Source organism: Lonchura striata, chromosome 30 (genome assembly GCF_046129695.1).
Source record: "Lonchura striata isolate bLonStr1 chromosome 30, bLonStr1.mat, whole genome shotgun sequence".
Classification (NCBI taxonomy): domain Eukaryota; kingdom Metazoa; phylum Chordata; class Aves; order Passeriformes; family Estrildidae; genus Lonchura; species Lonchura striata.
The window spans coordinates 2589985-2660392 of record NC_134632.1 but is presented as its reverse complement, the minus strand read 5'-3'; the positions used below and the strand labels follow the sequence as shown (position 1 = coordinate 2660392).

At 47.7% G+C, this 70408-nt stretch overlaps 3 protein-coding genes across 5 annotated transcripts; all 3 read right to left on the bottom strand.

Moving 5' to 3' along the window:
- Positions 1-2776: 2776 nt before the first annotated feature.
- Positions 2777-21589, bottom strand: NUCKS1 (nuclear casein kinase and cyclin dependent kinase substrate 1). Of its 2 annotated transcripts, none has more exons than XM_021535320.2 (8): positions 21354-21589; positions 14624-14673; positions 13488-13593; positions 11397-11452; positions 10950-11102; positions 10577-10729; positions 9600-9749; positions 2777-8983 (listed from the first exon to the last, which is right to left on the bottom strand). In XM_021535320.2, exons 1-8 carry the CDS (start codon positions 21368-21370, stop codon positions 8784-8786), a joined length of 885 nt encoding a protein of 294 aa, XP_021390995.1. In that variant the 5' UTR covers positions 21371-21589; the 3' UTR covers positions 2777-8783. The 2 variants fall into 2 exon arrangements, with proteins under 2 accessions (XP_021390995.1, XP_021390996.1); XM_021535321.2 differs by having other exon boundaries at positions 9600-9746; positions 21354-21587.
- A 6860-nt stretch (positions 21590-28449) lies between these two features.
- On the bottom strand, positions 28450-39718 carry RAB29 (RAB29, member RAS oncogene family). The gene is made up of 5 exons (XM_021535319.3): positions 39551-39718; positions 35996-36067; positions 34280-34461; positions 30134-30255; positions 28450-28754 (listed from the first exon to the last, which is right to left on the bottom strand). The coding sequence occupies exons 1-5, from the start codon at positions 39672-39674 to the stop codon at positions 28637-28639; spliced, it is 618 nt and encodes a 205-aa protein (XP_021390994.2). The 5' UTR covers positions 39675-39718; the 3' UTR covers positions 28450-28636.
- A 2211-nt stretch (positions 39719-41929) lies between these two features.
- Positions 41930-65062, bottom strand: SLC41A1 (solute carrier family 41 member 1). Of its 2 annotated transcripts, none has more exons than XM_077789069.1 (11): positions 64971-65062; positions 63582-64648; positions 57060-57167; positions 54177-54248; positions 52584-52728; positions 52339-52485; positions 50935-51082; positions 50784-50863; positions 47791-47925; positions 45442-45590; positions 41930-44619 (listed from the first exon to the last, which is right to left on the bottom strand). In XM_077789069.1, the coding sequence occupies exons 2-11, from the start codon at positions 63933-63935 to the stop codon at positions 44434-44436; spliced, it is 1524 nt and encodes a 507-aa protein (XP_077645195.1). In that variant the 5' UTR covers positions 63936-64648; positions 64971-65062; the 3' UTR covers positions 41930-44433. The 2 variants fall into 2 exon arrangements, with proteins under 2 accessions (XP_077645195.1, XP_077645196.1); XM_077789070.1 differs by having other exon boundaries at positions 65038-65053.
- Between the last annotated feature and the right edge of the window lie 5346 nt (positions 65063-70408).

Below are 70408 nucleotides of genomic sequence, written 5' to 3'. Positions count from 1 at the left end.
GGAAAATGAAATATTCTTGAGGAAGACACGGCTCTGTACTGGCCCTTTTCCTCATGATAAAAACCTCGCCAGCCCAGGATTGTGATGTCAGTTTGCAGGAGGTGCCTGGGACTCTTGGGCAGTGCAAAAATGAGGTGGGGGCAGCTGGGTCTGGGACACATCCATCGCTGTTCGGAATTTCTGGAGGAAAACACTGAGTCAGGGCCACAGGCTCCTGAGCACAAACAGCGGCCCTTTTTCCTATGAAACAAAACTCACCAGCCCAGGTTCCTGATGTCAGTTTGTACGGTTCACTTGGGACTGTCAGGGCAGCACAGGTTTGAGGTGGGCGTAGTTTGGGTCTGGGACACATCCTTCATTGTTCAGATTTTTTGCAGCCTGCTGCCTGTTCAAGGCCACAGGGCCATGGGCACCAACACCAACCCTTTTCCCTGGGAAAGAAAACTCAGCAGTCCAGGTTCCTGATGTCAGTTTGTAGGGCTCCCTTGGGTTTATCAGGGCAGCACAAGTTTGAGGTGGGGACAACTTCGGTGTGGGGTCCATCCTTCGATATAAGGATTCTTTGCAGTCAGGGCCAGGGGCCCCTGGGCACATCCTTTTTCCATTTTCCCAGGGAAAGAATACTCAGCAGTCCAGGTTCCTGATGTCAGTTTGTAGGGTTCCCTTGGGTCTATCAGGGCAACACAAGTTTGAGGTGGGGACAACTTCGGTGTGGGGTCCATCCTTCGATATAAGGATTTTTTGCAGTCAGGGCCAGGGGCCCCCGGGCACATCCTTTGGCCATTTTCCCTGGGAAAGAAAACTCAGCAGTCCAGGTTGCTGATGTCAGTTTGTAGGGCTCCCTTGGGACTGTCAGGGCAGCACAAGTTTGAGGCAGGGGCAGACAAACAAAGAAATCTTCCCTGTACCCGAAATTCCAGAGGTTTTCATCCCATTCCAGAGGTCCCATCTTGCCCTCCCAGCGAGGGAGGAGGTGGAACCTCTTAAAACAAAATTATACTACTCTTTTTATCTATTTCACACAAATAGATAGAACAAACTATACTGTTCTTTATTATCTATTTCACACAAACAGATATAGCAAACTATACTATTCTTTATTATAACAAACTATATATAACAAATTACACTATTCTTGTCTATTTCATACTCTAATAAATGCTAAACCATGCCAAAATCTCAAAAACCCTCTTGATAAAGAAAAACTAAAAACAGTATTTCTCTAAAAATCAAAACCCCTTAAAACAAACGAAGAAATCTTCCCTGTACCTGAAATTCCAGCACATTCCAGAGGCCTTCATCCCATTCCTGAGGTTCCACTTCCTTCCTTTTATAACAAACTAATAACAAATTATACTGTTCTTTAATAGATATAAGAAATGATATTATTCTTTATTATAACTATATATAACAAATTATACTATTCTTAATTATCTATGTCACACAAACAGATATAACAAACTATATTATTCTTTATTATCTTATAACAAACTATATATAACTACACTATTCTTTATTATCTATTTCACACTCTAATAAACTCGAATCCATCCCAAAATCTTAAAAACCCTCTTGATAAAGAAAAGTTAAAACCAGTACTTCTCTAAAAATCAAAACCCCTCAAAACAAATGAAGAAATCTTCCCTGTACCCGAAATTCCAGCACATCCCAGAGTTTTTCATCCCATTCCTGAGGTTCCATCTTCTCCCTCGCTGGGAGGGTGAGGTGGAACCTCTTATAACAAACTTATGACAAACTATACTATTCTTTATTATCTATTTCACACAAACAGATGTAACAAACTATACTATTCTTTATTATCTTATAACAAACTATATACAACAAATTACACTATTCTTTATTATCTATTTCACACAGATAACAAACTATGCTATTCTTTATTATCTATTTCACACAAATAGATATAACAAACCATGTTATTCTTTATTATAACAAACTATATATAACAAATTATACTATAATAAACGCTATACATAAACGCTAACCCATGCCAAAATCTCAAAAACCCTCTTGATAAAGAAAAATTCAAACCAATATTTCTCTAAAATTCCAAACCCCTCAAAACAAATGAAGAAATGTTCCCTGTACCCGAAATTCCAACACATCCCAGAGTTTTTCATCCCATTCTCCTCAGGTTCCACCTCGCCCTCCCAGCACCCTCTGCTGGCACATCGCGGGCACGGCCGCGCATCAAAATGAGCCAAAATCGGGACAAATCCGCCCCGGAGCTGCAGGAAAGGCGATGGAATCTGCCCCAAAGGATTTGGGGAAAGGAGAAATTCCCTGCGTGACCCCGGGGGTGGAGAGAGCACCGGGGGCCACGCCAAGCCCTGCCCGTGCTTGCCATGACAAGAGGCAAAAATGATTGATCCCAAATTCCTGATCAATTTTTCCATGAAAAGTTTCCCATCTGCTGGGACACACCAGGGGAAGCTCCTGGAGGGGAAGGTGACATTCCAAGGGTTTTGTCCCTCCTCTCATCTCTCCCTCAAATTGGCTTTGGACCTTAAAATCTCAATTTAGAACTTCAGGAAGAGCCTGGGTAAAGCACAGTTTTCTGGATTATTTCATTCTTCCCTGTCTGTTCTCAAGCAATGATGGGAAAGTCATACCTGGCCCAAAGCTGGCATCCCCTCCTCAGAGAATTCCAAGGAATTCACCCCAAAACTCTCAGAGATGCTGGAAGATGAACATTTTTTACCTCTCACAGGATGATCCCCTTGGAGCAGCAGAAAAATGACACCAGTCGTGTTCATGGGTTATAAAAGCCCTTTTATAAAGCCATTTTTAAACAAAACCAAAAAGTTTACAAAAGAAAATAAAAGATACAGAAGAATGAGTTGCTTAATATATTCCAAAAAGGAGAAAAATAAAAGAGGGGACACAATTCCAACATGCTGAACAATAAAGGGTTCATTTTTTTTTTCCTCGTGGTTCTTTTTTTTAATACAAAATACAAGCGAAGGATACACATACTTAAAACAGAGCTCAGGAGCAGGTATGCAGTCCCAGGAACCCTTTTTCAATCAAAGCAAAGCAGGGTTTTTGTTATTTTTTTTTGTTTTTCTTTCTTTGCAGGTACATACAGAGACTCGGAATATGTCAAATTAATTAGCACAAAAGACCATCACACAATTCTACCAATGAATGTTTGCATCTAGAAATTCACGAACATGGTCAACAGTCATGTTCACTTCAACCCCTTAAAAAAAAAAAAAAAAAAGAAACAAAACCAAAGTGTTTTTGTTTTTAATTTTAAATAAAGCATTAATGTTACATTCAGACTTAACTCCTAGTACCATGCTAGATCTCAGGGTTGTCAAGAGCTCCTAACCCCACAGCGATGACTGTTTGCAGCTGCCCCTTCTTCCTGCTTTTGAAATGAAACAAAAAATAATAAAAATTAAAAAGGACAAGGAGGGGAACTGCAAAGAGCCTGAATTTTTATTTTTCCTTGTTTTTTTTTTTTTCTTCCAAAAGCTCACCAGGGGATTGCAGATACTCGAGACAAAATATTCATTGCATACCAGAAAATGCTGCCAGTCTCCTCCTCCACCTTCACACTGCTCACTCAGGGTTTGCTGTGACACGATGGCAAACAACAACAAAAAAAATTACGTAGCTCTTATTTACAATTAATTTTTTTTTTGTAACAATTGCTTCTGCAGGAAGGGGGGGGGGGTGGAAATAAGAAAAAAAGAAATAAAACCTCACAAATGCTGAGAACACAAAGGGAATGGGATGTCAGACACTCCCGCTCGCGCACTCACACACCGAAGATTTTGGGGTTTTTTTTTTTTTTTTTACACACATTTAAGTCTGGCTTAAGCTGATCTCAGGATCTCCACACCCACCCTCCTCCCCCCCACCCACCACATCCCAAAATATATATATAAAAAACCCTGGCCCCACTGTACAGAGCGTTTGCACACGGGTGCTTTGCAGTCACACTGAGCATGCTGGGCACGGTCGGGGCTGGCGGGGGGAGCAGCACCAGGCAGGGGCTGCACCCCACAAATATTCATGGTTTGACAGCAAGAGTTCCAGGAAAAGACATTCAGCTACCCAAGTGGGAATTTGGGGTTTGATTCAGAGCTAGGCTGGGTTTGGGGAGGTCTCTGAAGGGCACTCCCTGCTCTGATGGGCTCAAAAAAGCCCAAAAATCCTCCCGGACGAGCAGAACAAAGTGTTCAAGTGTCGCTTCTGTTCCGTCAGCACTGGGACTGAAGCCTCCTAAAACTGCAGGGGAACACTCCAAGCTGAGGGGAAATGCTCTGTGGGGTCAGATACACACAGAATTTCTCATTTCCACAGAAAACTGTGACAGCAGCCTCCCCAAAAATCACACATCCTAAATGCCACCAACCACTCCGTCCCTCCAAAACTGCTCCACCTCCTGCCCCCTCCAACAGATGAATGAATTCTCCATCAAACACCAAAACTCCTGGATCACTCTGTAGCTTTTAGGAACCGTGTGTTCAACGCTAGGATCTGTTAGAAAAATAAACACTTCACAAACAGGAGGACAGAAAAGCAAAGCACCAGGTTTTTTTTGTTGTTTTTTTTCATACAGCTCCAAAAGCACCCAGCATGGTACAAATTCCTTCCCTCCCTCTCTCACCTGGCTGCCTCAGTGGCTCTTGTACCTTTGTGGCTATCAGTGGAGAGAATATTCCAAAAAAAAAGGGGAAAAAAGGATAAAAAAAGGAAAAAAAAAACCCAAAAAACGGATTTCAGATTTTTGCGCTGCCCTGGTGGTGATGCTTCTCTCCCATCACTCTCTCTGCCTTGAGGAAATTAAAACTGATCAAAAACTCTTCAGCTGCCCCATTTTTAAGCCACTCCTGACCCCCTTAACTCAGCACACTTGTCATTCTCCTGCTGACCCCCCCGGAACTGAACCAAACCATTTTTAGCAAAAAATCCCAGCTGAAATTGCAGATTTTGACTGATTTTAAAAAGTTCAAGGCAGGATGTTGGCAGGAACCAGAGCTGGAGGTGCTGGTGTGGATTTAAGGAAGTTCTGAAATTTTAAAAGCAAGGTCAGGGCAGAGCTGGAGCCTGACTGAATTTTGGAATAAATCAATTTTACCTCTCTGCAAAGGCTCCAGGACTACAACTGTGAGACAGAGAATCTTTTTAAAGCCTCCTCCTGTGAATGAAACTTTCTGCTCCATAAAAATCTCTTGGTGCTCCTAAAGAAAGGCATTTTCCCAGCTTTCCTTCCAGAATCTTTTAATACAAATTAATTCCAATGGGCATTTAAAAAGGTGAAGTCTGCTGCTGCTGAAAAATTATGTATGTGAAAATAAAAATATTCAAAATCATAGAAATATTCACCTTGACAATTTTCTCCTGTCTGCAAAAATGTGAAATTGCTGTATTTCTAACAGAGACCATTAGGGCTCAGTGTTTGTACCAATCAGCAAAACAGGGTTAGAAAGACTTACAAAATCCTGAAAATCTGGGATTTTCATGGTGTTTGGGACACTCAGAAAGGAGCATCAGGCAGCCTCCAGCCCACCAGAAATGAACATGTGAGAATGCAGAAGAGTTCTGTGGAATAAAGGTCCAAAGCTGCCAGGATAAAACAATCCAAAAACTGCCTGCAATAACAGAAAAATGATGTTTTACTGCCTGAACTTTTCTTAAAAAATAAAAAAATGAACCAACCAAAAATATATTTGAGGTGATATGCAAAAAATACACTTCAGAAAACATCAGGTGTGGCAGGTGAAGAACCAGATCCCCTGGAATTCTCCTTGTACACCTGAATTAAAGGAAAACCTTAAGAACCCATTGAAACCATCTGGACTGCAGGGGAACAGCTCTGGGAACCAGAGAATTGCACAAGTGCTTGCTACCCCCAAATGGTTTTTATTTTTAAAATGTGGCCGTTTATTTTCCCAGTATTACCCAATAAGTTGAGGGAATTTCTGCTCTCCCTGCAATCCAGCAGTGGGAGAAGAGAGGGGATTACATTTTCTTTTTCAAGACTGAGATTTCCCTGCAGCCTGATGCTGTTCTGGAAAAAAAAAAATTAAAAAAAAAAATATCAAACCATTGTAAAAAAATAAAAATAGATTTACAATGAAACAACATCATCTTTATTGTAACTGCAACAGTAGTTCCATGAGAGTCAAGAACGTTAGAGAACTTCAATTTTTATAAGGTAAAGGAATTTACCAGCCTCAATAAAATCCAGGGAATCACACAGGACAATCACTCATCTGCTGGAGGAATATTCCATTCCCCACCTGAATTGGATTCAGGCTCCTTCTGATCATATTTAGTGTAGGAACTCTCCAAAATCCCAGACAGGATTCGAAATCTGCTGCCACCAGAAATCCCAACTCATTAATTAGCTGCCTTATGTTACCTTCGAGAGGCTGGTTACAAAATGGGGAGTTCTGTGACAAAAAAATATAACCCCGAAAAACAAGAAGGATGCAAAGCTTGTCAGCTGAAAGAGGTGAGCAACAGACAGAAGCACAGAGGGTTTAAGGAAAAAAATTAAAATAAAAATGGCAGGTCCAGTTTTTAATGTTTCCACCAACAAACGTGGCACAAAACAGTCTGAGGGTGTGAAAACTGAGGTTTGTGGAGTTTCATGAAGTTCAGAAAATAAAAACTGTGAAGGGAAGGACGTGGCTGCTTGGATAAAACCACATTAAAATGGCAGCACACACCTCGAGTGTCCTGCTGTGCCAGGGACAGGCTGAGGGCAGCTGCTGCCAGCCCAGGGCCCTGGAGAGCCCGCAGGGACCTGGGGGCTGATCCTACGGATCCTACAGAGCCCTCAGGAACCCAGGGGCTGATCCCACAGATCCTACAGAGCCCTCAGGAACCCAGGGGCTGATCCCACAGATCCCTCAGGAACCTGGGGGCTGATCCCACAGATCCCTCAGGGACCCGGGGGCTGATCCCACAGATCCTACAGAGCCCTCAGGAACCCAGGGGCTGATCCCACAGAGCCCACAGGGACCCGGGAGGTGATCCTACAGATCCCACAGAGCCCTCAGGAACCCGGGGGCTGATCCTACAGATCCCACAGAGCCCTCAGGAACCCAGGGGCTGATCCCACAGATCCTACAGAGCCCTCAGGAACCTGGGGACTGATCCCACAGATCCCACAGAGCCCTCAGGAACCCAGGGGATGACCCCACAGACCCTAGGAGCTGATCCCACAGACCCCACAGAGCCCTCAGGGACCTGGGAGCTGATCCCAGAGACCCCACAGGAAGCTGGGAGCTGATACCACAGATCCACAGGGACCTGGGAGCTGATCCTACAGATCCCAGAGAGCCCTCAGACCCCACAGAAACATGGGAGCTGATCCCACAGACCCCACAGGAACCTCGGAGCTGATGCCACAGGAACCTGGGAGCTGATCCCACAGAGCCCTCAGATCCACAGGGACCTGGAAGCTGATCCCACAGACCCCACAGGAACCTGGGAGCTGATCCTACAGATCCCACAGGAGCGGTGAACAGAAATCCCACAGGCAGGATGGGAGCAGAACCCCAAGGCAGGGGAGAGGAGCAGATCCCACAGGCAGGAGGGGAACAGATCCCACAAATCCCACAGGGAGCAGGGGAACAGACCCCACAAATCCCACAGGCAGGAGGGGAGCAGATCCCACAGGAAGGGTGAGGAGCTGATCCCACAAATCCCACAGGGAGCAGGGTGGGCACAGGGCAGTGGCCCCTGGAGCTTTGCTGAGGGCAGCGGGAGGGAGGGAAGAGAAACACTCAAGCCTGACTCATGGGATCTCAAGTGACCAGAGCACTACAGGAATCCTTTGCTCACACCCACAAAAGGACATCCCTCGCCCCAAAAGCTGAAGAATTTCATTTTACATTATCTGTTGGTTTTTTTTTTCCTTGGAAAATTCTATAATAAAAACATTTTCCACGGTACCCAATGGAAAGCAGTTTTAAAACTGATTTTGCAATTTCTCTTCCCTGTTCTGCCCCTCTACAGCAGGAATAAAAGAAGGGTGAGTGGATATGGGAAGGCTGTAGGTTGAATATCTGAATTTCTCTGGAATGAGCTGCAATTTGCCTACAGCAGAACAGTTTTCTATCCAGCAGAGACAAAACTCTCCCATCCTGAGTGGAGGGTCTTGTCTAAATCAAAGACACTGGAGCATCTCCGAGTTTCTTGATTGCTTTCCATGAAAAACGTGCCTGAATCCAAGAAACACAGGATTCCTCCCTGTGTTCCATCCTCCTCCACTGGAATTAGATCAACTACATTTTTGCTGAGAGTGAACTCATCTCAAAGTCTTTTAAAGCAGAGGCTCATTATTTTTTTTCCATATATTTCAAATACAGAATAATAGTTTTAAACAGCTCTTACCAGCACTGGGAAAAATCTATTCTACTTAAGGATTTGTAAGTATGCTTTCCACAGATCAGTCTCAAACCTTATTGCTTCACAACTGCAGTATCCCTTGAAAAAAAAAATAAAATATTGAATGGTCTGTTAATTTGTCTTAAATGGCTTTTCAGATTTGGCAGGGGAGGGAGAACGGAATGGCCAACAGAGAACATTGACTTCAAAATATTACTGTAGAAGGGTTTCCTCTTATTAAAAAAGAATACACTGTATTAAACAGCTGAAAGTAAAGACAGCATTCAAAGCCCATGAGTCAAGCCACAGCCAAAACCGTGTTCTACCCCTAAGTATTGTTTTCTTTTCCTTTTTCTTTTTTTTTTCCTCTTTTTTTTTTTAAACAAAGATTTTCCTCAACTGCCATTTTAATCTTCACCAGAGGGTGCTTCATCTTCAGATCCCTCATCCCCTGACTTTTCTGGTGGAGGGCTGGCTGATTTTTTCTTTTCTGGGGGACTTTCAGGCTCTTCATCCTCTTCTTTGGGGGATGGGGTCTTTTCTTTTGTTGCCTTGGAAGCTGTGGGGCGACCTGCCTTCCCTTTGCCTTTCACTGGGCTGGGGGTCACTGGAAAAAGAAAAACCTTGTAAAACTCAGCAGCAGCAAAGGCAGAAAAACTCAACAGTAAATGGGATTTCAAAGTCATTCAGCAGCAGTTTGACCACACCCACAATGATTTCAGCACTCCCAATTAGCAAAGCTGAAGTGAAGAGCAATCTAAGAAGATTTAAAAGCTGTTTAATTGCTGGATGTGACATCACAAATGGACACAGCTCTTGTCAAAGAAGAACACACATTGCTGCTGTAATTTGAAATTTCCTGCAGAAATGCATCCAGTTTTCCTCTGCTTCTCATTTCCCCACCCCGACACCATCAAAAAGTCCCAAACAAAGCCACAAATTGTTATTACTTGGCTGTGAGACACACAAAGTCAGAATGCAGCACCTCAGCAGGGAAGGTTTTCAATACCATGAATTTTGACCCTCAAGACACAGATACCAAACCAACCCCTAAAGGAAGAATTAAAACCAGCTCATTATTTCATCCTGCTGCTTTAAATCATGGCATTTTGGCCCTTCCAACATTTTTATGGATGTCTGTGATCCCAAGAATTCAACTAAGTTTCTGCAGCAAAAAGAAAATCTGAGTTTTAAACTGAGAAACTTGCATTGCACAGACTCACCTGTAGCCTTTAGCCTGGGCTTGGGCATTTTCTTTTCTTTCCTCTCTGGCTTGGATTTCTTGGAGACCTTCTTATTTTTCTTTTTTGAACTGCCATAGTCACTGTCATCATCATCTTCCATGAGGAAGTCTTCATCACTTCCTGAATCTGCTGGAAACATAAGGAAATTTCAGGTTTTTTGGGAAAAAAAAAAAGAAGTAAAATATACACTTAAGATCTGCCAGTTAAATTGTGGAATTGTGGACATAGACTCTGAGACCTTGTGGGCTTCCATTTATCTGCTGTGGTACAAAATCTGACTGGGTTTTTATGTCAGCAAAGCAAAGGGACGGCAAAAAGCATTGAGAAATTTATAATTATCCTTTAGGCTGCTTACAAATAAACAGATCCCTGGAAAACACACACATCCCTGGAAAACACACACTCGCATCCCTGGGAAAAAATAAATCATCATCTGCAAGGAAAAGGCACCAAGATGAAGTTTCTTGTCTCACAGATTGCACAGATTCTTCCAGAGTCACTGAGGGAACTCTTCAATTATTTAATGCTTTCCTAAAATCTTGTCATTGAACCTTAAAAACTTTTGACTCTGAAAATTCCAGAGGAGTTTTGAAGCACTGGCTTACCTCCCACTGTACATGACCAACCAAGCATGCAGGAACAGTAAGTGATGCAAATTCATGACAGATTCCAATTTCCAAGTTACAGAAAGTTGTCACAGCCACATTTTTATAACTGATGACTTAAATCTCATTCTGGATAAAAACTGCAGAGAAGGGATCAACAGATCTACCTACTAGTAAAGACAAATTTTGTAGGACACACACACACCTTTACCACAAACTCGGAGCACAAATTCCAGCTGTGAAAACCCAACTTGGACAGTAAAAATGAAGTTAATGAGGAGCACAATTTCTGTCCTCAGCGTCCCAGCCAAAAATCAAACTGTGTCCCTTGTTCCAATCCCATCTACTCACTCTCCTGGAACTGTGCCTCATCATCCTCTTGCTCTTCCTCCTCACTCCCCACATCATCCATGAGCATCTCCCTCTGTTTGGAGGCTGCTTTGGACGCCGCCTGCCGCTGCTGACGAACATTTTTGTGATCTTCCTTCTCATCCTCGCTGTCCTCTGCAGAAAAAGGCCCCAAATTGGGCTGAGTACAGAGCAGAGAGGCAGCAGATGGGCAAAACAGGGGTTAAAACATGTATCAGGGGGTTAAAACATTAACTGAGTTCCTGTGAGGACAATTCAACCTCATCAACACCTTCCTGACTCACCCAAAGATCCTCTGCAGTATTTTTACTGCAAAATAACCACTTTTTAATTTATTTATTTATTTATTTTTTACCTGCAGGCCTTTTCCTGGATTTGGAGGCTGCTCTCTTATTCTTGTCTGGTTTAGCCTTCTTTCCTTTTTTGCTTTTTTGAGAGCTCTCGTAGTCGCTGTCGGCTTTGCCATCGTCAGCTCCTACGTCATCGTCTTCACTGCCAAAATCTTCATCTGCAAGGAAAAGGCAGCAAGATGAAGTTTCTTGGATCATTCTGGATAAAAGCTGCAGGGAAGGGATCAACACATCTATCCACTTCTGAAGACAAATTTTATAGGACTGTCACATTACACAAAAAAAGCCCATCATCCCAAACCAGTGTGGGAAGTAACAGCAGCAGAGGCAACATATGACTTAAAATAAATCAGAATTATTTAATTTCTGTCTCAAATCCTACTCCTGCAACTCTCACAGGTGTGAGGAGACATGATTTAAAGGTACACAATCAGTACAATGCTATCAGTCACCTGCTGAGTGTGAATCATCTTTCTTAGTCTTCACATCTTTGTCTTCTGAATCCTCACTGCAAATGAGAGAAGGATAAGTCTCAGTGCTTGTCTCAGCTTTGATTTCAGTCACTCTTCTGTGGAAAATAACAACTTTTAAAGAGCAAACTGATGTCCAGGCTGAGAATTGTCACTTTTCCTGGATATACTTCAGGATTACTCAGCTGTCTGTGGAGTTACCATGGCTGAGAAGATAATGTTCAAACTCTGAATCACAGAAAAACTTAAACCAGGCAGGAAATAATCAAAAGTGAGGTGAACCATGCACTTCACTCTCAAACCAACCCACAATCCACATGGCTTCCAGTTTAGTTGCTATTTTGATGGTTTATAAATGAAATAAAGGTTTGTCCTGAATAGGTTTTTAGTCAGCACTTGTCTTTATGTCATTGCTTAGTTTCCATTCTGTGTATCTTGCTCTTAACTGGCACATGTCTGCCCTAAGCTTTCTCCAATGATTTGATCATTTGATTCATTTGAAAATAAAAGACATCTTGGGGTGATAGAACAAGAACCAGTTGGCAGAACCTCCATCCCTGAAGCTGAAATCTGTCATGAAAACAAAAAAATCTTATTTCAAAGGTCTCATGGCAATAATTTGTGGACTGCAAAATGGAAATTCTACAGGAAAATTTCACTTTGCAGCGGGGCAGAACTGAGGCTGCTGGAGCAACCGAGCTCCCAAACCAAGTGTTTGTAGATTACCCAAAATGAGGAACAAAGAGCCACAAAACTTCCAATGTCCCCTGCCCTCAGTGCCACCCTGGCACCACAGGGATGCTGAGAGGCTGCAGGACACGGGGCAGGAGCTGCACCTTGCCCTGACCCTCCTGAGGATGCAGCAGCTGCCAGCCCTCGTGCCTGGATCTCCCTGCCTCTGCAGCTGCTGGAATGACGGAGCAGGGCTGGGTGTGGGAACTCAAAATGTCCCTCAGACATTTTTGGAGGTTCCAAGCCCTGGTCAGAAGCATTTGAGACCCTGGCACAGCTGGAAACAGCTGTGATTTTGGGTTTGAGCCATGGAATGAGTTACCAACCTTGCAGGAAGAACAAGAAGTCACAGAAGTTTAGATATTAGAGTAGAAGTGGTCACAAAGTAGAGGGAAGAATTTTTGAGTGCTGTACAGGGGGGATTTTGGTTTTGTACATGGGGGTCAGAGGGTTTAAGATGGATTTGGGATCTGGGCCTGCCCTGTCCTCCCTCTTTCTCCTTCCTCACCTCCATGTTCTTGGTGATGTTGGCACTCACAGATTGGTTTGGAGTAGAAAATCACCATTTAATATAGGTAATAGGCACTGGGGAAAACTGTAAACATGTAACATGTAATGTACCATATAAAAGATAGAAAAGCACCATTTAATATAGGTAATAGGCATTGGGGAAAACTGTAACCATGTAACACGTAATGTACCATATAAAAGATAGAAAATCACCATTTAATATAGGTAATAGGCATTGGGGAAAACTGTAACCATGTAACACGTAATGTACCATATAAAAGATAGAAAATCACCATTTAATATAGGTAATAGGCATTGGGAAAAACTGTAAACATGTAACACGTAATGTACCATATAAAAGATAGAAAATCACCATTTAATATAGGTAATAGGCATTGGGGAAAACTGTAACCATGTCACACGTAATGTACCATATAAAAGACAGCAGCAGCCCTGGGTGGGAGAGAAGCAGCAGTCGGGGTCAGAGAGGATGTCAGGGTGTGTGTGTGCCTCTGCCTGAGCTGTGAGCAAACCACAGCAGCCCCAGAAGAAAATCTTTTAGATAACTTGCAATAAACTGCTTTGAGACCAAACAACAGAGACTGCTGAGCCTTTCTTTGGAAGCACGGGTTGGAGGAGAGATTTTCCACCACACGGAGCCACCCCCGAGCTGCCCTGACTGACTCCCAGTCTCACTGGAATTTCACTGCTATTGGGAAATGCTGCTCCCCACACACAGGACAAGGCTCTGAGCAATGTTGCTGACAGATGAAAAGCTGCTTTTTTGTGTGTTTTTTTTGTTTGTTTGTTTGTTTTTGTTGTTGTTGTTACCTGTCCTCCTGAGAATTCTTCCCAGATCTCCTCTTGTTTTTAGCCTCTCGGGGAGATGAACGGATTTTCTTGGATGGGGGACCTGAATCTCTTCCATAATCATCATCTGGACAAGACAAAAAGTTTTGGGATCAAACTCATTCCCAGCCAACTGCTCTCCTCAGCCACAACTCAAACTGAGCATTTCATGCTCACCAAAAAGAAAAACTTCAAAACAACTTTGGTGGAAGCAAAGTCCTGGCTGAAACCATCGATTTGAGCTTTGATTTGAGCACCATGAAAATGTTCTGTACAGTGAAGTTTCTACCCAGGGAAACACAAAAAAACCTCACCAAGAGGACACAGGATTTATTTTACATTTTGTTATGATTAAACTTATTAAAAATTAACATCCATATGTATTTCTGCATGATTCTAACAGCACTGCCCTGTCATGGGATAAAGGATGTTATTAAACAGAAGTTTTCAGTAGAACTCCTTACAACTATTACACAATACCTTGTTTCATTAATAAAACCACTATAATTAAGAATTGTGAATATTTGTCTCATTTTAATTATCAGTGCAACCTTAGCATTGAGTTTATCCTCCAAGAACTCAAAATATATTCCAGAAAATTTCTGTTAATTTGCAGATTATATATATCTTTTTTTTAGAAATGGGATCCAGACTTTTAATTCAGAGATTACATTTCTTCCAAATGTGATCCAGCACTTATTTGTTAATTCACACTGGTGATATTTTTTTTAGCTGCAATCCCCCTCAAATGCTTGATAATGTGAGCTCAACTGGAGTCATAAAATAAATGGAAAACATCTTTTCCTGTGGAAAAAGTGGCATCAAGGAGCCTCTGCCCCAGAACATAACACAGAGCAAGGAAAGCATTGCTGCCAACAACCTCCAGGCACTACAACAATACCAGCATTAAATAATAAGATTTCGAGCACCATTGTTTGTTTAATACCAAACATATGAGAATGATTATATTTTCAAATACTTATTAACAGTTCAGGCTGTGAAGAACACAAACTCCTTGGAACTGGAGTTGAAGATGTGATTAGAAGCAGAACAATTAATATGCATGGCAATAACGAGCTGCTCCAGCCCAAGGAGATTAAGGAAAAAAAGTCATTTACCAGCATCATCTGATTCCTGAAACTGGGAGTAATCGACCACCTTCCTGTTCCTGTGAAAAAGCAGAAGAAAAAATCAGGAATTCATCACTTCAGAGCTACTAAAGCTTTAAGGAACAAGAAATGGCCCATCCTTGTTTCCAGTGCTGCATTTGTAGCCCAAAAACATCCCAAGAAAACTTGGATAATTCAGCCACCTCCACCTCTGCAGTCAGAAGTGAACACAAAGTACATTAAATAGCATTTTCCTGAGGAGATTTTATAATAATCTGGATTGCAGTCTCAGAATGTGAACGTTCTTTTTGATAAATACACAAAGATTATAAATCAAAAATTTCTAAACTGCTCCCTTTGGAATTTCTGCTTCTCACAGCTCGCCTGCTGTCACACCTTCTCCTCCAATTTTCATTTTCCCATACGATCCCTGTTTTTAAAGCATTTGAAGTTTTCACTGGGGTTTCCAGGAGCTTTTTGAATGAGCTACACTGATCTGGAAGTCAACAAAATCAAATAATCTTCTTGAACTTACTGAAACCACCAAAATGGGAATTGTTGGTTATTTTATCAGCACCTTGTCCATTAAATCCCAGCTGATCTATTGACAAGATATCAAATCCCAACTGTTTTATTGACAAGATATCAATTCCCAATTCTTTTACTGACAAGGTATCAAATCCCAGCTGTTTTATTGACATCAAATTCCAACCGTTTTATTGACAAGATATCAAATCACAACTCTATTTTATTGATATCAAATTCCGACCCTTTTATTGATATCAAATCCCAGCTCTTTTATTGACAAGATATCAAATCCCAGCTGCTTTATTGATATCAAATCCCAACCCTTTTATTGACAAGATATCAGATCCCAGCTCTTTTATTGAAAAGATAACTGCCATATAAAACAGCGACCAAAGGAAACCCAGACAGCCAAAAATTCAATGAAATTTCAGCTGAAAATGCTTCAAACTCAGACTCCAAACCCCTCCTGGAAGGACTGACGGGGCTGGGAGGAGCTGGAAATACAGAGATTCCCACGGAGCCAAGGAAAAATGGGATTTTGCAGCAATCGCCACGTGAGCTCAGCTCTTCAGCTGGAAACTCCACCCAGCACACGGATCCTTCCTCATCCTCCTTCCCTTCCCCTGCTCACAGCACAATTCACACTGAGCTCCCCAAACTCAGCTGCATTCACTGGCAGTTCATTAATTATCATTAATTAATTGCTGATTAACTCAGCCAGTTCAAAGACACCTCAAAGCCATCACTGCTGAGCCATCTAAAATCAAGTTTAAGTTGCCCTTCTGAGCAGCTCTAACTCATGGCTTACAGAAGGATGCAGGAGCAAAATTAATTTTATTTAATTAAATAAATTTAAAAACCAAAAAGTGAAACCAATCCCTCAAAAAACACCCCAATAAGGCAAATAAAATTAATAAGTTGCTCTCCTGTACAAGCACCTCTAACTCATGGCTTACAGAAGGATGCAGGAGCAAATTTGGTTTTATTTCAACCCAAGGCTCTTGAAATTTAAAAACCAAAAAATGAAACCAATCCCCCAAAAAAACAGCCCAAAAAAGACAAATGAAGAGAAGATTTGTACAGGTTGAATCCCATCCAAGCCAATCCAACAGCACCGAGCACTGGTCACTCCCTCCTGATCTGCGCGTGGCAAAATTCCACTTTAGGGACACAATTATTGGCAATTTTTGATTTACATTCCTATTCCAACAAGAGCCTTCCTGAACGTTGCCTCCTGACCCATCTCATGATGGGTCAACATCAATTTTATTCCCATAATCACCAGAATAATTAAATTATTAAATAAGAAATCTGATTTTATGTATCAATATTGGAGTTTATTCCTATGAAAGCATAAATGGGGTGAAAAAAGCAGAATTTCCACATATAAACAACATTTTTAGACATCACTGAGATACAAACAAGATGGAAGTTTTTCCACCTTGATCCTTCAGAGATCAGTTTTTAGTAACAGCTGTCAATCCAATTTATTGGATATTAACATTCCTGTTATATGTCAATATGTCAATATTAACATTCCTGTTTATTTTTGGAATAAACAGGAGCTCATCAACATGTTGAGATTGAAGCACTCAGTGAAATTACTTCAGTAATTTAATTACAGCTCAGAAATGCACAGAAATTCTTGCAAACTGCTCTTGATGCCTGCCAAAGTGCAATTTTGGAATTATGAAAAACAACATCAACATGTCAAAAAAAAAAAATCACAAAATGCCCATAAAATTGAGAAAAAGAATGTCATTCTCATACTTAATTTTCAGTTTAATCCCTAAACCCTCAGTTTTTAAATCAACATCAGCACAGCCCTACAATCAGGTAGAAAAATCAGTGGGGTTTTTTTATTTGTTTGGGTTTTTTTTGTGGGTTTTTTTTTTTTTGTTTTTTTAAGGGAATGCACAGATTCCCAGATATTTGTACAGACATTAAAACCCACAGATGAAATCCACATTTAAAAAAAAAAAATCCACAACATATAATCCTGCAAGGCAATGCTAAAAGGAGTCATCAAAAATCCAAAATTAAGAGAATGTTTGCATACAAACACCCACCCTCAATCCAACAGAGCAAAGGCAAGGAGATGAAATGATTATTGAGGTTTTTTGTATTTATTTTTTTTTCAGTACAGCCTTGATTTAACCAATGTAGCCAAAAATTCTCAGAATTTGTGAGCAAAGTTCCAGCCCCTCCTCAGCAGTCAGGTTTCACTCTCAGGTAAAGGTGAGATCATTATCATCAGCAAATATTGCCACCAAAAGCACTTTTTGGTGTCTTTTTTATACACAAAAAAATACAAATTCCAGCCCCAAGTGTTTCCTGCAGGGATTTTTAGAGCTGGGCAAAGCAAATCTGCAGTGCTGGGTTTGGGCTTTCCATGAACATTGATTTAAAATCACCACCAGGAGGTGGCACAGGGCACCTGGTGACAATCAGGGACCCAAAATTTGGGTAAAAATTGGACTTGGCACCCACCACTGAGAGGTGAGTGGCACCTGCAGGATTTTCAGGGATCCACACAACTCTGAACGCCACAAAACAATTTGATGCTCACTAATAAATTAAATTAAAATAATTAAATGCCCACTACAGAGCTCAGATTTGGGTCTGGGCTGACTCCCCACGTCAGGCTCTGCTCGTGGCACCTGCAGGATTTTCAGGGATCCAAACAACTCTGAACTCCACATAAAATCAGATTTCTTATTTAATAACTTCATTATTCTGATGTTTATGAGAACAAAATTCGTGTTGACCCATCATGAGATGGATCAGGAAGCAACGCCCAGGAACGCTCCCTGCTGGAATGGAATTTAAATCAAAAATTGCCAATAATTGTGTCCCAATTCCTGATTTTATGCTCTCTGAAGGATCAAGGTGGAAAAATCTGCCATTTCCATCTTGTTCAGTAGCTCAGTGATGTCTAAAAGTCTTGTTTGTATGTGGGAACTCTGCTTTTTTCACCTCACTTATTCTTTCATAGGGAAAAAACCCAATACTTGATACATAAAATCAGATTCCTTATTTAATAATTTAATTATTCTTCTGATGATTATGAGAATAAAATTCATCTTTTCACTCATGAGATGGGTCAGGAGGCAATGTTCAGGAGGGCTCCTTGTTGGAATAGGAATGTAAATCAAAAATTGCCAGTAATTGTGTCCCTAAAGTGGAATTTTGTCCCGCTCAGACCGGGAGGGAGTGACCCAGGGGATGTGCCTGGGGAAGGGAGGGTTTTGTTCCAGGATTTTTGCCACAGTGACAATTTTTGTTCATGCCACTGTCACATTTCCAATTCCTGATTTAATGTTTCTCTGAAGGGTCAAGGTGGAAAAAACAATTCTATGATTTCTGCAGCAATAATTAAAGCAGTCTTGTGCTCATTCTCTATTTGACTCTAATTAGAATTGAGATTTTACTACAGAAATGATGCAGAGCAGGAGGGGAACCAAACCCAAACACCCAGCTCACTCCCCCACCCTGATATTTTGAATTTTTTTGTACCTCCACCTTCCCTCTGTTTCTCTTCAGCCTGAAACAGAGCAAGAATCAGCTTTTTACTCATCCATCCCTGGACCACACAGCATCACTCCATTTTATTAAGTGCCAATCCCCAAGGAACTGTTGCGTGCCTGCAATCCCACAGGAACTTTTCTACAATCACAATATTTCTACTTTACACTGCCCAGTGACAACACTGGCAGCAAGTTATCTTTTAAAGATTATATTTTTTGTAAAACTTCACCCTTCCACTGCAGTGCCAACAGCAGGCTGGGATTCCAATCCAGAAAAATGAAGGATGTAAAGCCTTGAAGCACTGAGATAAATTCCTAAGTGGTTTTAAGCTTGAAATGAATGACCAAAAAAACCCTGGGATTTCCACCCCTGCCCACAACATCTCAATTTGCAAAGCCTGCAGGAGATGACCAGCAAGTAAAAGTGACCAGTGAGAAACAGCAGAAGAAAAAGGTTGTACCAGAAAGCAAAATTCTGACTTTAAACACATTAATTGATGCTGGATATAGAAAAACACAGTGACTCCAAGTATTTAATTTTGTTTTGTTTTATCCCTATAAGCAGCCCCAGCTCTCTTTGCAGAACACAAGAGATGCAGAAATTCAGTAATTTCAGGTTCTTTTAGTTTTTACTCCTTGCCTTTTTCTAACAACACTGAAAACCCATCATTATCCACCCAGGAGAAATGAACTGTGCAGGAAGTACCTGGCTCTCAGTGCCAGGCACAAGAAGCCTGTAAATAGGCAGGATTTTATTACTACTTAGTTTTAAATAACTGATATTAACAGCCAGACTCAGCCACAGGTCAATTTTCTCAACAAGTGGAGTAAAAACTTGGGATATAGGATGGATTTTATGAAGTTCACTGCTTTAGGTGCACACATATTCACCAGAAACCAGCAGACATCACCAGTTAATTCAAAGAACACGGACTAGAGAAAAACTCTCCCACCACTAAATCTTCCTCTGATGAAGAACCTTGCACCAGGCTTCCATTTTACCAAAAACCAGCAAAGACAGGCAGAAAAAAGTTCATTCCAGCATTAATTCATGAATGGATTTCAATCTACAGGCAGAGTTTTCTAGCTAGCAGAGCAATATAATGTAGCAGCCAGTGAATATTTACCTTTTTTCCCCTGGGAGGGCTATTAAATCCAGGGAGATAAGGGACTGCTGCATCTATCCTGCCACGTGCCAGGAGGTTTTGTGCTCTAAACAACCTGCTGGACTTTGGTGCTTCATTTTTCCTGCAGAGCTGAGGCTGAGAGCAGGCAGACCTCTCACAACGCTCCAGGACTGGACAGAGTTGTTTTATTTTAATTATTTTTTTAAATCCTCGCAAAAATACTTAATTCCAGCAAGCTCGGAGGCTCTGCTTTTAAAGACAGCAGCCTTTCCTCACCTGGAACAAATCTCCAACACTGAAGCGTCCCCTCAGGCAGCAGAGACACATCACCACTAATTTGGGAGCTCACCCTTCATTGAGCCACTCCCCTACTCAGCAAAGCAGTCCTGGGTTCCATTTAGATTTTAAATTCCGCATTATGAGAACTATTACTCAAATGCAAATGCTGTCATCTCTAAGTGTATAGATGCATCGCTGTCACAATTAATTTGTACTTTTTAGTTAAATTAGCCAAAACACCCAACATCCACAGCCCATGCCAGGCTCACTGGGAATAAAACTCACTCCAACTGGGAATAAAACTCCAACTGGGAATAAAACTCCAGCCAGCCATTTGAGAATGAAGGAATTACAAAGCAAGAGAAGAACACCGTGGGAAACTTCACACCTTTGCTATAAAGACAACTTCAATCACGAGTTCGCTCTTTTGCCACCTCTTTGGCAAAGCTTTGACAGACACAAGGGAATTAAAATATCCTGAGCTGGACTGAACTCTCAAGGATCATCCAGCGCAGCTCCGGGCCCTGCAAAATCCCACCCCGGGCATGCCCGGCAGCGCTGCCCAAACTCTCCTGGAGCTCTGCGGCCGTGCCCATTCCCTGGCGAGCCTGGGCAGTGCCCAGCACCCTCTGGGCGAAGAAACATCCCAAACCCCCACCCTGACACAGCTCCAGCCTTTCCCTGGGGCACCACTTCGCGGTGCCGCACACTCCCAAACCCACCACGCTCCATCCCACCGACACCAAAGCGCCGACCCCAGACCCACCCGGCTGCCGGGGGCTCGGAGAGGGAAACCGCGGCGGCGAACAGCGGCGGGCAGGCGAGCCCGGAGCGCGGCCGGGCGGAGCGGGGCGTGCGGCGGCGCTCGCAGCGAGGGGGCGGCTCCCGCCGGCTCCTCCCCTCCGCGTGGTTCCCCATGCACAGCCCCCGTGCCCCGGACCCTCGCCGGATGGCCCCGCTCCCCTCCCCCGGCAGCGCGCTCCGCCCGGCCCCGCCGCCCGCGGGGGCCCGCGGATGGCGGCCCCGGCAGCGCCCGCCCCGCGCCAAGTGGGTCGCGGCGGCGGCCAAAACCCCCGGTGTTCCCCGTTAGGAAACGCGGGGCAGCGGCAGCGCGCCCGCCCCGGCGCGGCCCGCGGGGGGAAGCGCGGTGCCGGCCGCGGTGGCCGTGCCAAGTGAGCAGGGGGGAAACAAGGGGAAATAGAGGAGAAATCCGCACGGCCTGAGCGCGGCCTGCGCTGCCCGGGCCGGCCCGGCGGCGGCGGCGGCGCCGGGACTCACCTGACGGGCCGCGACATCTTCCCGGCGCTGCGGGCCGCGCGGGGCCGGGCGCGGAGCAAACGGGGCCGCGGAGGCCGCGGAGGCCGCCCGGAGCGAGCGGGAGCGCTGGGCCCAGCGCCTCAGGCCGCGCCTGCGGAGCCGCCGCTCCCCCGTCAGGCACAGCCGCCGGTGCCGCTCCCCGGTGCCGCTCCCGGCGCCGATCCCGGTGCCGCTCCCCGCTGCCGGTCCCGGTGTCGCTGCCGGACCCGCTCCCGCCGCTCCCCCCCGCAAAATGGTCGCGCTCGCCCCGCCGAGAGGATGCGAGCGGGGGGGCGGTGCCGCCGACCCCGCCGGCCACGCCCCCCTCACCCTCCGATTGGCCGGAGCCCGCGAGAGCCCGCGCCCTATTGGCTCGTTCGAACCATCACGGCGCGCAGGGCCCGCCCACTGTCCCCGTGGGGAGGGCGGGCGGCGCGGCCCGCACGCGGCGGAGCGGCGGCGGCAGATTCGCCACGGGCCCCCGGTGCCGCCGCCGCCTCGCCGCGCCCCGTCCCGCCGCTCCCGCCGCGCCCGCCGCGTCCTCCCGGCACCGGCGCCACGCTGGAATTTTTTCCCGTTTCTCCGGGAATTCTGCGCGGCGCTGCGGCGCCTCAAGGCCCGAGCCGCAGATTCGCCGCGCGGGCCCGGCGCGGTTTTGGAGGGAAAAGGCGGCCGCGGGCGCGGGGTCGGTGTCGTTAATTTTTATTATGAGGAAACGCAAAAAAATCGCTCTCGGCGGCAGATTTTGGCACCAGCAATGTTGTCACCACCGCCACTTCTCCCTGTGCGAGTCAGCAATTAAATACATGCACAATCCACGCCAAGTCCAATGAAGATTTTGGATTTTATTACGCCTTAAACTCCCCAGAAATCCCAAAATTATTCATTTTGGTTAGAAAAAGGGATGCTTTAACCAAGAAAAAATTTAAAACTATTCCACGGCCATTAAAATGGCACCTTCTGCCACAGCAACTCACTTTTGCTTTGCATTTTGATCTTTGGAGGTTCACCCCTCCATTTGAGTAAAAATAGCATTTAAATCCTATTTTTATACATTGGGAACTGTGAGAAGATGGCTTGATCATACAAACATGATAAGATTTAGAGGAGAAATTAAAATTATAGCATAATTTTGAGTTCATTTCATGCCCTGCTGGAGTTCCATTGGAATTCCTTTGGAATTCTGGCTGTTCTGCTCCATCCCATCCAGGCCCAGGAAAATCCGGCTGATGGTGGAATAAAGAAGCCCAAAATACACTGAATTAAGGATGAAAATAAGGAGCCCCGGGGAGGAAGGTGCAGAAACCACATCAAGGAATTCTCTGCTGGAAATATTGGATTAAACCCCACAGGAGCTGACTCGGAGGTGCACGAGTTTTGCATTTTTATATCCCGCCCATAGCGCCAAAAAAACGCAATAATTGAAGATATTTCCACAGAGTTAATTTGGGTTTTGGGTTGTTTTTTTCTTTGGTTGGTTTTTGTTCGGGGGGGTTTTGTTGGAGTTTTCTTTTAGGCGTGTATTTGGGGTTTTTCAGTGTGTATTTGGGATTTTTCACTGTGTATTTGGGAATTTTTTAATTTTGTTTTGGGTTTTTTTATTTCTTTGGGTTTTTTTCCCTTTGGTTTGTTTGCAGGGGTTGTTGTTTGTTTGGGCTTTTTGTGTTTTTTGTCTGTGTATGTATTTTGTTGTTTTTTTTTTTTTTCTGTTTGGGGGTTTTTGTTTGCTTGGTTCTTGGGTTTTTTATTTCTTTTTATGTTTGTTTGGTTTTTTGGTTTTGGGGGGTTTTATTTCTTTTTTATTGGTTTTTATTTTTTATTTATTTATTGGTGGTTTTTTTCGGTTGTTTTTTTTGTTTCCTTATTATTCCCCCTTTGGTTTGTTTGGAGGGGTTGTTGTTTGTTTGGGGTTTTTTTGGGTTTTGGGTTTTTTTTTGTGTGTGTATTTTGGTTGGTTTTTTTTTTTTTGTCTGGGTTTTTTTGTTTGGGGATTTTTTGGATTTTTTTTTTTTTTTTTTTTGTTCTGTTTGGGTTTTTTTGGGGGGATCTTTGGGTGTTTTCTTTTGGGTTTTTTAGGTTTTTTTTTAATTTGTTTTTATTTTTTTGTGTGTTTTTTTTTGTTGTTGCTGTTTTTTGGGTTTTTTTATTTGGGTTTTTTTCGAGTTTTTTTTCCTTTTTTCCCCTTTGGTTTGTTTGTTTTTCCTGCGCTTTCTCCCTCCCTGTCGCGCCTATCGCGACTTAGGCAGCCCCGGTTAGGGCAGCGCCCGCCCGGGGCCATCCGGCCCCTTTGTCATGGAATTGTCCCAATCCACACCCAATTCCAGAAGATTTTCCCCCAACCAGGCTGGGTTTTGTGCTTAGACTCAATTTATAACAAATATCCACGATTTCTTATCCTCCCCACTTACCCCTGTGGGTTTTTATCAGCCCTGAGGGCAGGGAATTTTAATTTTTTTATATATAATTTAATTTTAATTTTTACCTTAATTTTTACCTAATTTTTACCTTAATTTTATCATTTTTCTGCTTTCACCAGCACCATTTTCCCCGTGCAAATCAGCACAATTCATGCAAAGCCCACTGAAAATAGTTGATTTTTTTACACTTTAAATTCCCTCCAAACCCCCAAAATCACTCATTTTGCTTAGAAAATCAGATGCTTTAACCAAGAATAAATTAAATGTTTTACACGGTCATTAAAATGCAGCTCCTCACTTTTGCTTTGCATTTTGATCTTTGGAGGTTCACCCCTCCATTTGAGTAAAAATTTAAATCCTTTTTTATAATTTAAATCCTATTTTTATACATTGGGAACTGTGAGAAGATGGCTTAATGATACAAACATGATCAGATTTAGAGGAGAAATTAAAATTTTAGCATAATTTTGAGTTCATTTCATGCCCTGCTGGAGTTCCATTGGAATTCCTTTGGAATTCTGGCTGTTCTGCTCCGTCCCATCCAGGCCCAGGAAAACCCGGCTGATGGTGGAATAAAGAAGCCCAAAATACACTGAATTACGGATGAAAATAAGGAGCCCCGGGGAGGAAGGTGCAGAAACCACATCAAGGAATTCTCTGCTGGAAATATTGGATTAAACCCCACAGGAGCTGACTCAGGTGCACAAGTTTTGAATGTTTTTGCAGCCCAATAAAAACACAATAATTGAGGATATTTCAGAGGAATTTGTTTTCCTGGCAATGCAGGGCAGTTCATACCTCGTGTTTTGTACCTTTTTGTTGTTTTTATTCCTAATTTCAACTCATAAACTCATTTCTTAGCACCGTCGAGACAGCGAAACAACAACTACCAACTGAGCAATATCCAATTTTTATTTCAAACTGTTGCAATGCTGCACCAGCGATTGACTGATGTAGAATAAAATCCATTTTTTTTTCCTCTTTACACAACCATAATACTGAATTTTACAATGGTCAGGACCCTGCCTCTAAAATACTGTGAAACAGCAAGAAATTAAAAAAAAATAAAACAAAAAAAAAGCTGAATTTTGACATTTTTTGACTTGTTGAGGCTGCAGTAAAATTCTCCAGCTGTGTGAAGAAACCAAGTGCAGCCACCAAGGCACAAAATACACCTTAAAATTCATCTGGTTTTGAGTCTCAGAGCCACAAATTGAAATTCCAGGAAGGAGAAAAGAGAAGGAAACGGGAACAGTTGGCCCAGAGTCACACAGAGGGCACGGAGGGAGAGCAGGGAAAAGGAAATTCCTTCATTTCCCAAAATCCTCATTCCTGATGAGGCCACGAGTGAAGCAGAATAAAGATCATTTCTGATTCCTACCTGAAAAATTCAAGTTTTTACTCCCCTAAATCAACAAAAAGTAATTTAAGCCTTTTTTTTTTTTTTTTTTTTTGGCTTTCCCCTTCCAGTTTTTAATAATTCTGGGTTTTAAAAATCAGAATTATTTCAGCTGGGCGCAGCCCCTGCTCCTCCCACGTCGTTCCTGGATGGGGATTTTGGATCTGGTTTAATCCATTTAAACCAGATTTAAATTTGGGGCACTTTTTGGGGTTTATTTGGCTTTTTTGAAGCATGGGGAGATCTCTGCAAACACCCCCAGCTGCTCAGGAAAATCGTTTTCCTGCCTGCTTGGGGTTTTCACCCAGCTCAGGCAACGACTCTTCCTTTTGTGCAGGTTGTGGGGGGTTTTATTTGCCATTTTTTTCAGATGTTAACCAACGGTAAATGTGGGAAAATAACCTCCCCAAGGCACACGTGGGGACTGGAAACCAAAGGGCAGCACAGAAATGCTGTGAAATAGATTTTTTTTAAAATAGATTATTTTTTTGAAAAAAGAGATTTTTTTAAAAGATTTTGAAAAAAAAAAGATTTTTTTAAAGAGTTTTTTTTTAAAGAGATTTTTTAAAAGAGATTTTTTAAAGAGATTTTTAAAGAGATTTTGTAAAGTTGTTTTTTTTTAAGAGTTTTTTTTTTTTAAATCTCTTTTTTTTTTAAGCATCTTCCTTTGGGTTTTTGGTTGATTCTTAAAAGGCACTTTTGGAGGAAGAGCTGCAGGCACCTGGGAGGTATCAAAGTGCTGATGGAAGAATTTTTCCTGCAAAATTCCCAGAAATTCCCTGTGAGGAGGCCTTGGCAGGGATGATCCAAAGGAACGTCCCTGCCCATGGCACTGGGGGAATCTCCAGCCACGGTTCTGTAGCTGACGACACAAACCTGGCCAGATTTAGAGGAGAAATTACAATTTCAGCATCATTGAAATTACAATTTCAGCATCATTTGAGTTCTTTTCACGCTCTGCTCGAGCTCCATTGGACGGGGCAGGAATTGGGAATTTTCAGCTGCTCTGGGCCGGGTTTTCCACCTCTGAGGAGAGCTCTTGGCTGGAACATTTTAAGTACAAAAATCAATAAATAATGCCTGAATCTTAAGGGGTTTCGTGGCAGCTCCTTTAAAAAATTAGGCACTTCTCTCATGTTCTACAAAGAACTAGAAATATTTATAGGATTAAATATTTATAGTATTAAAAATATTTTTTTTTGCTGGGTTTTTTTTCTATTGTTTTTTTTGTTTGTTTGTTTGTTTGTTTAAGACAATGAAGTAAAATTCAGCAAGGCACTTCCATTTTGCTGCTAACCAGCTCTCCCTATTTCTAAAACCAAGAGTACAGGAAAGGATATTTTTAAGCACCTCTAACCCCTAATTTGGCAATATTTGCGTGGCAGAACCCTAGCCCAGGTACTTCAGCTTTGCATTAAAAAGTGCAGCACAAATAATCCCAAATTTCTTCACCCTCACTGTTTCGTTTTAAATTCTTTTCAGCTCCAGAGAATGAAAATCAGATTTTTTTAGTGAAGGTGATGAGTGCCTGTTTTACCAACAGCCAGGCAGTGAGGAATAATTTACCAGAGCAAAGCAGCCCTAATTCAGCAGAAACCAGGACACAGCAATTTCTAGTCCTGTCTCCCACTTAAACCACTCAAGAAGGTAAAAAAAAAATTGAATTATTGAAGGCCTTTTGCTGAAATCCAAACCCAAAACGTGAGCAGGGCGACCGTGAACCACCAGAAAATCACAGAACAGCAAATCCAGAATTAAACACACAAAACTCCAACCCTGAAATTGAGTTCCCCCATAAATTCTCCTCGATTTGTACCAATTTTTTGGCCAGAATTGCTCTCCACCACCAATATCTGGGATGTAGAAGGGAAAAGTGGCACCAGAGGGAAACGGGGAGTGGTTCCTTCCTTTCCTTTTATCCCACAAAGTCTTTTTTTTTTTTTCCCTCCTCCTCGTCTTCCCCAGCCCCACTAAAACAGCAGGGGGGTTTTTAGGGAGCTGTTTCCGACCCCAAATTCCCTCCTGGATGCTGGGAAGGCAATTGAGCAGCAGTTGCCAAAAGCACTTTGGGCTGGGGGGTGGAGGCTGTCCCAAAAAACGTGCCCAGGGTCACACAAAGGGGCCAAAAAGGGGCAGCAGGAGGGGCTGGGGGCAGGAAGGGCAGGAGCAGCTCCAGGACAAATTTTGGGAATTCTGCTCCACAGGGGAGTGGGGATTGTGCTGGTTCAGGAGCAATCCCTGACCAAATTTTGGGGTCTCTGCTCCACAGGGGAGTAGGGGATGTGCTGGTCCAGGAGGAACTCCTGAAATTTTGGGAATTCTTCTGCACAAGGCAGTGAGAACTCTGGTGGTCCAGGAAGGGAAGGAACAACTCCTGACCAAATTTTGGGAACTCTGCTCCACAGAGAAGTGAGAATTGTGCTGGTCCAGGAGGGGCAGGTGCAGCTCCTGACCAAATTTTGGGAACTCTGCTCCACAGGGGAGTAGGGGCTGTGCTGGTCCAGGAGGGGCAGGAGGAACTCCTGAAATTTTGGGAACTCTGCTGCACAAGGCAGTGAGAACTGTGGTAGTTCAGGAAGGGAAGGAGCAACTCCTGACCAAATTTTGGGAACTGTGCCCCACAGGGGAGTGAGGATGGTGCTGGTCCAGGAGGGCAGGAGCAATTCCTGACCAAATTTTGGGAACTCTGCTCCACAGGGGAGTGAGGATTGTGCTGGTCCAGGAAGTCTCCTGACCAAATTTTGGTGTCTGCTCCACAGGGGACTGGGGATTGTGCTGGTCCAGGAAGGGCAGGAGCAATTCCTGACCAAATTTTGGGAACTCTGCTCCACAGGGGAGTGAGGATTGTGCTGGTCCAGGAAGGACAGGAGCAGTTCCTGACCAAATTTTGGGGTTTCTGCCCCACAGGGGAGTGAGAACTGTGCTGCTCCAGGTCCCAGCTGAGCCCCAGAACTCCACAGTGCTGCAGCTCCTCATCCTCAGGGGTTTGGGCACTGCTGGGATGTGCTGCTCCCCCCAGGACACAGATCCAGCATCCCAGAGATTGCTGGGATCCCACAGCTGGGGATCCACCTGGGCTGGGCTGTGTCCCCAAAAGGGAGGGCTTCAAGGTGCAGAAAATTAACAAAATCCCTCTGCCAGCCCTTGCCAGAGAGGGAAGTGCTCAAAATTAAAAAAAAAATAATAATTCAGTGTAATGCAAGGCACTGCCTGGACATGGACTGTGCTCCATCAGAGCAGCAGAGAAAAAAGGAATATTCCCAATCCTCTTCTTCCATCCCTCGCTCCAAGTCACTGCAGCAGGGCTCTGCTGAGGAAACAGCCACTGAAAAGTTCAAAATATCAGGAAAAAACACCAAACCAGGGACAGTTCAGGGCAAGGTGACCATGGTAACGATGATGATGATGATGATGGTGATGATGAGAAGCCCATCAGAGCTGCAGTGGCTTCAGCAGCAGGCCCAGCCTGGAGGGGAGGTCTCCTTGATGTTGATGTAATCCCCAGTGCCAGCAGAGGAGGAGCTTCCATCTCCCGTGGATGAGGACATCATCTTCTCAATCAGAACCCTGGGGGAAAAAAGTCCTGAGTTTGATTTTGTTTTTTTTTTTTTTTTTTTTTCAGAAGAGAAATAAAAAATTTTAAAAAGCAAAGCCCTGAAGTGCAAGAAATGGATTTGCAGAGAGTTATGCACTGCAGAAAAGAAATTAAAACTAAAAAGCGAAGCTCAGAAGTGCAGGAAATGGATTTGTAGAGAGTTCTCAGGGCCTACTGCATCGTGTAGCAAAAAACTGACAGGCCAAGAAACACTTGGAGTGTTTTTGTAATTAAGAAATTGTTAACTTCTGATTGTGATCACGTAAATTATAACCCCTGTATTGTTTCACTCTTCTCATGAGACTAAAAAATAGTTATATTAAAAACTTCTCTTTGGCAAAATAGATGGAAAAATTACTTTATACATTGAAATACTCCACAATTGCTCCAGGAGGAAAATAGTCTCTTTTGAAAAACACCTTTCATGAGAGGCTTCCTCTGGCCCCTGGACAGAGGCAGGGGGACAAACTGAAGTATTTTCTGCAAATAAACAACTGGCAGCTTTTGGTTATTTGAATAAAAGTTTTTTAAATGCCTCCCAGTTGCCCCATTGTCACCCTGTCCTTTTGAAAGTTTTAAAGTGCTTCCAAAAGTTTTCTATGCCTTCTGATGTTTACATATTTACAGTTTCTCACACTGCTCATGTAAAGAATGATTGTTTTACATTCTTCTTTGTGAGGAGAGAGAATTGATGGGCTGTTGGTTTGAGCAGTGGAGAGGTGGGAATTTCATCCTCCAATCCGCTGCCACTTTTGGAATTAAAATAAAGAATTAAAATAAAGAATTAGTGTTGCTATAGGACACGTTAAAAGCACAACGCGAGCCACCTGCTATTTGCAAGGTAAAGAAGAAGGTTTATTTTTCTGACTCTAACTTTTATACTTTCTTAAAGGTGACACTGGATTAAAGAGTAAATAAGCGACCTCTCCAAAGACATTAAACAAACTACTAGTACATCGAGTTTCTCCACCCCCATAAAAGAATGTAAAAACAGTATGTTGCTTATAGAAATTATGTGAAAAAGTTCTCTAAAAAATATAAACTCAGAGAGCTTTAGAAAATCTTAAGAATCAGAGTAACAAATTAGAAACAAAGAATTAGAAATCAAGTTCTCTCCTTTTACTCTCTTTTCCACCTAGCGTGAATGTGTGAGTTATTTTGTGACGCTCCTCTAAGAAAAGAGTATTGGCTGACAGAGAAGGAGATAAACTGCAGGAAATGAGGAAAAAATGGGGTTAAGGAGTGGGACAGCACTGGCAGCTGGATTTGGGCAGGGGCCTTGCCCTGTGCCAGGTGCTGCCAGCCCTGGGCACTGCCAGGGGCTCCGGCAGGGCAGGGGCACGGCTCCTACCTCATGGACTCGCTGATGTTCTTGTTCTCCTTCACAGACGTCTCCACCCATCCCGAAAATCCGTTTTCTTTGCTGAACCGATCGACCTCGTCCCGGCTCACTGCCCACGGGGAGAGGTCACACTGCAAGGAGACAGAGGCACCTCAGGGCCACCGAGCCCAGCCTGGCTCCGCTCAGAGGGGACCCCAAAGTCACCCACGGGCAGGGACAATTCCCCTGTCCCAGGCTGCTCAACCCAGCCCGGGGCACTCCCAGGGCTGGAGCAGCCCCAGCTCCTCTGGGAATCCCATCCCAGCCCATCCCAGGGAAGGGTTTATTCCCAATGTCCCATCCAAACCAGCCCAGGGAATCCTGGAATGGGTTGGGTTGGAAGGGATCATCCAATCCCATGGGCAGGGACACTTCCCACTATCCCAGGGTGCCATTTGATCCATTTTACCCATTTTATTAATTTTATTCACTTTATCCCCTGTCCAACCCATCCTGGGACACTCCCAGGGCTGGAGCAGCCCCAGCTCCTCTGGGAATCCCATCCCAGCCCCTCCCAGGGAAGGATTTATTCCCTATGTCCCATCCAAACCAGCCCAGGGAATCCTGGAATGGGTTGGGTTGGAAGGGATCATGCAATCCCATGGGCAGGGACACTTCCCACTATCCCAGGGTGCATTTTTACCAATTTTGCCCATTTTATTCACTTTATCCATTGTCCAATCTATTCTGGGACATTCCCAGGGCTGGAGCACCCATGGATTCTCTGGGAATTCCATCCCAGCCCCTCCCAGGGAAGGGTTTATTCCAAATATCCCACCCAAACCAGCCCAGGGAATCCTGGAATGGGTTGGGTTGGAAGGGATCATCCAATCCCCTGGGCAGGGACACCTCCCACCATCCCAGGGTGCCATTTGATCCATTTTATTATTTTGATCCATTTGATCCATTTTATTCTTTTGATCCATTTGATCCATTTTATCCTTTGGATCTATTTGATCCACTGTCCAACCCTGTCTAGGACAGCCTTAGGGATGGAGCAGCCCCAGCTCTTCAGGGAATTCCATCCCAGCTCCTCCCAGGGAAGGATTTATTCCCAATATCCCATCCAAACCAGCCCAGGGAATCCTGGAACAGGTTGGGTTTGAAGGAATCATTCAATCCCATGGGCAGGGACACTTCCAGGGACAGGGCAGCCTGGAATTCTGTGGATCCTCTGTGCCAGGGCCTGCCCACCCTCCCAGGAGGAATTCCTCCCCGGTGTGGCAGCTGGCGGGGCCCGTCCGTGGCTGGGGGAGGCAGCTCAGCCCCCACAGCTCCCACATCTCGGGGCAAGGCTCTCGCTGGGCCGTTGCAAGCAGCAATTTCTTTATCTGATATCTCAGTCACTGACACACCTCAGCCAAGCACGCCTGGAATGGAGCTCCCAGCCTTGTCCCTCATCCCAAAAATCTGCCCGGGCCCCCAGCAGCCGGGAGAGGTGGCACAGGTGTGGTGGCACCGATGCCAGGGGATGGGCACGGAGGCAGAGGGAGAGCCTGGCCCAGAGCTCGTGGCTGCAGCCAGCCAGGATTCCCTGATCCTGGCAAAGCTGCTGCCTCAGAAGAGAATCCCAGGATCCCTGAGGCTGGAAAATCCCTGTGGGATCATCGAATCCAATCTGTGCCCAATCCCCACCCTGAGCTCCCAGTGCCACCTCCAGGTGCCACCTCCAGGGATGGGCACTCCAAACCCCCCTGGCAGTCCCTTCCAACCCTTCCCATGAGGAAATTCCTGCTGGAGTCCAACCTGAGCCTCCCCAGCACAGCCTGAGGCCGTTCCCTCTCCTCCTGTCCCTGTTCCCTGGGATGAGATCCCAAATCCCCCCGGCTGTCCCCTCCTGTCAGGGAGTTTCAATCAAAGGAAATAATTATTGAAGTGCAATTTGTGGAGCAGTGGGTAAGAAAAGCCACTCTCCTGCCCAGCCACCCCATTTTTGAGTCTCAAACTGAATTTGGAAAGGGCTCCCGAGCCAGGACTGGCACAGGGGGAGCAAAAAGCAGGGTTGGAAATGAAGGGAAAATACAACATAAAAAGGGAGAAACCAATGCAGAGAGCAAAACTCAGCCCTAGATCCAGGTGGAAAGCAGAATTTCTGTCTCTGTGACAGGAGCTGTGCTCAGGGCGACAGGACAGGGAGGAAAAGGCCCCAAGTTGCACCAGAGGGGGTTTGTGTTGCATTTTAGGAGAGGTTTCTTCAAGGAAAGGGTTGTAAAGCAGGGCTGCGGAGAAAAATCCTTGGGAAAGGCAAGAAATTCCAGGAGGGGCCTGGAAAGGTTTAAAGGTGACAGCAAAGGTGAGTGCTGAAGGTGTTCTCTGCTGTGCACACACAGAAAAATGCAGAAATAAACAAGAATACACACACAGGAACATGCAAACACACAGAGAAACACAGAGAAATGCATAAAAATGCACAAAACCCCACACAAACAGATCCGGAACACACAAAAAATCCCACAAACACACAGGAACAGAAACACAAACACAGGGAAATACACCCAAACAGAAAAACACAGAAACAGACAAAACCCACACACAAACACACAGAGACACAGAGGAATATAAACAGAAAAACACACAAAATCCACACAGAAACACACAAAATCCACAGAAAAACACACAAAAACCATAGAAACCCACAGAGAAACACAGAAACCACACAAACCCCCACACAGAAACACAGAGGAACATACAAAACCACACAAAAACTATACAAACCCACAGAGAAACACACAAAAACCACACAAAAACCAAACAAAACCATACAGAAATAATACAAACTCACAGAGAAACACACAAAAACCATACAAAAAACCACACAACCCCACAGAGAAACACACAAAAACCACCCACAGAGAAACACACAAAAAACACACAAACTCACAGAGGAACACTCAAAAACCATAGAAACACATAGAGAAACACACAAAAAATGCACAAAAATGCACAAAAATGCACAAAAACCATACAAATATCATACAAACTCATAGAGAAACAAACAAAAACCACACAAAAACCATACAAAAAAACCACACAAACTCACAGAGAAACACACAAAAACCATAGAAACACACAGTGAAACACACAAAACCCACACAAAACCAGACAAAAACCACACAAACTCACAAACACCACACAAAATCTACACAAACTCACAGAGAAACCACACAAAAACCAAATAAAATCATACAGAAATCATACAAACTCACAGAGAAACACACAAAAACCACATAAACACACAAACACACAAAAACCACACAAAAACCAAATAAAATCATACAGAAATCATACAAACTCACAGAGAAACACACGAAAACCACACAAACACCACACAAACACCACACACACAGAGAAACACACAAAACCCACACAAAACCCAAATAAAACCATACAAAAATCATACAAACTGACAGAGAAACACACAAAAACCACATAAACACACAGAGAAACACACAAAAACCACACAAAACCCAAATAAAATCATACAGAAATCATACAAACTCACAGAGAAACACACGAAAACCACACAAACACCACACAAACACCACACAGAGAAACACACAAAACCCACACAAAACCCAAATAAAACCATACAAAAATCATACAAACTGAGAAACACACAAAAACCACACAAACTCACAGAGAAATACACGAAAACCACACAAAACCACACAAAAACCATAGAAACATACAGTGAAACACACAGAAACCATACAGACATCATACAAACTCACAGAGAAACACACAAAAACCACACAAAACCCAAATAAAACCATACAAAAATCATACAAACTGACAGAGAAAGACACAAAAACCACACAATCTCACAGAGCAACACACAAAAACCATAGAAACACACAGTGAAACACACAGAAACCATACGGAAATCATACAAACTCACAGAGAAACACACAAACACCACACAAACACCACACAAACTGACAGAGAAACACACGAAAACCACACAAAAACCACACAAAAACCACACACGCTCACAGAGAAACACACAAAAACCATAGAAACACACAGTGAAACACACAAAAACCATACAGAAAGCATACAAACTCCCAGAGAAACACCCAAAACCCCCCAAAACCCCCCAAAACCCCCCAAGCCCACCTTGTTGGCCAGCAGCAGGCAGGGCACGGGGCTCCCGTCTGGCAGCAGCAGTTTGCTGTCCAGGTCCTGCTTCCACTTGTGGCTGTTGCTGAAGGTGCTGGCGTTGGTGACATCAAACATGATGACACAGGCTGAGGCGTCCCTGTAGTACAGCCGGGTCATGGATGTGAAACGTTCCTGCCCTTCGGGGTCACAGCCGGGGGAAAAACAGCCCAGAGTTGTTATTTTGGGGTTTTTTTATCGTGCTGGTGTTGTGTTGACGCGGTGTTCTTGCAGGGGTTTTGGGATTTAGGGTGTGTTCGGCCTGGGAGGTTCTGTGTTGGGCAGGGGTCGGGTCATGGAATCATGAAAAATGCACAGGGAAGCATGTAAAACCACAGAGAAGCACACAAAAAGCACACAGAAACACAGAAAAACCATAAAAAAAACAGAGAAACAGAAAAACCATACAAACCCACAGAGAAACACACACAAATGCACACAAAAACCCATAGAGAAACACAGAAAAACCCACAGAGATAGACATAAATCCATAGAGAAACGCACAAAAACCATATAAACCCACAGAGCAACACATAAAACTCACACAAACCCACAAAACACACAAAAACCCACAGAGAAACACAGAAAAACCATGCATACATACAAAGAAACACAGAGAAACACACAAAAAACAAACCCACAGAGAAACACACAAAATACACACAAAAAACACAGAAACCCACAGAGAAACACACAAAATACACACAGAAAACCACACAAACCCACAGAGAAACCCACAAAACACACACAAAACCCCACACAAACACACAGAGAAAGCCACAAAACACACACTGGGTTTGTTTGGGTTAAAAGGGACCAAAATTCACCCCATGCCAGGGGGGCAGGACCCCCTCCCCTGTGCTCTGGGACACTCCAGGGATGGGGCATTCCCAAAATTCACATTATTCCCATCGTTCCCACCTGGGCACCACAAGGGCACAGCGCCAGCTCTGCTTCCCACACCTCAAACTCCTTTTTTTGGGGGGCCAAAACTGAAAGCAGTTTCTCGCTGCGCTGCTCCCTCTGCCAACTTCTCCTTCCTGGTGCCTTTTTGAGGATTCCAGGCAGCAGCAGAGGAAACCACAGCCCTGTTTTCCTCCCTGCTCCACATCCATTTTAGAGCTGCTGCTGCTGCCCACAGCCCTCCTGCTGCCAGGGAATTTGGGAAATTCCTTTCTCTGCCCCTCGTCCCACTCCAGCTTTTATAATTCTGCCCCTCAGAGTGTGTCTCGTGCCAGAAATTTGGATTTTAACATGAGCGGTCTCATATCCAGGCAGTTCCACGCTCCCCCTGCTCTGGAACAGAAAGGAAAGGCTCAGCAGGAATTGCTGTCTGCATTCCTTGCAGGTGGGTTTTTAATTAAATATTTAAATGACTACAGCAGGCTCGAGGCAGCCAAGCAGAGCAGTCCTGCCCCTGGAAACCACAGGCAGCTGGGATTTGGTTTTGGAGGAGAAGGAAAAGGAAGGAAAAGGAAGAGGAAAAGGGGAAAAAAGGGGGAAAGGAAAGGAAAGGAAAGGAAAGGAAAGGAAAGGAAAGGAAAGGAAAGGAAAGGAAAGGAAAGGAAAGGAAAGGAAAGGAAAGGAAAGGAAAGGAAAGGAAAGGAAAGGAAAGGAAAGGAAAGGAAAGGAAAGGCCAAAACAGTGAGAACATTAAAAAAACCTTCAAAATACCTGCAATGTCCCAGAGCTGCAGCCGAACCGTCTCCGACTCCGACCACTGAACCACCTTCAGTGCAAAATCCACTGGAGAATTCCCAAAAAAGCAGGAAGGAAATTTGCTCAGGGCTGTTCTGTACCATCCTGCACAGTCTCTCCCCATCTCCCAGAGCCCCAGCACAGCCCCAGGCCCTTCCCCATCCTCCAGCAGGGCCACAGCCCAAGCACAATTCCAGGGCTTGGAGCAGCCTGGGATAGGGAAAAGTGTCCCTGACCATGGGGTGAGAGCAGCTGTGAGGTCCCTACCAAGCTGAATCACCCCAGATTAACCTAAAACAGGGAAAGATGTTCCTGTCCTTGAGGTGCTGTGAGGTCCTGCCAGGCTGGATCACCCCAGATTAACCTGAAAGAGGGAAAGGTGTCCTTGCTCAAGGGGTGAGAGGAGCTGTAGGTCCCTGCCAGGCTGGATCACCCCAGATTAACCTGGGATAGGGAAAGGTGTCCCTGACCATGGGGTGAGAGCAGCTGTGAGGTCCTGCCAGGTTGGATCACCCCAGATTAGCCTAAAACAGGGAAAGATGTTCCTGTCCTTGGGGTGCTGTGAGGTCTCTACCAAGCTGAATCACCCCATATTAGCCTAAAACAGGGAAAGATGTCCCTGTCTCTGGGGTGAGAGGAGCTGTGAGGTCCCTGCAAGGATGAATCACCCCAGATTAACCTAAAACAGGGAAAGTTGTCCGTGCTCAAGGGGTGACAGCAGCTGTAAGGTCCCTGCCAGGCTGGATCCCCCCATATTTGCTGTCACCAGTGAGTCAAAAGGGGAAGCTCTGTGCTGTTCTCAGATCCTGATGTGTCGGGGTTTCAACCTGGCAGCCAGACCTAGCTGGGCTGGGGCTGACCAAAACCAGGAACAAAGTACAAAAAGAAAAGCCCCAGCCACCAGTCTGCAGCATTTCCTGCTGGGCACAGCCTGGAGCTCTGTGCCTCTCCAGGGTTTTCACCTCTAATCCATCCCCTCTTGGGTCAGGAATAAGAAGATTTAAACAGCTGAGCTCAACACCCCCGATTTTGGGTCCTGGGGGAGGTTTCCTGGGTAAACCCTTGGCAGCTCCTGCTCCTTCCAGGTTATTCATTTACACAAAGAACCAAAATCCTGCTCAGCCCCATTCCCAGCCTCTTCCTCACAGAGCTTCCCAAGAGCTGCTGAGCCCTCAGCAGCGAGGCCAGGCTGTTAAATTAATGCCAAATTAATTGGGTAGGGGCACCCCAAATGGGCCTGGCACAAGGACAGAAACTCCTGAAGACTTCAGGACTGTTTAATTAATGCCAGACCAGCACTGCTGCTGGTTTTACTGGGATAAACTAAGCCTAGAACCTCAGCCTATCCATCTTACAGCTCCTGGGGTGGTTATTCCAGAGGGTGGGGGCACCCCAAATGAGTCTGGCACAAGGACAAATGATCCTGAGGACTTCAGGGTGTGTTTAATTAATGCCAAACCAGCGCTGTTGCTGGTTTTACTAGGATAAGATAAACCTATAACCTCAGACTATTTTACAGCTCCTGGGGTGGTTATTCCAGAGGGTGGGAGAAGGATGGGGAACCTGAAATGAGTCTGGCAGAAGGACAAATACTCCTGAGGACTTCAGGGTGTGTTTAATTAATGCCAGACCAGCACTGTTGCTGGTTTTACTGGGATAAACTGAGCCTGGAACCTCAGCCTATCCATCTTACAGCTCCTGGGGTGGTTATTCCAGGAGGTGGGAGAAGGATGGGGCATCCAAATGATTCTGGCACAAGGACAGAAACTCCTGAAGACTTCAGGACTGTTTAATTAATGCCAGACCAGCACTGCTGCTGGTTTTACTGGGATAAACTAAGCCTAGAACCTCAGCCTATCCATCTTACAGCTCCTGGGGTGGTTATTCCAGAGGGTGGGGGCAACCCAAATGAGTCTGGAACAAGTACAAAGGATCCTGAGGACTTCAGGGTGTGTTTAATTAATGCCAAACCAGCGCTGTTGCTGGTTTTACTAGGATAAGATAAACCTATAACCTCAGACTATCTATTTGACAGCTCCTGGGGTGGTTATTCCAGAGGGTGGGAGAAGGATGGGGAACCCCAAATGAGTCTGGCAGAAGGACAAATGCTCCTGAGGCCTTCAGGGTTGTTTAATTAATGCCAGACCAGCACTGTTGCTGGTTGTACTGGGATAAACTGAATTTATAACCTCAGCCTATCCATCTTACAGCTCCTGGAGTGGTTATTCCAGAGGGTGGGAGAAGGATGGGGAACCCGAAATGAGCCTGGCACAAGGACAAATGCTCCTGAGGCCTTCAGGGTGTGTTTAATTAATGCCAGACCAGCACTGCTGCTGGTTTTACTGGGATAAACTGAGCCTGGAACCTCAGCCTATCCATCTTACAGCTCCTGGAGTGGTTATTCCAAGAGGTAGGGGCATCCCCAAATGAGCCTGGTAGGACAAATGCTCCTGAGGATTTCAGGGTGTGTTTAATTAATGCCAAACCAGCGCTGTTGCTGGTTTTACTAGGATAAGATAAACCTATAACCTCAGACTATCTATTTTACAGCTCCTGGGGTGGTTATTCCAGAGGGTGGGAGAAGGATGGGGAACCCGAAATGAGCCTGGCACAAGGACAGAAGCTCCTGAGGACTTCAGGGCTGTTCAATTAATGCCAAACCAGTGCTGCTGCTGGTTTTACTGGGATAAGCTGAGCCTGGAACCTCAGCCTATCCATCTTACAGCTCCTGGGGTGGTTATTCCAGAGGGTGGGAGAAGGATGGGGCACCCCAAGTGAGCCGGGCAGAGCTCCAGCATCCCCCGGGGGCTCGGCGGAGAAGGTCTGCCAGCTAACACCCCACAAAGCCCGGCGACAGGCGGCTGCTCCCACCCCGGAATCCCAAGCCACCGCCGGGGGAGCGGGGCGCGGTGCCGCGGGACGAGGGCGCGGAGCGCTCCGGGCTGGGGATGCGCACCGGGACGGGCGCGGCGCCGGAGCCCGGGAACCGCCGGGAACCGCCGGGAATCGCCGGGAACACCCGGGAAACACCCGGGAAAACCCTGGGAACACCCGGGAAACACCCGGGAAAACCCTGGGAACCCCCGGGAAACACCCGGGAATCGCCGGGAACACCCGGGAAACACCCCGGGAAAATCCCGGGAACCCCCGGGAACACCCCGGGAACCCCCCGGGAAACATCCCCGGGAATCACCCCGCGAAACACCCCGGGAGCACCCCCGGGAAAACCCCGGGAACCCCCGGGAACGGCCGGAAACCCCCGGGAACACCCGGGAATCGCCGGGAACACCCGGGAACCGCCGGAAACACCCCAGGAAACACCCGGGAACCCCCCGGGAAAACCTCGGGAACCCCCAGGGAAAACCCCGGGAACCGCCGGGAACCCCCCGGGAAAAACCCGGGAACGGCCGGGAACCCCCCGGGAAAACCTCGGGAACCCCCCGGGAAAAACCCGGGAACCGCCGGGAACCCCCCGGGAACACCCCGGGAACCCCCCGGGAAGCGCCGGAGCCCGGGGAGGGTCGGGCTCACCTCCCACGGTGGATTTGTAGTGCCGGTTGAAGCTGTCGTTGGCGTAGCGCTGCACCAGCGAGGTCTTGCCCACCGTGGCGTCGCCCACCACCAGCACCTTGAACATCCGATCGCGCTGCCCCATCCCGGCCCGGCCCGGCCCGGCCCCGTCATGTGAGGCTCGGCCGGGGCGGCGCCCGAGCCGCCCGCGGTGCCGGGATCTGTAGTTCGCTGCCTTGAGCCGGAGCCAGCGTCAGATCCGGCCCCGCGCAGCGCCTGTGCCAGCTGGTCCTGCTGCGAGCACCCCCAGATCCTGCTCTGAGCACCCCCAAATACTGCTGCGAGCACCCCCAAATACTGCTGCGAGCACCCCCAAATACTGCTGCGAGCATCCCCAGATCCTGCTCTGAGCACCCCCAGATCCTGCTCTGAGCACCCCCAAATACTGCTGTGAGCACCCCCAGATCCTGCTGTGAGCGCCCCCAGATCCTGCTGTGAGCATCCCCAAATACTGCTGTGAGCACCCCCAGATCCTGCTGTGAGCACCCCCAAATCCTGCTGTGAGCAGCCCCAAATCCTGCTCTGAGCACCCCCAGATCCTGCTGTGAGCAGCCCCAAATACTGCTGTGAGCATCCCCAAATACTGCTGCGAGCACCCCCAGATCCTGCTGTGAGCATCCCCAAATACTGCTGTGAGCACCCCCAAATCCTGCTGCGAGCACCCCCAAATACTGCTGCGAGCATCCCCAGATCCTGCTGTGAGCACCCCCAGATCCTGCTGTGAGCACCCCCAGATCCTGCTCTGAGCACCCCCAGATCCTGCTGTGAGCACCCCCAAATCCTGCTGTGAGCACCCCCAAATCCTGCTGTGAGCATCCCCAAATCCTGCTGTGAGCAGCCCCAAATCCTGCTCTGAGCACCCCCAAATCCTGCTCTGTGCATCCCCAGATCTGCTCTGAGCACCCCCAGGTCCTGCTGGGAGCACCCCCAGCCCCATGCACCCCTGTTCCCCCAGACCTTGCTCTGTGCACCCCCAGATCCTGCCCTGCACATCCTCTGAATCCCCAGATCCAGCCTGTGCACCCCAAATTCCAGCCCCAGCCCTGTGCACCCCCAAACTCTGCCATGCACACTCTCTGTATCCCCAAATCCAGCCCTAAAACCCCAAACCCCACCCTGCACATCCTCTGAATCCCCAGATCCAGCCCTGTGCACCCCAAATTCCAGCCCCAGACACCTCTGCACCCCCAAATCCAGCCCTGCACCCCCAGATCCAGCCCTGCACATCCTCTGCAACCCCAAATTCACCCCTGTGCTCCCCAAATTCCTGCCCCAGGCACCCCAGGACCCCAGGCCACGCTCCCTGCACCCCACAAACGTGCACAAACACCTCTCCCAACAGATTTCCATTTTGAAACGAGGTTCCCTGTTGCTGGGATGTGGGAAATGACTTTGTAGAGTTTTTAGGGTGTGACAGAAAGTTTGTAAAGCATGTATTTGTATGCAAACTCTGAGACAGGAAATGCTGATTTGGAAATGTTATGGAATAGCACAGATGTTGCTGAGACAGAAATTGAGCTAGAAAAAAGTTTCAAAAGATGATTTTGTAAATAAGATTAGGTACTTTGGAGAAATAGAACTATGAAAGGTACAATGTAATAAGATTTATGAAGAGCAATTTTAGATAAATAACTTTAAAGTATCTACAGCATAGTGTAACGAAATGTTAATAAACTACAAAAACACTTATAGTGTTTTGTAATTAAGAAATAGCTTCTAATTGTAACAGCATAAATCACAACATTTACATTGTCTCACCTTTCTCACAAGACTAAAAATAAAATAAAAGCTTTGAAAACACCTCTCAGTTACCCCATCTCTAAGTCAGGAAAAGGTTTTATCCAACCCTGCCAGCAGAAACACCTGGATTGCCAGGAGAACACCTGGATTGCCAAAGAAACACCTGGACTGCCAGCAGAACACCTGGATTGCCAGAAACACCTGGATTGACAGGAGGAACACCTGGACTGCCAGCAGAACACCTGGACTGCCAGGAGGAACACCTGGATTGTCAAAGAAACACCTGGATTGCCAGGAGGAACACCTGGATTGTCAAAGAAACACCTGGACTGCCAGGAGGAACACCTGGATTGTCAAAGAAACACCTGGATTGCCAGGAGGAACACCTGGATTCCTGCCAGGACCCTCCAGGAGCTGCCAGGACCTGACCAGGGGCAGGGCCGAGGTCACCTGGCACTCACACCAATCCCACCTTGCTCCATGCCCAGCAATTTATTTGATTTTCTCCTATCAAAAGAGCTTCAGCCTGGGCTCAATAAGCTTCAAAACCTGAGAGGGGCCTTCAGCCTGAAGGAGAAAACAAAAGAAACCCCACCACAGTCCACATAAATAAATGTCATCTTTATTTAACCAAATATAATTTATCCATTAGGTCGACATCTGTCAGTTATAGGAACTATAAATAATTAAGACAGTCTTTTTCCTTTAATAAAAGAGTAAACCAGGATTTTCATCTGCAGGCAGCTGTAGAGTAGGCATGCATTGGAGTGCAACCAGTGGGAAGAGGTTTGTTTTTTGTTGTTTTTTTAATCAATATTCCTCATTTTAAATTAAATTCTTCCCTGACCATTCCCCAAGCACACCTTTGACCATATTTAATGTACAGACCCTCCCAGCCCCAGCAGCCCCCACCATGAGAGGCAGATTCCTCCTCTAGGGAATCCTTTCCTGGGGGATTAAGTGGTGATGTGACACCAGACAGGCCAGCAGAGCTGCCCTCTGTATCCATGAAAGCTGAAGTGTTAATGGGAGGAAGTCTAGCATTTATTCCTCAACATCAGGCAGAGAAATCAGGTGAGCAGCTGAGAATATTCCAGGAAATACTCCAGAAAATATTACAGAGAATGCTCCAGAAGTCCCTGGGCTGAGAGTTCAGCACAGCAGGAACAAAGTTTGTTTTGTGGTTGTTTTTTTTTTTTTTTTTCCCTTTGAGCACAGCTTTGGCCAAAGGAGATCTGAGAAATGTCCCCAGAGGGGACAGAGGAGGGTCAGAGCTGCTCCCACCCGGGACACAGAGCACAGGAGGAGGGGGACTGAGCCTGAGGGTGGATTAACAAGGGGAAAAAGGGGGAAATCATCCCAAAATACAACACCTGCTCTTCTGAGGGGCTGAGAAGGAGCAGCCTGGAGCCCAGCCCTGCCTCCTGCACAGCACCAGCAGCAGGGAAGGGTCTGCAGAGCTCCAGCGAGGGCTGGAGCAGCCAGGAGCCCTGCTCTGGCTCCACCTGCCCCGTGATCTCCAGAACTTCATCCTGAGCCTCTTTTCCAACTCTTCTCTGGAGCTGGAAAAGAACTTCATCCAGAACTTCATCCTGACCTTTTCCAACTCGTCTCTGGAGCTGGAAAAGAACTTCATCCAAACTTCATCCTGAGCCTTTTCCAACTCATCTCTGGAGCTGAAAAAGAACTTAGTCCAAACTTCATCCTGACCCTCTCTAACTCGTTTCTGGAGCTGGAAAAGAACTTCATCCAAACTTCATCCCGACCCTCTTTTCCAACTCGTCTCTGGAGCGAGGCCCAGCTCTGCACGCAGCTCCTGGCCTGGCACAGTGAGCCTGGACTAACTTTGGTCTTGGTTTGCCCCTAGCTCTGGTTTTTGCTGCCCTGCCAGCGTGGCCTAAGGGGAAGAGCAGGAATTCCAGGCAGCCCCGAGGAGAAGAGCACAGGAACAGGAGGGGAAGCAGCAGAGGAGGGAACCCTGCACTGCCAGGGCTCAGCCGGGCCCCCCCAGCTGGGCTGAGCCCCCATCCCAGCTCCACACACGGGCAGGGGGGTTCCTGTGCCACAGAGCTGCCCCAACAGCCAGGGCTCCACTCATCCTGCATGCCCAGCTGTTTTGCAGCTGGCACGGAAATCCCACAGACACCAGGAGCAAAATGCTCCTGCCCAGGGGAACAGCCCAGGGATGGCAGGATGGAAAAATTGTGTGTCCAGGTGTCCAGGAAGAGTTCCCCAGGGATCCCTTCCTGCCTGCAAGGGCCCCGTCAGCAGCCAAAAGGAAAGCTGGGCACAGAACCAGGAGCTGTTTGTCCATCCATGCGCCCCTCTGGGTGCACTGAGGGAAAGGGAGCAGCACAAGGAGGGCTCCAGCAGGTCCTGCAGAGGGTCCCTGGCAGTGGGGATGGTGTGGGCAGAGCTCCCAGCCCCTCTGGGAGAAGCTCAGAGCAGCTGAGCTGGGCTCACCAAGGCAGAAGCAGCGTGGGTGGCAAAAGGGAGCCTGGAGCTGCCAGCAGAGCCCAGCCAGGGGCTCTCAGATCAGCTCACTCACATTCCTGGGGTGAACACAGGAGCCTTCCTCATCACCCTCCTCATAGACACTCCCCATTTTTGGATGTGGGCCCAGGCTGGAGCTTCAGAGAGCCAAGGCAGGGCTACCCCATGCCCTGAGCCATGAGGTTGCACTTGGCTGGAAGGTGCCAGCTCAGCTGAACAAACCTGAGCTCGACCTGCAGGGTTTAAAACGCTTATGAAGCGAAAAAAGCAGCCCTGCACCTCGAGGGAGGGGGCAGGGGGGGCTCCCTGCATGATCCGACTGAGCAGGAACTTCACTGGAACCTTGGTTCAGACATGACTGCTACGAAAATTGCACTTAGTGATTGTCTCGTTACACTTTTTGTTTGTTTGTTTGTCCTTCCTAAAACTAGATCGATTTTTCTGTACAAACTTGACTTGAAATATAAACCACGTAAAATTCCCATTGAAAATAATGAGAATCCGGTATCAAAGGTGAAATCTTCCAGGATGGGGGGGAGGTGGCAGGAGGGGGAAGCAAAGAAACAACAAATGGAAGGAGGAGAGCTGCGGGAAGGGAGGAGCAGGGAGATTTAATCCCCAACATCGGAGTCCCGGTCCCCGATGAGCCAGAGCACGTGGAAGCTGAGGGCCAGGAGCCCTGTCCCAATGAGGTCCCCCAGAGCTGTCAGGTACGGGATGGAGAAGTTGTCGGGGTCCAGGTGCCTGCCCCACATCCAGTGCACCATCCAGTCAGCGATGTAGAGCAGGATCAGCACCTGGAACAGCCACAGCTCCTGAGCCCTGCGTGCCACAGCAGCTCTGCCTGCCACGGGGAGCACAACCTTCCCTGGGCAAAATAACCCCCTGGGCAAAAATAACCCCACGGCCAAAATAACCCCCTCTGGGCCAAAATAACCCCCTGGGCAAAAACAACCCCCCCTGGGCAAAATAACCCCCATGGCAAAATAACCCCCAGGCCAAAATAACGCCCTGGGCAAAAATAACCCCACAGCCAAATTAACCCCCCCTGGGCCAAAACAACCCCCTCTGGGCAAAATAACCCCCTGGGCCAAAATAACCCCATGGCTAAAATAACCCCACCTGGGCCAAAATAACCCCATGGCAAAAATAACCCCCTGGCCAAAATAACCCCCCCTGGCCAAAATAACCCCATGGCAAAATAACCCCATGGCAAAATAACCCAATGGCTAAAATAACCCCGCCTGGCAATGACAACAACCCCCTGGGCCAAAATAACCCCCCTGGCCACGACAACAACCCCCTGGGCCAAAATAACTCCCCTGGCTAAAATAAAAAAAATTCCACATGCTCTTTTCATCACCAGGCCTTTCCAAATTGCCAAATCACCCCCCAGCACAGATGAGGACACCATCAAAAGGACTTAAAGGAGACAAAAGGCAGGTTTTAAACTGCCCAGGAACGGCAGGATGGAAAAACTGTGTGTCCAGGAAGAGCTGCCCAGGGATCCTCTGCCCAGCACAGCACCTTTGGCAGGGACAGCCCCTGTCCGTCTGTCCCCAGGGCAGGTGACAGCCGTGTCCCCCGAGCCAGCCCAGCCCCGAGGGCCCCCAGCTCACCTGGAGCAGCGCTGCTGTCATGTAGAACACGATGAAGATGAGGGTGAGCGTGGTGTGTCCCCCCTGCATGGAGTGGATGGTGTAGAGGAAGACCAGGTGCCCGGGCACCACCAGGAGGAAGAGCACGCGGGCAGAGCGGGAGTTCACGTCTGCAGAGGGGACACCAGACCTGATTTAAACCCTGGCAGTGTCCCAGGGAACCACCCGGGCTGGTGGAAGGCGTCCTGCTCGTGGCACTGGGTGAGATTGAAGGTCCCCTCCCACCCAAACCATGACCCAGCTGAAGGCTGGCAGGGATTTTGGGGTGTGGAGCTGCACTGGATCATCCTGTGGGTCCCTTCTGAAACAGGGGGTTAGAATTTTAATTCAGGGTAAATACCAATTTTGGGGATTTTTTGTTTAGTCTTTTAACTTGCGTACTCACAAAACGACCTACAGAGAGTGAACAAGGAAGACTCAAAACTGCACAGATAATATTGGAGAGATAAAAAGAGGCCTACCACTAACTTTGAGACTAAAACAAACAGAAAAATGAAATATGAACTATAAATATCATATCTACATGACTTAAAAACTGCACAAGCCCATAAAATTAATAAATCAGTTTAATGCATATGCATATGTCTTTTATGCATGTGCAACAGGTTAGAAGATAAATAGACTCAAGAATTTCCAGAAGTGCACACGTCCTTAAGGAACTGAAATATATCATACCAACTTTACAACTTTTACAAGTTGTGGGGGTTTTTTCCCACTGTCTAGACTGCAAGGCAATGTCTGCATTCTATTAATGTGTCAGAGCTGGGGCAGTTCTCTACTCACTGGGCAGTTCTCTTCATCTCCCCACACCCAATCCTTCCTCCAGGAGAGCTCTTCTGTACATGAGCCATTAATTATTAATTATCTTCTTTTAATGAGCCATTAATTATTAATGATCTCCTGTTCATGGCCAGTGAGTGTCCCTGCATGGCTCAGAAAATTCCATCATCCCATGGGGAGATACTCTGCCCAGGGGAGGAGCCAAGAATTCCTACCTGGATACAATCTGGGATTTTGGGATACCAGAACAGCCTTTGCCCCCTGCATTCCCAGAGGAGCCCAGGCCCATCCCCACCAGCCCTGGAGCTTCAAAGGAAAACTTCCCCTTTGTGCAGGGTTTTTTTTTTTGGTACTATTGTATTTGTATTTTAATTTTCCTAGTAAAAAACCTGTTATTCCTACTCCTTTCGTTCTGACTCTGTTCTGACTCTGGCAGTGGTTTGTTTTTTGGGTTTGATTGACTCCAGCAGTGGTTTGTTTTTTGGGTTTTTTGGTACTATTTCATTTTTATTATTTATTTTCCCAATAAAGAACTGTTATTTCTATTCCCATATCTTTTGTTCTGATTCTGGCAGTGGTTTGTTTTTTGGGTTTTTTTTTGTACTATTGCATTTATATTTTAATTTCCCCAGTAAAGAACTGCTTTACACATCTTTACTTGCGAGCCCCCTAATTTCAGAATTCCAATCATCAGGAGGGAGGGGTGTCCTAGGTGATAACATTGGGGTGTATTCCATTACCACCTGGAGCTGCAATCCCCTCTTCCAAGAAGAACAGCTAAAACCTTCTCTACACTAAACCTCCAGAGAGAAACGACATCAGTCTGCAGGACTGTGTCCAGCTCTGGCTCCTCAGTTTGGGAAGGACGTTGAGATGCTTGAGCACGTCCAGAGGAGGCAGCGAGGCTGGAGAGGGGCACACAAACCCTGTGAGGAACGTTTGGTGATCTGGGGTTGTTTAGCCTGGAGAAGAGGAGGCTCAGAGGTGACCTCATTGCTCTCCACAGCTCCTGAAGGGAGGCTGCAGACAGGTGGGGTCGGTCTCTCCCACCAGGCAGCACTGACAGAACAGGAGGACACAGCCTCAGCTACGTCAGGGAAGGTACAGATTGGATATTAGGAAAAAAATTTTCACCAAAAGAATAATAAAATACTGGAATTGTCTTCCCAGGGAGGTGGTGGAATCACCATCTCTGGATGTGTTTAAAAAAAAAAAAAACGTGGCACTTGGTGCTATAGTCTAATTGAGGTGTCAGGGCATAGGTTGGATTTGATGATCTTAGAGGTCTCTTCCAACCTCATTATTCTGGGATTCTGTGTGTGTGTGACCACTGCTTCAACAAAACCACCACTGCCACCACCGCCCTAGCCAGCAAGTCTCAGGTTATACCTCTAACTCCGTCAGCAGTGCTATTACACGTACTTAATTCCTTATTCCCTTTTTCCTAATAAATGACATCTCTGACTTAAAACCCCTCAGTAATTTTACTTTTCACGCCAAGACAAGGGGGTTGCATTTCCCGGGCCGTACCTGAGCTGCAGAAGGTGCTGCAGGGGTTGGGGCAGCGCCGCGGCGCCGGCCCGGGGCCGTCTCCGGGCTCGCCGCTCATGTGCAGGTAGGTGGAGATGCGGCTGGCCTGCACCGCCACCAGGTTGCCACCCACACCTGTGGAAGAGGTTGGACAGCAGATTCTGTGAGCCACCCACACCTGGGTGAGAGGTTGGACAGCAGATTCTGAGCCACTCACACCTGGGTGAGAGGTTGGATAGCAGATTCTGAACCACCCACACCCGGGTGAGAGGTTGGACAGCAGATTCTGTGAGCCACCCACACCTGTGGAAGAGGTTGGACAGCAGATTCTGTGAGCCACCCACACCTGTGGAAGAGGTTGGACAGCAGATTCTGAGCCACCCACACCTGGGTGAGAGGTTGGACAGTGGATTCTGTGAGCCACCCACACCTGTGGAAGTGGTTGGACAGCAGATTCTGTGAGCCACCCACACCTGGGTGAGAGGTTGGACAGCAGATTCTGAGCCACCCACACCTGGGTGAGAAGTTGGACAGCGGATTCTGAGCCACCCACACCTGTGGAAGAGGTTGGACAGCAGATTCTGTGAGCCACCCACACCTGGGTGAGAGGTTGGACAGCAGATTCTGAGCCACCCACACCTGGGTGAGAGGTTGGACAGCAGATTCTGAGCCACCCACACCTGGGTGAGAGGTTGGACAGAGGATTCTGAGCCACCCACACCTGGGTGAGAGGTTGGACAGCGGATTCTGTGAGCTGAGAATAGGAACTGTGTTTAGCACGGAAAGAATTTCCTACTGAGGTTGTTTGGCGTGGAAAGCAAGATGGAAAGGAGAAGAGGAAAGAAAAGAAAGTAGAAAAGGAAGAAGAAAAGGAGAAAAGAAGAGAAAATAAGAAAGGAAGATAAGAGAAAATAAGAGCGAAAGATAAGAGAAAATAAGAGCGAAAGATAAGAGAAAATAAGAAGAGAAAATGAGAGGAGGGGAGGGGAGGGGAGGGGAGGGGAGGGGAGGGGAGGGGAGGGAAGGGAAGGGAAGGGAAGGGAAGGGAAGGGAAGGGAAGGGAAGGGAAGGGAAGGGAAGGGAAGGGAAGGGAAGGGAAGGGAAGGGAAGGGAAGGGAAGGGAGAAAATAAGAGAAAGAAAAGATAAAGTAAGAAAGAAAATAAGATAAAATAGGAAAGAAAGAAGATAAGAAAGAAGAGAAAATAAGAGAGAAAGAAGAGAAAGTAAGGAAAAGAAAGTAAAGAAAGCAAGAAGAAGAGAAAGTAAAGAAAGAAGAGAAAGTAAAGAAAGAAGAAGAGAAAGTAAGAGAAAATAAGGAAGAGAAGAGAAAAATGAAAAAGAGAAACCTGCAGCTGCCCACTGCAATGAGCACTTCGTTTGTCTTTCCTGACCAGTGGGTAAAGTGTCAGCTTAGGAGTTTTGTGAGAATGCCTGAGAAGCATGCATGCTATGGCAAAACGGGGTTTGAAGCCTTCTGAAAAGCGAGGGTTGCTTTGTACTGTGACCACCTCAGCCACAACACTGCTGCAGGCACAAACAGGAGCTGCTCTCACAGCCAGCACAGCTGCAACTGCCAGCTGCTGGAATTATGTAGAACAGTCTGGTTTTGACCCCAATTCTACTTTTGCAGGATGTGAGGAGCTGGGACAAAGCTGTGGCTTTCCCCCTCAATTCCCTGAGTAAAACTGAAGCACTTCTGTTACTACAGCTGGGGGTGGAAGAAAAATGATGAGTCAGGCACCAGAACAGACACAGGAAATTCAAAACTATTATTTTTCACATGAAACTGCAAAAGCCTCCAGCACTGGCTGAAAATTAACTCCACCTACTGTAAAAAAACAATTTAAAAATGAGTCTTCCTGGTTCAGCAGGCAGAAAGGAAGTGAAAACTTTGCACCAGAACCAATCAGATTTCCTGACTCCAAGGCACAAATACAAATCTTTGTGTTGCCAGGTGCCACAAGGCAAATATTTTAGAAGATGGGGCGGGGGGTGTTCTCCCAGACAGGAGGAATAAGGAAATGAAGAAGTCCCTGGAAATGTGGATTTTTGGGGAATAGCCTCCTAGGCTTGTCACCTGAACGGGTGGCATGGGGGCAGCCAAACCTGTGTGCCCTAAAACAAAATGAGTGCCTGAAATCCCAAACCATCTCTATTTGCCAAGAGCAAAGGGTTAAAGGGTGGCACAGGGGCAGCCAGACCTGTGTGCCCAAAAAGAGAATGAGTGTCCTGAAATCCCAGACCACCCCAATTTGCAAAGGGTGAAAGGGTGGCACAGGGGCAGCCAGACCTGTGTGCCCTAAAAGAAAATCAGCGTCCTGAAATCCCAGCCCATCCCAGTTTGCCAAGAGCAAAAGGTGGCAGAGGAGCAGCCAGACCTGTGTGCCCTAAAAGAAAATGAGTATCCCGAGATCCCAAACCATCCTAGTTTGCAAAGAACAAAGGGTGAAAGGGTGGCACAATGGCACAGGGGTAGCCAGACCAGACCTGTGTGCCCCAAGAGAGAAGGAGTGCCTGCAATCCCAACCATCCCAGTTTGCAAAGAGCACAGGGTGGCACGGGGACACTCAGACCTGTGTGCCCCTGGCTCCCAAAAAGAGAATGAGTGCCTGCAATCCCACCCATCCCAGTTTGCAAAGAGCACAGGGTGGCACGGGGGCAGTCAGACCTGTGTGCCCCAAATCCCACCCATCCCAGTTTTCCCAGAGCACAGGGTGGCACGGGGACACTCAGACCTGTGTGCCCCAAAAAGAGGAGTGCCTGCAATCCCACCCATCCCAGTTTGCCCAGAGCACAGGGTGGCACGGGGACACTCAGACCTGTGTGCCCCACGAGAGAAGGAGTGCCTGCAATCCCACCCATCCCAGTTTTCCCAGAGCACAGGGTGGCACGGGGGCACTCAGACCTGTGTGCCCACGAGAGAAGGAGTGCCTGCAATCCCACCCATCCCAATTTGCCCAGAGCTGCAGCCCCGGGGCGGGACAGGACTCACCGTTGATGACTGGAGTGAAAACTGCCATCCCAGCGAAGTTGGGATCCGACACCGTCCTGTCCAAAATGAGCCCCCCGACGCTGCAGGGGGAGAGGGGGGAGGTCAGAGCTGGGCTAAGGCCAGGGGGGCTCTGGGGACGGGGCCAGCCCACCTGCTGATGGCCATGGCGACGATGACGGGCTCCCAGCCCGAGTACAGCACCTCCCGCGTGGCAGAATTCCTCCTGGCAATGACGACCCAGATGGGCAGCAGGGACAGGAAGAAGGCACACACCAAGGGGTTCACGTACACTTTGCTCTCTGGGCAGGGGGGACAAGGAGGAGAAGAAGCAGAGAAATCAAGGCCACGTTGTTGCAGAATTTCTGAGAGAGAGAGGGGGCATGATTAATGTCTGGAGTGAGAATTGACTAGAAAACTGCACAGGCCCGTAAAATTAATAAATCAGTTTAATGCATATGGATATATCTTTTATGCATGTGCAACAGGTTAGAAGATAAATAGACTCAAGAATTTTCAGAAGTGCACGTGTCCTTAAGGAACTGAAATAAATCATACCAATTTTACAACTTTTACAAATTGTGGAGGTTTTTCCCTACTGTCCCAGATTGCCTGATAAGCGGCCTTGACGCGGCCTAGGAGCCTTTGACGCAGTAAGAAATTAATTGTGGCAGTCAGAAATTATGTTAAGGTAATTACAAAGTAATGAGCTATACGAATGTAAATTAGAGCTGTAGTGTGAAAAGCCTGACCACCTTAAGGCAAAGACAAACAATGTTAGCTTGCCAATCAGAGTGCCTTTGTAAACTGTAAATTATATAGAAGTGTATAAAAACTACCATCTTCTCTTGAATAAATGCAGAATGTAGCATTAATCATATTGGTTTGACGTGCATTCTGTCCTGTCCACCTTTCCTGTTTTGAGGGCCCTGAGTTCACCACGTCCCTCAGGAGCTCCAGGAAGAGCAGGGAAAGTCCAGGCCAGCCTGGGCTCTGCAGGACCTGGTGGTTCCTCGTCGCAGCTGTAGCCTGAAAAAGGCTTGGATGTGTTCACCAGCAGATCTGGGGGAGATCTCTGCAATTCCAGCTGCTCATCCCCACTTCCCAGCCCTGGGCAGGATCTCCCAGCGCTGCTTCCTTCACCCCTGGATGAACCTGGCTGAGTCACGGCCCCGAGTCCCAGGGAAGGAGGAGGAGGAAGGAGGAGGAGGAACCTGGGAGGCTCCAGCTCAGCCCTGCCCTGAGGATCCCCAGCTGGAGCTGACAGCTCAGCAGATGGAATCCAAATCTGCCTTCTCCCACTGCTCCAGCCCCAGCCCAGCCCCTGCAAGGGGCCAACCTCTCCCTGAGCACCCCAGCTGGAGAGGAGGAGGTGTGCAAGGCAGCGAGAAGCTCCATCCCCTCCCCTAACCTGAACGAGGCCTGAGGGAGCTCCAGAGAACCCCACACACCCCAAAAAAGATGATTGCAGAGGAAGAGGGTGAAATGAGAGGGAGACCCAGCAAGAACCAGGGAGACACTTTTTGCTTTTTTTTTGCTGCCTTTTGCTGCTCCTCACCCAGCTCCTTGTACAAGCCCCAGCTGATCCCTGACAGCAGAGCCAGCGTGATGAGGTCCCCCAGGCTGGCAGCGATCGGCGTGGCCACGTTGTCAGGATTGATCCCCATCTTCTTGGAGCCCACGATCACCCCAATCATAATCATGCCTGCAGCCAGAAAGAGGCAAAAAACCCCCAAAAACCCAGGATAAGGCCAAGGGGAGTTTAAAATCTCAAAAAGAGGTGCACAGAGGGGTGACTCTCACCCAGGACTAGGGAGGCAATGAAGGCAGTGGCCACGCTGCTGGCACACAGCAGCACAGCGTGGTCCATGCTGAAGTGCCCATCTGGGATCCAGCCGAACACCACGGCTGCGATGGAGGCCAGGAAGCCAACCACGGTGGCCTGGACCTGGAAATGGAGAGCACAGGGTCAGCAAGAGACCAAAACAGCCCCAGGGTGTGGGGAGAGCTGGAGCGTGTCCAGGGCAGGCAGCGAGGCTGGTGATGGGTTTGGAGCACAAACCCTGTGAGGAACCCCTGAGGGAGCTGGGGGTGCTCAGCCTGGAGAAAAGGAGACTCAGGGGTGACCTTGTCACTCTGCACAGCTCCTGAAAGGTGCCTGTGCCCAGCTGGGGCTGGGCTCTTTCTCCAGGAGCTGACAGAACCAGAGCACACAGCCTCAGCTGCACCAAGGGAAATTTAGCTTGGATATCAGGAAAAAGTTTTTACAGAAAGGTGATAAAGTTCTGGAATGTTCTGCCTGGGGAGGTGGTGCAGTCCCCATCCCTGGGTGTGTTTAACAAAGCCTGGCTGTGGCTCTGGGTGCCAGGGTTCAGTTGAGGGGCTGGGGCTGGGCTGAACTCGATGATCTCTCAGGTCTCTCCAATCTGGTGATTCTGTGAATTCTGTGAATTCTGTGAGAGGTTGCCCAGAGCAGCTGTGGCTGCCTCACCCTTGGAAGTGCCCGTGGCCAGGCTGGAGCAGCCTGGGACAGTGGAAGGTGTCGCTGCCCATGAGAAATGCATCAGCTGGTTGGAGTTCTGCATGCTGAGAATTTGAGACTTTCTGTGCTGACGGACTCTGACTCCCAGGGGAGCACTGCACTGACCCGAGGCTGTGGGGAAGGCTTCCAAAATGAATTAACAGCACTGGGATTATGGGTGTGGAGCTAGTTAGAAGTGTGTAATGTCACAGGATGAAAAACTTAGGAGTTTGGGGTTTTAGAATATAGAAATAAATATGAATCAAGATGGAGGTTTTAGGGCGGAGGCAGGTTGTTCTTCACCTTCTTCTCCATGGGTTTGGGTGGTGGTTTGTCAGAAAAGTCCACAGTGCAGGCTTCAAGGGATCAGTTATTGGGTTAAAAAGGAAAATAATTTAGGTGTCATTTCTTAATTGGATAGTTTAGCCTCAAAAGACCTCGTAACAAGAGATAGTTGGCCATTTTGTGCCTGGTTAATGAAAGACTGCAGAACTCGCTGCTGTGAGACTGGAACATTGATAGAAATAACAAACACCTGTGTCTGAACATTAAATGCCATCTGAAGTGCCTTCAATCCCCACCCCAACAGAGGCAGAAAAAGGAAGCCAAAAACTGACATGAGCTTTAAGGTCCCTTCCAACCCGAACCACTCCATGATTTCATTCTATGATTCTAAGAAGGAAAACCCCACCCAGGGGGATCAGAATCCAGCATGGCAACAGCCAGTCCAACCTGCAGGGCCACAGAGGTGCCACCTGCCTCCCCATGAGACACAGAATATTGACAGCAAACAGCAAAACCCAGGCATTTAAACCTCCCACACTTGCCAAAGCTGGGCTTGCCCAGCTGTAAATATTGCCCTTCCCTCTGCTTACCTGTATCAGAGCCATGTTCCCCGTAATCATCTTCCAGAGCTCTTTGGGTGTATCTATTTGGCCAATATTAGCCTGCCAGAGGAAATCAGACAGCATTAATTACAGCCTGGCAGCACTTCACACCTGCTAACAGCCAAACTCCTGCGTGCCAGGAGCAGGAGGGGACCTCAAACCCTCAGCTCTTACAGCAGAATAATCCAGCAGCAAAGGGAGCCAAGGGGAATCAACAGCAACCAAAAACCTGCAAAAGCAGCGAGATCCCTCTGTGCCCCTGCAGCCCCACGCTGCTCTCATGGCTCTCACTCTGCTGGCACAGCCACGCCTGGCTGGCACCCAGCTGGGTCAGGCTGCCCCTCGGGCCAGGGGCAGAGCCCCAGGTCAGAGCAGCAGCACTGGGGCACGGCGGGCAGCAATCCCTCCTGGGACTGGGGAAAGCTGAGCAAACAGAGCTGGGGACACAGAGAGGAGCAGGCAGCAATCCCCTTCCTGCTCCCAGGAAAAGCTGAGCAAACAGAGCTGGGAACATGGAGAGGAGCAGGGAGCAAACAAGGCTGGGGACACGTGGGGACACGGAGAGGAGCAGGCAGCAATTCCTCCTGCTTGGGGACACGGAGAGGAGCAGGCAGCAATCCCTCCTGGTCCAGCAAAAACTGAGCAAACAAAGCTGGGGACACGGAGAGGAGCAGGCAACAATCCCCTTCCTGCTCCCAGGAAAAGCTGAGCAAACAGAGCTGGGGACACGGAGAGGAGCAGGCAGCAATCCCTCCTGGCTGGGGACACGTGGGGACACGGAGAGGAGCAGGCAGCAATTCCTCCTGCTCCAGGGAAAGCTGAACAAACAAGGCTGGGGACACAGACAGGAGCAGGCAGCAATTCCCCTCCTGTTCCTGGGAAAAGCTGAGCAAACAGAGCTGGGGACACGTGGGGACATAGAGAGGAGGAGGCAGCAATCCCTCCTGGCTGGGGACACAGACAGGAGCAAGCAGCAATCCCTCCTGGCTGGGGACACGTGGGGACTTGGAGAGGAGCAGGCAGCAATTTCTCCTGGTCCAGGGAAAAGCTGAGCAAACAAGTCTGGGGACTTGGACAGGAGCAGGCAGCAATCCCTCCTGCTTGGGGACACGTGGGGACACAGACAGGAGCAGGCAGCCCTGGCCCAGGGCTCAGCTGGCACAGGGAGAGGCTGAGCAGGATGAGTAGGATAAAAAAAACCACTCAGTAAATATCACCGTGGGTGATACCAACCAGGAGCAGGAGGTGGAAATGGTTTTAATTCCTGGTGTAGGATCCAAAATAACCCAGAGGAATTGCTGCAGGGCACCAGCTCTGCTCCTCCCTGCCACCTCCAGGGTCTTTGAGGGAAGAATGGGTGAATTTATATCCAGTTTGCACCCTTAGAAGCTGATGAGCTCAGGAAACAAGGGAGAGGCTCAAACACTGGAGTGCATTTTGCAGGAATGCATTTTGAATTTTTAATGAGTTAGAGATGGGACCTCTGAGTTTCTCAGATGATGGGATTTATTTTTCTTATCTTCTACATAGACAGGAAGGGTAAGTTTGGCTCACATCTTCACTGTATGGCTCAGAAAGTCTCAAGACCCCTAGTTACAAGACCTTTCAAGGATTTATTGACCAATAAAACACTGCCAACAAGGATATTTATGTTCTTGACCCGATCTTTAAATAATTTAATTTTATGGACTCATGCTACAGTGTAATCATGCTATGACACACAAACCTACAGTACTGCATCCTAAACTTCTCCAAACTTGTGCACAACACCACAGCAGCAATTTCCTCCTCTCAGGTGGTAAATAAAACAAGAAATCATTGATTAATTAATCCCCACACTCTCCTTGCTGGATGTGCTTTACTGAGATGCTCCCATCTCTGGAGCAAATCATTCTGGGCAGAGAGGAGGAAGAAATTTGGGGGAAAACCAACAAAAAGTTGACTGGAGCAGCACAGCCAGCACAGGAATTTGAGCCCCATGTGAAGCCTGACCTTAAAATTCCAGCCACATGGCAATTAGGCTGGGATTAACATAACCTGGCTGTAATCACTTAATCCTTTAACTAACGGGGGAGTTTTGCCTCTTAATTGTGAAAGGAATTTCTGAGGTGCCTTAAAGCAGCACTGATTAGAAACCCAGAGTCTGAGAAGCCACTGCAGGCTGTGCAGAGAGGAGCTCCTGAAACAGCCCTGGGAGCAGAGACCCTCCTGGGCCACCAGGCTCCTCCTGGGCCACCAGCACGGGCACCTGGATGATCCTGGAGAGGCTCCGCACCTCCAGGACCCCGTTTCATGATTCCATGATTTTAAGGAGGCACGGGAGGGAAGGCAGAGGCCAAAGGCTCTGGGGGTCAGCTTGGGGACAGGAGGCAGCAGGACAGGAGCTGAGCTGGTGTCCCTGTCACCCCCCTGCAGCCACCAGGGCAGATGGGGCAAAGTTCTGCATTCCTGACTTGGCTCCTCTGCCAGGGCTGCTCCTGCCAGCCCTAGGGGGGACACACAAGTGCCAACAGTGTCCCAGGCACTCCCCCTGAGCAGCCCGTGGCCAGAACGTGGCCAGGGGGGGACAAGGTCCCTGCGGGCAGGACAGCAAAAATCCCAACAATGGAGAGGGAGTCACACAAAGGGATTTGTTTTGTTTGTTTTTTCCCCAGAGAGAAGGGGCAAACAAAGCTCAGCCTCTGTCCGGAGAGGAGAGGAAGAGGACAGAGAGGAGAGGAAGAGGACAGAGAGGAGAGGACCTGACCTGCCAGAGATGCAGAGATAGCCCTGTGCAACCCTGCTGTGCCTTCCCTGCCCAAAATTTGGGAATTTGACCTGCCCAGCCACCACCCCTGCCCAGGGAGGGCTCTCTGTGCCCCCAGCACTCACAGCTGTGGACAGGCGGGATGCCAGCGTCATCTCCAGGTTCCCCTTCAGGCCCAGCAGAGCAGGAACCAGGATGAACACCTCGGTCACCTGTTTGAAGACGTCCCAGTGCTGCAAAATTAAAACCAGCAAAAAAACAGAACCAGTAAATCCCAGCGTGGGCGATGCCAGCCTGGGCTCGGGGCACACACCCCAGTGCCCTCCCTGCTGCCACACGGGGAATTCTGCCTGGCAGCTGTGCCCACAAAATGTCACACAGCCGGGGGCCACAGCAGGGAGGGATGGAGAGGCTGTGCCCAACACTTGCAGGTTTTGGCAGATTTGGGTGCTGGAGTTTGGTCAGTCTCAGCTGAGAGCCTTTGCTGTGGCTTGCAAAAATATATATTTGCATATGAAATATATATAATATATATTAATATTAATATTTAAATTATACTAATTTTTAATTCTACTATATTATTACTAGATCAATATACTATTAATATTTTAATTATACTATATGATATGAATATAATAATATTGATATATATTATATATGTATATGTATTATATAATATATGTTATATATTATATAATAATATCATATAGTATAATAATATTATATATAATAATATTAATATATTTCATATAATTTTAGATATATATTTGCACGACACAGCAAAGGCCCTCAGCCATTATTATATAATAAAAATATACACAGAATTATTTAATATAATTATATAATAGAGAAAATATATATAATGATATATATTATATTAGTATATTAATAATAATAGATTATAATAATATAATATAAATAATATTATATTATTATAAATAATATACATTATGTAATATATATATTCTATATAATTATAATATATAATATCAATATAAAATATAATATTTTATTATTATATATTAGAATTATATATTATATAGCATATATTGTGTAATATATATGATATATATAATGTATATAATATATAATATCAATATAAATAATATTTCATTATTATATATTATAATTAGTTTATATTATTAATATAATATTGTAATGTATTGTATATATTGGGTAATATAGAAAAATATATATAATATATAATATATAATATACAATATATAATATACAATATATTATATATTTATATAAATAATACAATATTATATTATATATAATAAAATTATAAAAATTTACGAAAATATATAATTTTATCTACTCTTTTTTCCACTTTGGCCCCCTGAGGCCACCTTTCCCTCCCAGCTGTGCTAACTCAGCCGTTTCCCAGGCTAGGAGGAGGCTCCAGCCCTCTGCCAGCTGCCCTTGGCAGTGCCACCCTGCCAGGCTCACGGGACACGGATTTCCCTGCAGGACAAGGAGAGCCACCAGCTTTCCTTCTTCCATCCACCTGCCAGCCTGGGCGAGGCAGGAGTTCATTGATTTTGTGTTTATTTTTCCCACCCTCACCTCGGAGCCACCAAGGTGCATTTTCCTGCTGCTTTGCTGTGGGAATGCAGAGCTTCCCTCTGGCTGCCCTGGGACCCTGGAGGGGTCAGGAACCCCCTGGACAGAGCCCCCAGAGACACTGGCTGGGATCTCTGCCCATGGAAAAGAGTTTTCAATCTCACAGGATCAATTTCCAGCTCTGAATGTTTGATATAAATAATAATTAAGTGTGGCACGGGTGCAAAAGTAAAATTTTAGGATTCTAGATGAGGGGTCCAAAGGGGACAAGATGGAGGAAATTGGGTGTGCCTTGTCCTTTTTTTCCTTCTTCATGCCCTCCATGTTTCACTGTGGTGTTGGCATTTTTCTGTTGGTTCAGGCTGGGGACACACTGTCCAACGTAGGTGACAGATATTGGCACGTTCTTGTAAATGCAGCCCAGGGAGTTTCTGGTATTGAATGTTTGTCACATCCCACTGAGGGCAGAGCCCCACACGCTGCCCTGCAGGACAGAGCTGGGCAGGGCAGCAGAACATGTGAGAGATCAACAGAATAAACAACCTGGAAACAGCACAGACCAATTATGGCTTCTGCTTTGGCAGGGGGCTGACAGACAGAGACTTTCTACATTTTGGAATCATCAATATCTCAGATTCTGACACTTTGCAATACCAAATTCGAGCTGCTCTCGAAAACTCCTTGCAGGCAAATGAAAAAAAAAAGAGTGGAGGCAAGCTTGGGATGGGTGGAGTGGGATTTCTCCAAGGGAAAAGGGGTTTTCCAGTGTGGTAAGCACATTTTCTTCTCAGGATTTTCATAGAGGTGCAAAAAGAGAAATGAAAGAGAAAACAATTTCTATTTCTGCTCCTTGTTTTCCCACGTGGAATGTGTTTGGACAATTGTTTACCAGGGGTGAGTGCTGGGCTGGATTCTGGTGAGGATTGTTTGAGCCTGGGGCTGGACTCTCAACAGAGGATTCTGAGTTGTGAGATTTGGTAGTTAGAAAAGCAGGTTTGTAGTTTTAGTATTTCATTTATATAGTATATTAATGTATTTTAGCATAGTTATAATAAAGAAATCATTAGCCTTCCAAATTGAGTCAGACATTGTAATTTCTTCCCATTGGCTTCGCCTCCATTTACCATTTTGCAGTGACAAAAATCCCTTTAATGTTTCTGACGTTGGTTGGGCCGGGTGAGGCTGCAGAGACCCTGGCAGGGGCTGTGCCCTCCTCCTCCCTGGCAGTGCCCCAGGCCAGGCTGAGCTTGGAGCAGCCTGGCATGGGGAAGGTGTCCCTGCCTTGGAATGGGATCCACCCAAACCTCCGGGATTTCACGCCAAGCTGACTCTCAGGGACACAGCCTGAGAGTCTATATAAAAAATATAATATTATTATATTATTTATATTGATATAAAATTATATATTATTTCTATTTTATATTATTTATTATATAATATTCTATTATTTATATTGATATATAATCATCTATTATATATTATATATATATTTATTATATATTCTATAATATTATGTTATTTATAGTGATATATAATTATCTACTGTATATATTTTATATATATATTATTATATATTCGATAATATTTTTGTTATTTATATAGATATATAATTATTATATATTTTAATTTTTATTATATATTATATAATATTATTATATTATTTATATTTTTATATCATTATCTATTTTTTATATATGTGTATATATAAATATATATACTCCCCGTGGCAGCACCACTGCCCTGTCCTGGGTTAAGTGTGGATTCAATTTCCCTCTGCCAGAGGAATTTCCCCTGGGGCAGCTCTCCTCTGCTCACTGGGCAGTTCTCTTCATCTCTTCCACAAACCAATCCCCCCTCCAGGAGATCTCCTCTGGTCATGGGCCATTAATTATTAATTATCTTCTGTTCATGAGCCATTAATTATTAACAATCTCCTGTTCATGGCCAGTGAGTGTCCCTGCATGGCCGAGAAAATTCCATCATCCATGGGGAGATGCTCTGCCCAGGGGAGGAGCCAAGAATTCCTACCTGGATACAATCTGGGATTTTGGGATACCAGAACAGCCTTTGCCCCCTGCATTCCCAGAGGAGCAGCTTTCTTCCCCCTGCATTCCCAGAGGAGCAGCTTCCTTCCCCTGCATTCCCAGAGGAGCAGCTTTCTTCCCCCTGCATTCCCAGAGGAGCAGCTTCCTTCCCCCTGCATTCCCAGAGGAGCAGCTTCCTTCCCCTGCATTCCCAGAGGAGCAGCTTCCTTCCCCCTGCATTCCCAGAGGAGCAGCTTCCTTCCCCCTGCATTCCCAGAGGAGCCCAGGCCCATCTCCCCCAGCCCTGGAGCTCCAAGGAAAACTCCCCCTTGTGCAGATCCTGCTCCAGCAGAAGCACAGCTGGCACTGCAGGAGGCTGAGCCCCCCTGGGATGGGGCTGAGCCACTCCCTGACCCACAGGGGACAGGGCTGCTCTGACCCTGACACTGCTTTGGTTGTACTATTGCATTTGTATTTTTAATTTTCCCAATAAAGAACTGTTATTCCTATTCCTTTTGTCCTGACTCTGTTCTGACTCTGGCAGTGGTTTGGTTTTTTTGGGTTTGACTGACTCTGGCAATGGTTTGTTTTTTGGGTTGTTTTTTGTACTATTGCATTTGTATTTTTAACTTTCCCAATAAAGAACTGTTATTCCTATTCCTTTTGTCCTGACTCTGGCAGTGGTTTGCTGTTTTTGGGTTTGACTGACTCTGGCAATGTTGGTTTCTTTTGGGGTTTTTTTTTGTACTATTGCATTTGTATTTTAATTTTCCTAGTAAAGAACTGTTATTCCTATCCCCATATTTTCCCTGTGAGATCTTTAATTTCAAAATTATAACAATTTTGAGGGACAGCACACAGGGGCAGGGCCAGGCACCAGCTCCAGCTCTCATCAGCTTGTCCCAAGCCTGGTTTGTAAATGCAGCTTTAGGGGAGGCTGCCCTGCAAGCTGCAGCCTCTGCAGCAGCTCTAGGGCAGGGCTGCTCCTGGAGAAAGGAAGAAAAGGCATCTTTGGGGAAGAAAAGGCATCTTTGGGGAAGAAAAGCAAGGAGATTTCTGCAGAGCTCAGCAGTTCGCTGGCTGCAAAAATAAAAACCTAAAAAAGACCAAAAAAATCTAAAAAAGGCAAAAAAAACCTAAAAAAAGGCAAAAAGGAAACCCTAAAAAAAGGAAAAAAAGAAACCCTAAAAAAGGCAAAAAAGAAACCTTAAAAACATTAAAAAAAAACTAAAAGAGGAAAAAAACAACCTAAAAAGGGGAAAAAACCCCTAAATAAGGCAAAAAAACCTCCACCAAAACCTAAAAAAGGCAAAACCCAAAAAAACTCTAAAAAAAGGCAGAAAATATTTAAAAGTAAAAGAAAAAAAAAATCCACTATAACATAAAAAAGAGAAAAAAAAATCAAAAAAACAAAACAAAAAAATTTTAAAAAGCCAAAAAAATAAGGATAAAGAGAAGATGAAATAAGAATTTCAGTTCAGGACGTGGAGGTGTTAAAATCCCTGTAGCAGCTCCTCTGAGAAGCACAGCACCAGGGCAATCAGCTGGATTTAGGGAGGCAAACAGAGCAGAGAGGATCCTCCAGGATGTGCCCAGGATCCCACGCAGCACTGGGGGGGGATCTGGGGGTGCTGGAGGCTCTGGAAAAATCCTCCCCCATGGCTCGGGTCATGCCAAGGCTGAAGGGAGCTGGAGCTGCTGGAAGCACAGGCTGAGCTGCTGTGGGACACGGGAAATTACAAAGTTTTATTCCCCAGTAATGGAATGATAAAGTTTTACTCCTAAATTTACACTCCTCGAGGCAGCAGAACGCAGTCTCCCAGCCCTGCCTGCTCACAAGCTCCAGGAAAAACTTTAGCTTGGGTTCAAATCACTTTGGGGGACTTCCAGAAGAGCCAGGCAGGGACCTTGCGAAGGGGAAAACATGCTTGAAATGTGCTTATTTTTTCAGAAAACGATTCCAGTAAAACTCTCCCGGATTAATTTCCCCCGTCCAGCCTTTCCTGTTTGGAGTCACTTCCCAGCTGTCCCGGCAGGTCCCACCAGGAGAGGCCACAGGCATGAGCAGAGCTCAAAGGCACGCAGGGGAACTGCTGCTGTGGGCAGGACAGCACCAGGAGAGGCTGCCTGGCCACCCACAAATCCCAAAAAAACCCTTCAGACTTCCTGGCAGCACAAATCCCAAAAAATCCCTTCTGGCTTCCTGGCACTGACCCAGCTGCCCGGGGCTGACACTGGAGCTCTCCCTGCCCACTGCACCAGGGTTTGTTTCCTCAGCACAGCCAGCAGCTCCCAGCAGAGGGTTTTTGGGTGCCCACAGCTCCCAAAATCTGCGTCCCCCATCCCAAAGCTTGGATGAGCCTGGTTTTGTGCCTCAGGCTCTGCCCAGCCTGGCGCTCAGGGCACACAGCAGCTGATCTGCTGCCAGGCATGCCTGGGAAATGCACAGGAGCCTCCGTTTGCAAGGACAGCATTCCCGCATGGAAACACAGCCAGCCTGGCACGTTCCCACCGGGAACACCTTGGTTTTTATCCAGAGGCAACTGCCAGCTCCCTGCTGGCCTCTCCTAAATGTCACCTGCACCTCTCGGGGGAACACTCCTGTCATCCCTGGATGCCTCCAGAGCGCAGGGAAGTGGTGCAGGAAGCTCTGGAATGAGCCACAGGGCCTGGCACACACCGAGGGAAACACTGACCTGGCTGGCACGAACCTGGACCAGCACAGCAAGCACCCGAGGTGGGAAAGGGACAAAAGGAGCTGGGATGTCACCAAGGAAAGGATTTATCTCCAGCTGTGATGCACAGAGTGCTCTCACTTCCCAGGCTGCTCCTCCTCCTCTGAGCCATTGCCCTCTCCTTTCTTCATTTTTCTCCCATCCCCTTAAATTAACTGAGTTTAATTTGCAAAGCCAGGGCTGAGACAAGGTGATGGAGAGCCCCCCATCTCCCCCTCCCCAGCAGCCCTCCAGGGAGCTGTTTCCCCCCTTCCCAGGCCCTGACCCAGCCTTGGCAGTCCCCTGTGGCACCCAGCCCTGCCCCGCAGGGTGCCAGCCCTACCTGCACGATGTCCAGCACCATCCCAGCAGCAACCGTGCCGAAGCCAGCCAGCAGGAAGGGGAACAGCACCTGCAGCCCGATGGAAAACGAGGTCTCCTTGAGGGGCGAGGCAGGCTCGGGACCCCGGTCCGTGCTGGTGTCATCGCTCTCGTTGCTCTGGCTGCCATTTTCCAGCAGGGCATCCTCTTCCCTCACCCCTTTGGCGTTGGCACGGGACTCCAGCACCACCACTTCCACGCCGGTGCCGCCGGGCGCCAGGAAGCCCTGGGTGGGCTCGGGGCAGTCCCCGGGCACCACGGGCAGCGCGGCCCCGTTGGCCTGGGCGCTCTCCTTGTGCTCCAGCGTGGAAGTCATGCTGCAGCACCCGCTCGGCTGGGCCTTGGCGCGCTGGGCCTACAGCCAGCAGCTGCTCCAGCAGGGATCTTCTGCCAGCAGCTTACCCACACGGCCTTCCCAGCATCTAGGGGTGCGCCGTGCCAGCCCTGCTCGCCCGCCCGGCAGTGCACAGCCTGCTCCTGCGGCAGAGATCCCCATCAACAGCGCCCGGGATGGGGACACGGAGCAAGGCGAGGGCAGGGGACCGGCAGCAATTCCCCCTGGCTCTGCTCCTCTCCGGCGCCCTGTGCTGCAGCAGCCGCCCGGGCGGGATCCCAGCTTTCCTCCCGAGATGGGTGATGCTTTACTGCATCTCTTCCCGGCTTTTTAACAGCAGACGTGATGGGGCAGAGGGAAAACCAGAAGAAGTGAAGGACACAGAAGCTTAAAGGAACACTGAAGGAGAGGGCTGGCTTTTAGACGTGATCCCACTCAGGCTCTTCTTGCTGCCACTGTCCCTCTGCAGAATTCCAGTGGGAAGGCTCCTGCGGGCTTTCTGCCAGAACAGCCAGCGATTCCAGCAGGATTCCAGCGCCACTGCCGCCCTCCTCCTCCTCGCCCAGCAGTTTCTCACCCTTACTCAGGGTTAACCCACGGAGGGTTACTCACGGCGCTGGGCAGGCTGCAGGGTGGGGGCTGGCATTTGGGCGGCCTGGGGATCGAACGTGCTTTCCCAAGAGCTCGTCCGTCACCTGAAACACACGGCAGGAAAGCCGATATTCCCCGCGCTCCCGTGGGATCAGCGATCCGTGCCCAACCTCCGCCGTGCCCCTCCTCTCCCCGCGCTGTCCTCCCGCACGCCCGGGGGCTGCGGGGCACAGTGGCGGGGCGATCCCCGCGGCCGGGGCTGTTCCCGCAGCGCCCCGCGAGCCGCCAGCTCCGGAGCGGATCCCCGCGGGAATGCGCGCAGCGCAGCGGAGCGGGGCTGCCGCCCGGCCCGTGCCCCGCGGTCCCGTGCCCGCCGTGCCGGTACCGAGTCCCGCCGTGCCGGTCCCGTGCCCGCGGTGCCGGTACCGAGTCCCGCCGTGCCGGTACCGCCCGGTGCCGGCCGCTCCGCTCCCGCTCCGCTCCCGCTGCGCACCCGCGGCTCCGCCGCCGCCCCGCGCTCTGCCCCGCCGGGCCCCGCCCCGCGCCGCCCTGACATCACCGCCGCCCAATGGCGGCCGCGCCCGCCCCGCCAAGCCGCGCTCCCATTGGTCCGGCGCGCGTGGCGTCACGTCTGGCCACGCCCCCCGGCGCGCAGCGCGTCCCCCGTGCGTGTAGGCCACGCCCCTTTGGCGCGCGGGGGCGGGGCCTCGGGCCCAGGCGGGGCCGGTGGGGGCGGCCGGTCCGTCTGTCCGTCTGTCCTTCTGTCTGTCTGTCCGTCCTTCTGTCCGTCCTTCTGTCCATCTGTCCTTCTGTCCGTCCTTCTGTCCATCTGTCCTTCTGTCCGTCTGTCTGGCTGTCCTGTCTGTCCATCCTTCTGTCCGTCCATCCGTCCATCCTTCTGTCCATCTGTCCTTCTCTCCGTCTGTCCGTCCGTCCGTCTGTCCGTCTGCCCGTCCCTCTGTCTGTCTGTCCGTCTGTCCTTCTATCCACTCTGCTGTCCATTCTTTATTCCATCCTGCTGTCCATCCGTCTGCCCATCCCTCCATCCATCCATTCATCCATCCATCCATCCATCCATCCATGGATCCATCCATGGATCCATGGATCCATCCATCCATCCATCCATCCATCCATCATCCATACATCATCCATCCATCCATCATCCCTCCATCCATCCATCCATCATCTATCCATCCATCCATCATCTATCCATCATCCATCCATCCATCCATCCATCCATCCATCCATCCATCCATCATCCATCCATCCATCCATCATTCATCCATCCATCCATCCATCCATCCATCCATCCATCCACCCATCCATCATCCATCCATCCATCTATCATCCATCCATCCATCCATCCATCATCCATCCATCCATCCATCCATCCATCCATCATCCATCCATCATCCATCATCCATCATCCATCATCCATCATCCATCATCCATCATCCATCATCCATCCATCCATCCATCCATCATCCATCCATCCATCCATCCATCCATCATCTATCCATCCATCCATCCATCCATCCATCCATCATCCCTCCATCCATCCATCCCTCCATCCCCATACCTTTACCTGCTCTCTCGGGGCTCTCTGGGGCTCCCTCTCTCCCCGCTGTGCCCCCTGGGAGCTCAGGGGTGCCCAGGGGTGCCCAGCAATGCCACCCCCATGCAGGGAGGCAGGGCTGGATGCAGCCCAGCGTGCTCAGTGGTGCCCACTGGATTTCAGGCCTCTGCCAGGCTGGGGCAGCTCTGAACAAAAGCTCAGCAATATTGTCACGTACTCTGCCTCTACTTGTGCCAAACTGTCCCACAACAAATAAATAAAGAGCATAAAAACTCCTGCTACAGAGGCCAGGTCCTTGTTGCTCTGTACAATTCTGTGTTCCTGAATGAACCAGCTCCTCTGATTCATGCTTTCCTTTTATTTCCTTTTTTTTTTTTCTTTTTTTTTTTTTTTCTTGTCATGAGTGGAAATTTTGAGCAGTTGTTTTTCCTTCCTGCCTTTCCTTTCCTCCCAGGAAACAGCCAGCAGCGAGTTATTGCTCAGGGTGGTGATGTGACCCCAGCTCCAGCCCTTGGAGACACGCTCTGGGCCGGGAAGGGTGGCTGGGACACTGCAAGAGTGTGGGGGAAGGGGAGGCAGCCCGGGACCTGCCAGAATCTGAGGTATTGATGATTCTGAGATTGTAAAAGTCTCTGTCTGTCAGCCCCCTGCCAAAGCAGAAGCCATAATTGGTCTGTGCTGGTTTCCAGGTTGTTTATTCTGTTTATCTCTCACATGTTCTGCTGCCCTGCCCAGCTCTGTCCTGCAGGGCAGCGTGTGGGGCTCTGCCCTCAGTGGGATGTGACAAACATTAAATACCAGAAACTCCCTGGGCTGCATTTACAAGAACTTGCCAATATCTGTCACCTACGTTGGACAGTGTGTCCCCAGCCTGAACCAACAGAAAAATGCCAACACCACAGTGAGACATGGAGGGCATGAAGAAGGAGAAAAAGGACAAGGCACACCCAATTTCCTCCAGCTTGTCCCCTTTGGACCCCTCATCTAGAATCCTAAAATTTTACTTTTGCATCCGTGCCACACTTAATTATGACTTATATCAAACACTCAGAGCTTGTAATTCATCCTGTAAGATTGCAAACTCTTTTCCATGGACAGAGATGACAGCCAGTGTCTCTGGGGGCTCTGTCCAGGGGGGTTCCTGACCCCTGCCAGGGTCCCAGGGCAGCCAGAGGGATGCCCTGGATTGCCACAGGGAGCCACATTCCCACATGGATCCAGGGATCCAGACATGCCTGGAGCTGCTGACTTCATTCCTTAAGGAAGTTGAAGGAGTCCTGGGCAGGGATCCATTGTGGATCCATTGTGCCCCACAGCTCTGGGCTCTGCTGCTTCAGTTCTGTCTGCTCCTGTCAAAGCCGGGCACAGCCAGGTGTTCTCCTGGAGGAGAAATGTTCTCCTGGAGTATTTGGTGCTTTTGGAGAAGAAGATGACAGGAACCTGTGGAGCAGAACAGGACAGATGATTAGAGAGAGCAGCCCTGAGAAAGGGAATTTTTATAGGGCAGAGAGTGACAGGACTGGCCTCCCACTGCCAGAGGACAGGGATAGATGGGATATTGGGAAGGAATTCTTCCCTGAGAGGGTGGGCACGCCCTGGCACAGGTGCCCAGAGCAGCTGGGGCTGCCCTGGGTCCCTGGCAGTGCCCAAGGCCAGGCTGGATGGGGCTGGGAGCAGCCTGGGACAGTGGAAGGTGTCCTTGCCATGGCAGGGGTAGGACAGATGAGTGTAAAGTCCCTTCCAACCCAAACCATCCTGGGATTCTGGGATTTCAAGGCATGAGGAGCCTTCGAGGTCATTTCACTCATCCTCAGGACCTCCACCAGCAAAGAAACCTCATGGAAAACTTGAGACATCCAGAGACACAACTCCAGCCACAGCCACTTCCACGCTCCAGCTGTGGCTGGAGTTCCAAACCCTGCCTCCAGCCCAGCCTCCATTCTCCTTTGTCCAAACAAACCTGGCTGCAAGGCTCTGCTTCCACCTTCATCTTTCCTTCCTAACTCGGAAAATCCATCCCTCCCCCGGGATGGAGCTTCCATTCTTCCCTCACCTCCCCAAAAACCACGTGCACCCAAAGGTGACCTCGCTGCTCCCCAGCTGCAGGCTCAGGAAGTGGAAGTGTGGGGACAAAAGCTGCCTGAGACAAGAAAACAGAAATAGATAAAACTCCCCCCAGCGAGGCTGACATCAAAAAAGCAGAGGATGAAAGGGCAGGAAATTTGGTTTCCAATTGCAGGGAGCAGGTAGCAAAGGCAACAAAAAATGTTTGGAAAGGAAGGAGTTGACCACTGAGCCGTGCTGGATCATGGAATGTCTCGTGGAATGTGGTGCCCATGTGATTCTGGCACTGCTGAACTGCCCAGCTCTGGGCCAGCACTCAGGAATGGCCTCAGGGATTTGCAGGAGAATCCAGCAGGGTAAAAGGGTTTGGCCAAAGTCACTCAAAAAATCCTGATGTAGAAATGTCAGTGCCCTGAGAAGTGCCTTTGCTCCCTGTCCTGGCTCCACCACTGCCTGTCACAACCTCAATGGAGCTCCAGCTGCTCCTCAGCGAGGATCCGGAGGGAACGGGGCTCTTAATTCCTTGCAAGCAGGAATCTCAGCAGGAAAACAAACCTGAGCAGGTTACAGAACAGGATTTGCCCTTTCAGATGTCACTGCAGGGCACCAGCAGCTCACGAGGGCAGGCAAAACGTCAGCAGCTGGCCCTGAGCTGGGGGAGAAATGCAGATCCAGGAAGTTCTGTTTTGCCAGCCTGGAAGCAAACAAACCCATCTCCATCCTTTTTTCCAAGGTCCCAGCTGTGTTCCTGTGTCCCCACGTGCTGTGACAAACACAGGGCAGCCCCTGGCAGGTCCCTCCCTGGGGCTGGTGGCCACGTGAGAGCACCTGGGCCTGGCTTTCCTGTGCTCCACAAGGTCAGCGGATCCGGTGGGGCAGCAGGGACAGGGACACCTGACATGGAGCCACTGGGGATGTGCCTCACATGTCAGCTTTGTTCCAGTTATGGGCTGGGAGGGAATTCATTTATAGTCAGAATTAGGCTGAAGAAAACACTGATACCACAAGGCTGGCCAGACCAGAGACTGATGATGAAAAAAACACAATAATCTCTTAATTCCCCCCTATTTCCTGCTCCATAAAGACCCTCTCACTTCCCAAAATCCCAAAGAGGATTTTGGATTAACATGTTTACATACAACAAGGCAGTCCTGCAGTACCAACATTTAAAAATGCAAGTGCAAGGATATAAGCTCCAGAATATCTGAACTCCCACTCCACGGGATCATCTCTGTAGTGCAAAGCCAGGCACAATGTTCAAGCGATCTGAGTATTTACAGGGCTGCAATAAACCACACCATTGTGCTGGGTTAAAAACATAAATTCAAAGAGGGATCCTAGGAAAAACTGCGTGGTTCAAATGTCACTTGTAAGACCCCCTGCCCCGTGACCAACCCCATGGCAAATCCCTGAGTGCCAGAGAACATTTTCCCTTTGTCCCCTGCCCCCTGCTCTAACCACCCTTCCATGTGGTGATTTTCCTTCCTGCTGAGGAGTGACTGCAGCTTCCTCTGGGCCCCCCACCACCACTCTGAGCTCAGCTCTGCAATCAGCAGAGGGATCTGCAGGGAGCAGGGCCCTCCCTTCCCCAGCCTTTATCTCTGCCTCCCGCTGCCCCGGGAAGCTGCGGGAGCTGCAGCCGAGCCAAGCCCCTGCTGCAGGGTCACAGAGCCCCCCCCGAGCTGCTCAGCCACCAAAGCAGCCCCTGCTGCTGTTTTTGGGAACCCAAAACGTCCCTCAGACATTTTTGGAGGTTCCCGGCCCAGGTCAGAAGCATTTGAGACCCTGGCACAGCTGGAAACAGCTGTGATTTTGGGCTTGAACCATGGAATGATTTACCAACCTTGCAGGAAGAACAAGAAGTCACAAAAGTTTAGATATTAGAGTAGAAGTGGTCACAAAGTAGAGGGAAGAATTTTTGAGTGCTGTACAGGGGGGTTTGGTTTTGTACATGGGGGTCAGAGGGTTTAAGATGGATTTGGGATCTGGGCCTGCCCTGTCCTTCCTCTTTCTCCTTCCTCACCTCCATGTTCTTGGTGATGTTGGCACTCACAGGTTGGTTTAGAGTAGAAAAGCACCATTAATATAGGTAATAGGCATTGGGGAAAACTGTAACCATGTAACACGTAATGTACCATATAAAGGATAGAAAATCACCATTTAATATAGGTAATAGGCATTGGGAAAAACTGTAACCATGTCACACGTAATGTACCATATAAAA

Excerpts from the sequence above, each read along its gene's own strand:
- SLC41A1 (XM_077789069.1), bottom strand. The coding sequence starts at position 63,935 with ATGACTTCCACGCTGGAGCACAAGGAGAGCGCCCAGGCCAACGGGGCC. Across the intron at positions 50,864-50,934 it reads GTCGCCATGGCCATCAGCAG|CGTCGGGGGGCTCATTTTGG; the intron begins GTGGGCTGGCCC and ends CTCCCCCTGCAG. Across the intron at positions 45,591-47,790 it reads CAGCACCTTCTGCAGCTCAG|ACGTGAACTCCCGCTCTGCC; the intron begins GTACGGCCCGGG and ends TCCCCTCTGCAG.
- RAB29 (XM_021535319.3), bottom strand. The coding sequence starts at position 39,674 with ATGGGGCAGCGCGATCGGATGTTCAAGGTGCTGGTGGTGGGCGACGCC. Across the intron at positions 30,256-34,279 it reads GCCTGCTGCTGGCCAACAAG|TGTGACCTCTCCCCGTGGGC; the intron begins GTGGGCTTGGGG and ends GTCTCCTTGCAG. Across the intron at positions 28,755-30,133 it reads AACATCAGCGAGTCCATGAG|GGTTCTGATTGAGAAGATGA; the intron begins GTAGGAGCCGTG and ends TTTTTCCCCCAG.
- NUCKS1 (XM_021535320.2), bottom strand. Across the intron at positions 13,594-14,623 it reads TCAGGAATCAGATGATGCTG|ATGATGATTATGGAAGAGAT; the intron begins GTAAATGACTTT and ends TGTCTTGTCCAG. Across the intron at positions 10,730-10,949 it reads ATCCAGGAAAAGGCCTGCAG|AGGACAGCGAGGATGAGAAG; the intron begins GTAAAAAATAAA and ends CTTTTTCTGCAG.